The following is a 72,089-nucleotide window of genomic DNA, read 5'->3' on the forward strand; positions in this document are numbered from 1 at the left end:
TTGAACTACAGTAGCCTACGTAGGCTACGTACTGTTTAAAGTCAATAGGGGAAATGCAGAAAACTGATTCGTAGAAGTTGTGGTCTATCAACATGATGCAGCAATTCCACTGTCATTTGCTTACCTAAACTATTAAAACGGCTGTCATAACTAAATGCTATTTGTAATACAGTAAAACATATGACGATCAACTTATATCCATGTGATATTGTTTGTATATTAATTACAATAATTAATGAATTTTGACAAAACATCACCTAACTATCAATAACGTTCCAGGAAAGTGACAAAATCGTGTTTTTTTAAATCGTGTTTTTTTACACAAAGCATATAGGCCGTCAGTCAGATCTCGTGCGTGCACGATGCGGTGGCGTCTATTATAGCTCGCCGTGGTACGGTACAGCCAGGTTCTCAGCAATCAAGATTTGATAAAAAATTTAATAAACAAATTACAGAGTAGAAGTTACTCTTAATGCATGTTTGTTTTTGACAAAGAATTTTACCAAGAGAGTAGGCTATCTTTGCGCAGGGCTAGGTCAAAGCAAGAGATTAAAACTTTAGTTTTACTATATGTTACTGATCAGGAATAGGTTAATAGCCTATAAGGAACCTAAAAGGTAAGCCTATGCTTGAATAAAATCATATAATTAACTACTCGCATGTTATATTTAGGTAACTTAATAACAATTAATTCATAATGGGGCATAAATGTTGTGTGATGAATTGCAATTATTACTTACTTCTTGCCAAAGATATGATAAATGTGTAGTCTTGTAAACTTTTGCAGTTGGTTACTTGGTATGAATGTCTATTGTTCATTGCAAGAATTTATCATTTTTTTCCTACAATGAATGGAATGACTTGTGAAGCTTGACTGAATTTGTTAAATCAATTTAGCAATAGTTATTCAGTTATTAAGAAGGCTGTGGTTATATTTACACTACCGGTATATAGTGTAATAATAGCCTCAATAGTGTTGCCAGATAAGGAATTCTGCCCTAAGTTGAGAAAAGATTAAAGCTGTTGAGAACAAAAACTTGTAGTTTGGAAATTTTTTTTAGTCCTGGGCAAAGATCAAAACCCTAATCTAATTCCTAACTCTAAACCCTCCGTAACTTTAATCCTAACTCTGGCAACAGCTGATTGTAACAATGACATTAAGTGTGGAAAAATAGACCTGTTTTTTCCATTCAAAATGACAAAAATCACTACATTTTCTGAGTAAATTGCGGGCCCTGTGCGATCGCACGGTTTGCACACCCCAAAGACCGGCACTGGCGGGAGTCAAAGTGGAAGATTGCATTTTCGACTCAAGTGCAAAGGTATGCCTTTATCATTATTAAGTATATATATTGCGCGATTTTAAAAGAGACAAACGAGATGCTGCAATCTCTTACAGCTCCATTATGGAGTTAAGCTTCCCAAAGCACGCCAATCAATTACATAGCAGTGGCCGAGTGGTTAGCGCGTTGGGCTCGCAGTCGAGAGCCTGCATGTTCGACTCCAGCCACCCGCACTTGCTGTTGTTTCTCTGGGCAAGAAATTTAACGATGATTGCCTCTACCCAGTGATCGATTTCGAGTAATGGGTAGTACCAAATTTAAGTCATAAGTAGCCTAGAGTAGACAACCGGAAACAGACATTGCCTTCGGCTGCAGCGTGGGTCAGGTGTACGTCGGAAGGCGTACACCGATGCATAGCGCTCAAGTCCGCTTTCCCGCAGTGCAGGAATATGACAAACAACAAAGTTGACAAACAAACAATTAAATACTCATGTCAAGAAGTTTGATAAAAACCCACAATGCAATTACACCCGGATTGAAATTATGCATCACTTGCCAAAGACAAGCAAAAAAAGAGCTTGATATTCTAGCCAAGTGCAACCCGTCTGACACGGATGAGTGTGATGATGCATGCTAATCTTCAAGTAGGCCTACATCTGAAGCTGACAGATCAGAATTTGCAATTACAGATAACAAAGGTGCACTTGATGAAGGTCTTTTAAATCAAAATCTGTCACCAATCAAATTGAACATTTACTATGACATCATGATGCATATGCTGTGTGATCATGTATTTTTTATTAAAAACCAATAATCAGCAGTGCCCTATCCAATTCATGGCATATGCATTTCGCTCTACTAGCCTACTGTAGTGTAGAACATCATTAGTGCCTTAATTGTATGACACTTCAAGTCTATTGATTGAAAACATTATGAATATACTGTAGCAATGAAAAATTCATGTCAATTGCATAAGCTTGCAACAAAATGTATTTATCATACTTTTCTACATGAAGCAGGTAGCTTTTCGTGACAGTTTAGCATGCATTAGTTGGGGGAAAAAATCTTTTTGCAGATTTGAGATATGGGGCATTGAAATGGAGTACCCCAAAACTTTTGTACAATAAAAAAAGTGTTTTCCTTTGCTCTTTTCACAGATGTAATAACATATTTCAATTTCTTGCCCCAAAAACTATAAGAATACGTATTTTTATTATTTCTATATCATAATTTTTTTTTTTCGTGATATAAAAATAGCGCCTCTAGTGGCAAAAATGTAATCGTTGATATCTTGAAAACCGCTTGATGGATTTTGGCAGTATGCACAAATGCCAATCTTCATCTTTTCCTAATAGCTCTAACATATTAAAAAAATGAAGAAATTCTGAGATGATGGGTTACAAAATTTCGACTGTATTATAATAGAATGACCCATACATATTGTTTGTTTTGTTTGTTTGTTTATCTTTATCCTGCATTGCGGGAAAGCGGACTTGAGCGCTATGCATCGGTGTACGCCTTCCGACATACACCTGACCCACGCTGCAGCCGACGGCAATGTCTGTTTCCGGTTGTCTACTCTACTTATGACTTCAATTTGGTACTACCCATTACTCGAAATCGATCACTAGGTAGAGGCAATTATCGTTAAGTTTCTTGCCCAGAGAAACAACAGCAAGTGCGGGTGGCTGGAGTCGAACATGCAGGCTCTCGACTGCGAGCCCAACGCGCTAACCACTCGGCCACGGCTGCCGGCCGTCTTTCATTGTGCTTTTGTGTTTGCGGTACTGACGTTAAATCAACGTTAATAATAGCAGATTATGCTTAACAAGAAATATTGTTTTCTTGTGTGCATTTGTACCGTTTCATTTAACACCTTTTATTCCACTATGTGCTTTATTTAAATGTGTCATTCATTGTAAATCAAACGTAGAATGCATATAACTTATCAATTTAATTAAAAAAAAATTGATTATTATTTGCTGATATGGTATCAATCGAGCAGGATTTAACAAAATGGGCAAACAAGCCTTGAAAAGTGTGTTTAGCAAGTTATAGACATGAGTTTTTGTTCGCCTCCAGCTCGCACGATGGCAAGGCCTGTATTAAGTAAGCCATGGCCTGCATCCATATCCGTTTTCATTTCAATTTTTTGTAGGAGATGATTTATTTTAAGTCTACATATTTTGTTTTCCAAACTGCACTTTCTTGAAAGTTTATCATTTCCATTTCCAAGTTGTAAAGACATTCGAAATTTGATAATTTTTGAGTTTGATAATTTGAAGTTCATTCGAAGTTTGATAATTCAAGATTTTCAAATTGAATTGCATGCGGGAAAAGAATGAACTGCAATGTAATATCTAGCTTTCGGAACTGGGTTAACCTTTCTGACATTACACTTTTGGCCTCTTTCGTCACTAAAACATACCGTACTTGTTGAGTGCAGTTTGCTTTTGTTCATAAGTTAAATTGGTGCTGGTAAAGTGCTTCAACAACTGAGGAAAATATTTCAGCTGACCCTGTTCAAGGTCTACAGAAAAATTAGCGAGTTTCTTCTCAAATGCTTTAATGTGCCATAACATGGATAATACAATATTTCCACAGCCTTGCAATTTAGTATTTAACTTATTCAATCAATCAATCATTTTATTTTTCGTCATTAACGCGTCTGGGACCAAAAAGATACTAACTACAAAAATCAATATAAACCTACCCGCACGTTAACGAACGGGAAAAGGTGGAAAAACCTTAAAAGGTTAAAACGTGCCTGAATGAAAAATTAGGTACAGTAGTAGGCTATATATCAGTAGGCCTACCGGTAGTTAGCGCGGCCACAAAACCCAAAAAACAAATAGCAAAAAATAAAACAAAAACAGAGAGAAGCACACATGTAGTAATGAATGACAGCCTAATGAAAAGTGTTGTGGATTTAATTTGCCAGTTCCAATATTGATGAGCACTCATAATAATAGGATGGAGAAAGAAAACCAGACATAAAAGAAACCCATCCTCAGGCAAAAGCCCGTTTCGATGTGGCCCAGGAGAGCAGGTGTTGAGCTCTTTCTATGGTTAGACTGCACATCACACAGTAGCCTAAGACGATTGAGGTTTGATATCCAGTTTAAGTTATAGTCCACTCGCTGAACTGAAAAAAATGGTCAAACCCGGAAAAAAATAATAGCCTACCAAGCTGAAACTTTGTCAGGAGGTTCGATTGGTGATGTGGAGCCACCTAAAAAAAAGCCCCATAATTCCCCCTTGGGAATAGCGAGTTTTGGCCATTTTTCCATAATGGCCGCAGCCCCCATAGGCTAAGCCAAAAATTCGAAATCGTCTAAAATTGATGTTTTATACCTCATTCGAAAGATAATTTCATACTGAATCACTTTTACAAAAGGACTATGGTCAAAAAATGCACACATTTGAAGTTATTAGCCATTAAATGCGGACAGGTAGAATCCACCATTAGGCTTTAGCCTGGTGCTTTCCGCACTAGATATAAAGTCAAGTGAACAGCACATACATATGGGTGCCTCCAGACGCAAGCGCGACTATGATGATTATGTAATGTTTAGAGATTGGCTTGAACAAGGCAATCCATTTACTTTTTCTGATGAGCATCTACATTCTTTGACATCCGGCTGGGTTTTTATATCTGGAAAAGATTTGGTTAATTGTGAGAGATCAGAGGAGATAGGAGCAATCATTCAAAAAACATTGGATGGTCAAAATTTAGCAACTGCAACTATTCAACACAAAACCTGCATTAAACCACTTGAGGTACTTGGAATTTTTGTAAAGATAGACAAGGAACACATAAATGTCAAGATTGTTCTTTTTGGTCTGCAGGTGGACCATTTCTCAACGTGCTGGCGAATCTTTGTGCCAAATAAATTTGTTTTCCTAGAATGTGTGCTGAAATACCGAGCAGGGAAAGGAAGGTGCCAACACTATTAACGCATGAACATAGATAGCGATGATTCTGATTCTGCCGTCTTGCACCCATCCACCACGTTATAGGAAATGGAGTGTTATCGTAGAACTTTGTTGCTCATCCGCACTACGAGAGTGGAACTATCGATGCTTGACCTATACCCAGCCAGCAAGCCTATATGGGCCCCACATGGGGACCCATATGGGCTGATGTACGGGCCCCACGTGAGATGCCCATATGGGGCCCATACACATTGTGTCCGCGGGCATCACATTGCCCCCATATAGGCTGCCCATATTCATTTATGGGTTGCTCACACTCAAACCACAAATTTAATATGGGCTGCCCATATGAAACCCATAAATCTAATACAGGCTGCCCATATGTATATCAGGTATATAACTGCAGACAGATGCCAAAGTGCCAAACTGCAAGCAGTGAACTTTGCGCAATGCATAGCAAGGTGCCCCCAGTAAAGTGCTCAATCGGCGTAAGCCAAGAGCGTCAACTGCAGACAGTGCACACGATGATGAACTGTTTTATTTTGATCAACAACGCACGAGTAGGTATATAGCTCCATGTGACATTTTCCTATTTGTGGTACGTAAGCACAAAAAATAGTACTACTGCTAACCTTGCCAAAGTGCTCCAACTGCAAGCAGTGAGCTTTGCGCAATGCATAGCAAGGTGCCTCCAGTAATTTTGCTTGTTCAATTTCATTTTGTGTTTGTTTAAAAGATCAACAAAAGTCGTTTGAGACAACTAAAAAATCTCAAAGTCTAGACAAATGCTGATCGAGGTGTATATCATATTAGTATGGGTTGCCCACAAACCTTTGAATCACTGTGTGGGTAGCCCATGGTCTGCCCATAAAAAATGTGGGCAGTCCATGGTCTGCGCATAAAAAATGTGGGCAGCCCATGGCCTGCCCATGAAAAATGTGGGTAGCCCATGGTCTGCCCATAAAAAATGTGGGCAGCCCATGGTCTGCCCATAAAAAATGTGGGCAGCCCATGGCCTGCCCATGAAAAATGTGGGTAGCCCATGATCTGCCCATAAACAAAGTGGGAAGCCCATCAATATTTCATGCTTAGCCCATGATCAATAATTTTATGTGGCTAAATTTCTTAAAATGCATTTATATGATCACGCATTTGAAGATTGGAAGTTTTATATTCCACCTTGTCATTTAGCAACACATTCTGCAAGAAAGCTTATATTGGGCGCATATGGCAAAAACAAAAAAACCCACATAAAACCCACATGCCCACAAGCCCATTAAAATAGTATATGGGGCCCATATGGGCTTGCTGGCTGGGTAGGGATAATGGTATCAAACGCCCTCTTATATAGAATTATCAAACGCCCAGTGACATATAAGTTATGAATTATCAGAGGCTTTGATTTTATCCCATCCGTGGTAATTTACACCTGTTTGTCTACCACTTAAGGAAGATTTCTGTGCCTCCGGGTTAATTCAATTCTATCGTATGGTTTGCAGCAACCTACGATTTCTAGCACCGCTGACCAATCAGACACCACCAATCTCACTTGGTTTATGATAAAACAGAATCACTCCAGTCAAAATCCTCAACTTTACTTTTGGTGAAGGGAATTGCTGTGTTGAGGGTAAAAGGTCTTAATAAAACAGATGTTTATAGCGGGAATGTAGCCACAGAGGAGCTCCTCAAATTTTATGTTGCCCCTCCAAAAAAATAAGATTGTAATTCTATTGCAGCGTTTTAATGGCTTTGTTTTACATGATTGTTTAATGGCGTTTCATAAATGTTTGACCGCATTCAGCAGCTATATTTTTAAATAAGCTGTATATATAGTAATTAGAGTATTTTTTCCAGCAGTTGCTTTTGCCCCTCTAAACTTTTCTTTCTAGCTATGTTAACTTACTAGTTTTAGGCGGAAAAAAACACATTTTTTCAACATTAGAAGGAACAGGCTTTAACATTAGAAGGAATTGTTATTATTGAGGCAACCGTGTAATTTTTCCAGAAACCCTTCAACATCAAAATAATTCTAAAAGTTCACTGTTATTAAAAAAGTTGGGAAAATATTTTTATTTTAATTTTTTTTTTAAATCAGCTTTATAAAAATGTTTTTAAATCAGACATTGCATTTATGAATAAGAGTGTAACATTTTAACTAAATTAACGCAAAAGAGAGTCAATTTAAGATAATTTCCTTGATCTTTTAAACATCCCTGTAATAAGTTATTATTTCATACACCTTCCATTATTAATTTTACTTTAGACATAGAAAGTATATGGAGATGGCAACCCAGGGTGTGTTGGAACCAGAAAAAATGCCACCAACAAGCAGAGCAGCTTCAAGAGCAGAGCAGAGCAGAGCATGCTCTTCGTGCACATCATGAAGTAACCATATGGAAATTGTTAAGCAATAGGGAAATAGAGTCAAAGGAAACTGGGGCTGGAAACTTGAAGACAACAATTATTCTCCAATAATGACGAACAATAAAGTTGCTCCAGAGTGTGTCCTGCAGGTTATAAGATGCAAATGCCAATCAACGAAAAATCAATGTGGTACAAACAGATGTTCGTGTAAGAAGCATGGCCTCAGTTGTGTAACAGCATGCAGTGGTTGTCACGGTGAAGGATGTGAAAATAAAGAGGTAAACAGTTCTTCAGTTCAATGTTTTCTAATTTCTTGGACAATCAAGCTTTTAGTCAATTAACATCAGAATAAGTATAAAACGCCATAATTCATTACAACAGAAGCAAGTCATGTGACCATCATTTTAGTTGTATGGAGTGACTTTAACTATTTATATGTCAGGTGACATGCAGTCAGATCAGATATTTCATATCTTAAGATCAATGTTATTAATTTTAGATACTCGAAGTTTACGAATCAAGTGATGATGATAACGACGATGATGATGGACGGAATATCTTTGATTTATTCTAATATAAAACATGGAAATGCCAGTACTTGGACATTGGTTACAAGAATTAAAAAAATTTATGAACTGAAATTTGTTATAAGTGAAAAGTGATCCTTAACTATTTAGGTCGGTGTTTTTTTGTAGTGTCCCAAAATGTAAAATCTTGAATTTCACATTTTTTGACATAATTTCTACAATTTTGCTATTCACCGGTCAACATTTTTTCAGTGTGGTGTATTTTAATGTCAAAAATATGTCAATATTGGTTTGGGAGTAATTCAGGATAAAATATTCCAAAAATTATAGATTCAACAACTTTTGAATTTCTACACTAGGCTATATACAATTGGTTTTAATTTTCCACTTTTATGGAGACTTGTTGTTTATACTGTATATTGAGTTTTCCAAAATTAGTTTGAGGAGTAACTTCGGATGGGAAATTGTACACTTTTTTGTAAGCTCTAGTTTAACCATGGAGTAATTCATTGCTTGTCACTCCTCACAAAAATCCACCAGGCTAAAGCCTAATAGTGAATTCTGCCTTATAGTCCGCATTCAATGGCTAATAACTTCCAATGTGTGTATTTTTTGACCATAGTTCTTGTGTGAAAGTGATTCAGTATGACATTATCTTTCGAATGAAGTATAAAACAACAATTTTAGACGATTTTGAATTTTTGGCCTATGGGGGCTGCGGCCATTATGGAAAAATGAACAAAACTCACTATTCCCAAAGGGGAATCATGGGGCTTTTTTTTTGGTGACTCCGCATCACCAATCGAACCTCCTGACAAAGTTTCAGCTTGGTATTATTTTTCTCTGGGTCAAATCGTTCAGCGACTGGACTATTAGCCTATTGTAATGCATTGTGAAATCAGCGAAAAAATTTCTGCCCATTATCACATTAGGGCTAGCAGTGTCTTTAAACTATGAAACACATTATGTTACTTTCAAAAGCACACAATTTAGACTAATTAGCTTGGATTCAATTTTAACTCACGTACTAAACATATCTAACACACTAGCCTGCTGGCCTCTGCAGCTTTACTGCCAGGTTAATCTAGTTTCACACATAAAAACCTAAAATTCTCTGAAAAAACTGCAGTGCCTAGTTTAAATTTATTGTTATTAAGCATATTTTGCTCCCTGAATAACAATGCATTCGCAAAAATCAAAAGCATTGTGTGTGATATGATAGCTAAAAACACCATCGTCAAAACCTCCCATTAGGCTATAGAGATCGTCTTGGATGTGTGGTAATTACCACCAGGGTTGCCAGGTCCACTTATGGAAAATATGCCAAACAACTGGTCAAAAAATGCCTAATGACCTAAAAAATGCCAAATAGGCAAAACGCTGCAAATTCGAAGGTTTCTTCAGTAATAAGTAATGAATTGGGTAAAAAAATAGATAAAACTGCAACAAAGCCCAGCCTAAACTTGCTGCTATTGCACAACCTAGCTATCTTCATTCTTGAGAGTACCGTATTTTTCAGAAAAAAAGAATTTTGAAAAAATGCCAAACAGGATTTTTTCATGCCAAACAACATTAAAAAATGCCAACCTGGCATCCTTGACTACCACAAAAGTGGAAGGTAACGCCTAGAACATCACACAACTAAGGCAAATAGAGTCATGTCCATTGAGTCCTATTTTTGTCATGAGTTACCAAGGGGGGTGGGGGACGCCATGCGCTAAAAAACCGCGAAAAATTTACGGCGTAGCCTCAAGCGCAAACTATCCAAAAAAATGTGGCCGTAAGCGTTAGCGTAAACAAATAGTCTACGCCGCAAGTCTGCGGTGTAGGATTTGCGGCGTATAGGCCTACGTACATCTCTGTTAGTTTTGAACATTGGTGAACAATCGATCACTATCCTGCAAAACATGAGCTTTCTGCATATTTCATTTTTGCTTACAATTACAGACTTTCTTAGGTACAGTAGCTTGTTTGGGGCAAAACGAACATATCGATATCAATTGCAACACAATCTAAAGGAAACAATACTTTTTAGTGTAGAAACTGTTTTCCAACAGATTGTTTTGGAAATCTGTAAACAGCGAAGATGCATTTGTCAAACACTGTTTAACAAACAGTTAGTTTGATTCTATTTGAATAAGCATGGCCTACTGAAGAAACTGCCTTTACGGCGGTGAATGCTTCCTTTATAATAAAGTAACTGGTTGCTAAACCTAACTGTTGTTACCGTATGTAAGGATTATGGATATTCATTTTAACAAGTTCACATAAACTCGCTTGATATTGACAACTAATTTACAAAATGAACTACGAGACAAAGCGGTCACACTGCATGTCCCAGGGCAGGGGAAAAATGGACACCTAAAATAAAAATCATCAGTTTTTGTAAATAAACAAAGAAAAAAAAAAAAGACTTAAGTTTTATACCCGAGGCAGTTGTTGTTACGTAACATGCGATTTCAACGCAATATCCATATCCGATTTGTTTGCTCAAATAGAACACTTTAAAGTAAACAACTGAACATGTTCGTTTTGCCCGCTTTCCCCTATGAATCCAACTTTTGTACGTGAGAAAATGAGGTCTCAGAGTTAACTTTTTTAATGCATGTTGTATTGGTATGATTTATGTGTGTCTGCGGATTAAAAATAACACATTGTGCAACAACAGGCGTGGGTCATACAAAAACTTATCGCGGCCGAATTTGAATCGCAGGCCGGACTCCCTGGCCTAAAACGATAAACACTTGGCTCACTCAAAAATCTATGAATGTATTCAATTCGGTACATGTGAATGTAATGAATTAATGGCAACAACAACGTTTCTCTGAGCGCAAATCATACTGACCTCCCACCCAAGCGCAAGGCATATGCCCATGACCAGTTTGACCACCCATCAACGTAATAACTGGAGGTGGTGGTAGGTTACGCTTGAAATCATTACGATGGACAAAATTATACAAGTGCAGTAAAAGCTTGTGCTTGGGAATAAATTCAACGTGAAATCATTTACAAAAACAATTTACAAATATTAGGTTGACGCTACAATTGCTCAGGTCTCCTATTTTTCAAAAACAAGAACGAAGAAAATAAAACACAAGGTAAGAACCATTTTTCGAAGTAACTGCTTTGTTTGAAAACATTTCAACTATCAGAGATAATATCGCACAAGATCTATTATTAGGAAACTAGCATGTGTAATTGTTAATAAATGCATGAAATAGTTAGAAGTTAAGTAAATAGTTTAGCTTCGTGGTGTTTCAAAGCACAAGCAAACGATAAAAATATAATGTGCTGAAACACAACTTAAAAAATAGCTCACTGGGTTGAAGCTACAGTAGTTTTTGGAACTTTCACTCCAAAATCATTGAACATCATTTTAGTAAACAAATCTTCAGATTTAAATTTCTTCACCATGAAGTCACCAACAACCATTCCCTTGAATTGACCGACACCGCCAGTTCTGCCAAGAGGGACCAGTATTCCAAAGTCACCTGATAAGAATAAATTACATATAAACATAACATTCATAACTCAAATATTTTCATATACTAACATTACTTGTTTAACTTCAGCTCGTGTTTAAAATCGCCCTTGTTGCACTGGCAAGTATTGATTGTAATTGTAGCCCTATTTTTGTACCTTTTTCACATAATTTTTTTTTATCTTTTCTATCTCATTTCCAGGTTTTGTGGCTGTGCAAATTAAAGATAGTGACATCCCAACACTGTTTTTGCATATTTTAAACCTTTTGGTTTTGCCATCTTTCCCTTTTGTTGGTGCTAAATTCGTGAGTTTGCTTTGCCGTTTTCTTCATGTTCGCGCCAGCAATGAAAAATAAATTGAATTGAATTATCTTTTTGTGAGAAACGCGAATCCCTTAGAATTGGAACTTAACAAAATTCTTTATCAATGCCAGCTCGATAAGAAGTGGTGGCAAGAGAATTTTCTGAGGATCTACTAAAGCAGGGGTGGGCAACCTTATTGCATGCAAGGGCCAATTACAGTAGTGATAATGCGGAGGGCCGCGATGTTACTCGTTCAATAACATAATAGACAAACTTAACGTCAAATTTAACTCCTATATGTTCAATATCAAATCTATTCTCGTATTGTCGTTTCAGCTTCCTCTCATTCACAGAGATATCTTCCATTCGCCTTGTAATTTCCCTTGGAAAAGCTGATCATTGAAAATAACGGCTTTTTCTCTGGAAAAACGATCTCTGCAACTGTCATCAAGCATTCTGGTTTGACACCGCTCATGAGCATGCGGCTGTGTCTTTAGCAAGAAACTTAATAGTATGCTTGAAGGTGGACACGAAGATTGGCTTCCTTGCCTTCCCACTCCCTTAATCTAAATCTTCACACACCGGGCGTAAGCCTGGATACGACTAATCAAGCATCCCTTTCTACATTCGCCTTCCACACATGTTTTCTTTTGTGAGCTTTGACACTGTGTATTTCGCTTGTTAAGAATAAAGACTATTGCTGAAAAGATTTTGCAAGTTTGTAACTGTGTAAGAAGCGTGATGTGTTGTGGAAGTGAATACAGAGCGATGAATAAGACAGAAATTAGGCAAATGCCAGCGACAGAAATGAGGATGGTTTGTATGATGTGTGGCAAGACACTTCTTCATACAATTAAAAATTATATCGAGAGAGTGGACTGGTGTTGGTTTGTATGATGTGTGGCAAGACACTTCTTCATACAATTAAAAATTATATCGAGAGAGTGGACTGGTGTTGATGATATTGAAGAGTATTTGGGTGGTCATCGTCTGAGATGGGTTGGACAATTGGACATCTTATACGAATGGATGAGAACAATTTGACAAAACGAGTTTGGAATACCATAGTGAAAGGAAAAAATGAAAAAAGGATGACTCAAGAAAACGTGGGATAACACCGTGAAAGATGACATGACAAAAAGAAACCTAAAAATTCAAGATGCCAACAATAGAGAGAGATAGAGGAGTCACTGCAGTCACTGTTGATCGAAGCTTAATATAGAAATGCAAACGTTACTCAGCAGTCTAGCCATGCCATTTCAACAAAATATTGATTACGAATGAAAAAAGGGAGAACTTTTTGTAAAAGTGGCAAAAATCCTATTAATTTTAATAAAATGATAGAAAAACATCAAAATCAGCAATACAGATTGCTGATTTTTAATCCTATGTGCCAACATACAGTTCATAACATAACTTCGTCTACATCAACAAAAGTCATGTGCGTCGCGAGTCAGTAAATTCTTCTAATATTGAAATTAGGAGACACAACATACCACAATTTTAGATATTTAGGACACAAAGGGACCCTCAAAGTAAAAAAATTGAGAACCACTGTGCAATATAGATAGTTTTTATATTTCCATAGCGTAATAATAAAGCTTTCAAACTTCTCTTCAAAGAGTCGATGAAAAGTCGCCACTCAACTTTTCTTTACAAGGAGTCAAATTTCTTTATAAGTCAAAAATGGCATATTCTAAATGTGGTCTTTTGGATCTCGTCATATCATGGGATGCTCATTAGCAACGCGAACACAGTCTCGAATATATTACTTATTTTGCAAAAAATTTGAGAAAGATCCTTCACATACTGTCATTAGCAACGATATCAGTCAAGCATAAATGAAATGCTTCATGAATTACGACGCATAGCGCAATGTTTTTATGTTAAAAAATTATAGCATAACACTGAAAAGTTAAAATGCGAATATCTCGAGAACCTGATGCCCTTGAAAAGCAATGAGATTTTCGGAGTCAGCGTCAAAAACCCTTTAAAAATCACACAGTCAGACCTCCGTTTAAAATAGATCTTGATCAGTTCAATCATTTCAAAACCCCATCTTTTGCAACATCTTGTTTTTTGATTATAATAGCAAACACAAACCAATTCTAACAGGCTGGATGTCATCACTAGTTTTGGGCAAAATATTTAAGCATATTCAAACAAAATATTTAAACTTGTTTTCAGAATCTCAACCAACCTGGTTTTGGATCGTAACTCGTTGGTTTCCCTTTCAAGGTCTTCAAAAGAGCTAGCGCTTGATATCGAGCAGTGGCAGCCATTTTTTCCTCTTCTACATCGTTAATATCGCCAATGGCGTATATTTGATCGTGACCTTTGACCTGGAGAAACTCGTTCACGCATAACGCTCCAGATTCGTTCATAGAGTCGGCTAAAAAAATAACACAGTAATAAATACAACTTTGCAAAAAAGTAACAAATCAAAATCCGCTTAACAACGATGGATAGTGCATCAAGTGGTACTGACTAACGTATTTGTGGGCTGTAGATTGTATCAATAACAACTAAAACTGAAAAGATTGTGTTCATCTTGGTACACCTATACACTACAGTACAGGGTCATCAAAAATTAACGTTACAACTTCAAACAACTGTACCAACTGTATTTAACATCAATATTTAGCGTTACAATGTTAATAAATTGAATATTTCTCAATTATATATTTTTTGGCCTAATTTTTATAGGCCATGAATGAAAATTTGAATTAAAGAAAAGCGATTGCAGACTGCAGAGCTCTCCACATCGGACAAGTCAAGGAGTGATATTTGCATGGACTTAAAAATTAACAGAATGTTGGTCTGGAGAACTCTCAAAAGACACAAAGAAACTGGAAATGCAAAAATCGACCTGGCCAAGGTCGCCCTCAAAGCGCCAGAACTTCAAAATTGATAAAAGCAACCAGAGAAAAGGTGCGAAGAAATCCCATGAGATCCATTCAAAAACTGGCAAAGGAGGCGAACGTGGCCTATGGAACCATGTTCACAGTTCTCAAGAAGGATTTGAAGATGACTCCATTCAAACACATGTAGAAACAGTTGCTAAATGCCAATGCCATTGAGAAACGTCTCTCCAGAGCCAGTATTCTGCTCTCACGCATTGAAGGAGGAGGCATGCTGCCAAACCTTGTGTTCAGCGATGAGAAGAAATTTGATGTCCAGCATCATTTTAACATGATCATGTTTGGTCAAGAGATGGTGATGTGGAACCACCAAAGTATGGATGTGCTGAAGGCTACTGAAAAAAGAAGGGACCAAAATACCCCAAAGAGTTATTCATGACTCTTGCAGGTCCTTTTCGAAGCGTCTCCGACTCGTTATCGACGCACATGGCGGACACATTGAGTAAAACTTGTTTTTCCTAAATACTGTATTTATTTATTTGACAATAATATTATATGTTTATTACTCAAATATTGTCTACCAGTTGTTAAATACAGTTGTTTGAAGTTGTAACGTTAATTATTGATGACCCTGAACATAAGAATTAGGGAGACAAGAATCTAATCGTTTTCGTGCTGCTTGAACGCATTTTTTTCTCTTCACTTGGTTCATTTATGTCGTGTGCAATCCGTTTTAACAAAATGTCATCGGTCGAACCTTGTGGTTTCATAAAATAGAAATATTATTAGATAAAAATGATAATTAATTTTAATTACGTATTGCGTTTTAAGTGTTCCTTGTTAAATCTAACTTTTATGTAAATCTATCCTGCTTTTACAAAGAATTCACTTGCCCAGTTCCTCTTTAAAGAACTGGTTGTTGAGACGTGTTCCTATGCAGGGTATAACCAAGTCGCATTCAATTTGCTTTCCGGATTCCATTTTGACAACTTGGTCATGTATGTTCTTGTTCAGGGTCATTTCACTCAAATTCGACACTCGCTCATCTGTATAATGCATTCATACATTAACCGGACATTGAATATTTCTCGTTACCACCAACAAGTGGGGTGAGTTGATACAGGAGATCTAAAGGATCCAAGTTCGATACCCGAAACAACAAATTTTCAATAATTTCCATTTTTTAAACACAGTTAAATGTATATCATATTGGATACAATAGATGTGATGTAAAAATGATTGGAACTGGCTTTCGCTAGTGAAAGTCTCTTTTGTATCGCACACTCACTTAAATCTGGAAAGAAAACAGTGATGTAACACGGAATTTATGCTGGAGGGGGTAAAGGTTAGTTTAAAAACGAAATCTTAAGAATTAGTTGGTGGCAGATTTGTGACTCATTAGTCATTATACAAGGACTCAATTGCTAACTTTCACCTTGAAAAACCTATTTTCATTAATCAGTCTTTTTTAAACTGTGATCGTACATCAGAAACGCAGAAAAACTTTTATATCTGAAATTTATACATGCAAAGTTGTAAACTTACTCAACATCACATCAATATTCTTGGCTTTCAAGGCTTGACGGAGTTTTTTATGGAAACCTGGTTTTCCTCTTTTAGTCACAAAGTAATCGTGAGAGTTTATGATGGTGACCTGTAGCATCAAATATCAGGTTGAATAGAAAGTGAATACTGGACACTGGACAGTCGATACTATCTTATGATAGACATCAGCGGATTCAGGAGGCACTTGGTCACGTGCACCTCCAAAGTCGAGAAAAATATGCAGATTTTCTGTTTTGCAAAGTTTTCTCGCTTGTTGAATCACATGTCAATTAACTCAACCAGTGGCATATACAGCAAACGTGTTCTTGTGTATGTACGACATAGAAGTTTTTGTGCAGTTCAATATCTGAGAAATAATCCAATATTTCGAAATACTGTAAATAGGTTGCTTGCTAAGTTAACGAATAAAATGACCAACATTCAATGCTAGTATGAAGTGAAATGTGAGTTGTAGAGTATTGAGAAAGGTGGGGATACGTGGGACCGATTTTGGAAATTTAATACTATAGGCTATAAAACTTTATCAAAAAGTAAATTATAAAAATTCTTCTACGTTCATGAAAAAATGATTCAGAACTTCAATTTTAAACCAAACCTTATAACTCCAATTTCTACAGAAATCTCGTTTTTAATTAAATGATTTTGGTCAATATAAAGTGTGCACACAAAACAAAAAGACATTGCACTGGGCTACAATACACACAACAAGCGACCAAAATAAGACAAAAGTTGCTAATACTTTCTGGGGGAAAATCTCTACGCTCTTTGCCATATTATTTTCGTATTTGTGGATCAACTTTTTATTGCTTATTTCGCTAAGAATCTTTGCAGCTCTGTCTCCCCCCAATCTTTTTCTAGATCAGCTACTAGAGACGGATCATGACCACACAAGTATCTGGACATCAGAGGACAGGGCACCTTTCCAAGTGCAAAGCCTCAATTTTACAAGTACATAAGTAAACTACCAAGTTCAAGTTTCGAAAAATACTTTCTAAGTCTCACAAAAAATATTTAAACTTCAAATCCTCAACCAGTGGTGCAATTTTTGCAATAAATTGAAATAATTGTTGAAGACTACTACAGCCATAGGCGCCGACTTTTATTTTTGCACGGGGTGGCGGATAGCACAATATGGCAACCTAAAAACTTTCAAACTGCATGTTTCAGTTTGATTTTAACTAAGCGTGTTTCGTAGATGCAATTGTCTTTTCACACCTGGTTTGTAGCTCGATAATTTACAAAGCAACTTTAAAAACACAGGAGGTATGTCGTGAATTTGATTGTTACGTTGCTGCTCTGACACTTAACATTTGGCAAAAGTATTTTTGCAAACAGCAGCTCTGTCAATCCAACTGTTAATCAACTGGTCAAGTTGTAACCGTGAAGCTTGGTAGATCGCAAGTAGGTTAAAAATTTAAAAAAAAGGTTTTTGAGGGAGGCAATGGAAAGATCGTATTTTATTTATTAATAAATCCCATTGTAAACCTAACAAATGTAACAATGACTTATGACAAGTAACAAATAAAACGATCGCAACAACAAGGAAAAAACTCGTAGCCACGTGTTGCGCAATCTTCACGTAGCTTGCTTGATGTTACGCGAGTATCATGCTTGTGACAAATGCAATCATTTTCTTCGCAATACTGTATTGGTTCATCTCTTGCTTTACGTTGAGTTGAAGCAAAAACCAATGATCAAAAAAAGATTTAAAAGTTCGTTCAAATTACATTTATTTGCAGTAAGTAATGTAACCTAAACGGGGTGGCTGCCACCCCGCCACAGCGGTTACGGGGTGGCAACGCCACCCCGTAAGTCGGCGCCAGTGACTACAGCAACATGCCCGCACACTCGTTTCGTCGGAATGGGCCGTTTCGGCGAGTTCCCTATTCGGCAATTTTTTTAAAATCCTTCTGTTTAGAGAATTTTGTATTTTATTCCACAATATAATTTCTTTTGCATTCCGACAAAGAAAAATAAATTAAAATAAAATTTAGCGAAAAATGTTTGAACTAGTATTAAATTAACATGTTTGCTCACACAAAATTGACATGTATCCTACGTCATCCTGTAATGGCCCGTTTCGGCTAGTCCGATTTGGTTAGTTCCATATTCGGCGAGAGCCTTTTTCGGCGATTATTTGAAATTCTTGAAAGGAAATTAACGGGTGTCGTAGCCTAATTATCATTGCCGTTTTTAATCGTTTTAACATCGCTAAACGTTGAAATCGTGCAGAAAAAAATAAAAATAAAATGTTTGAACTATTAAGTTAAGATTCGTCATGTTTATGTCTATAAGTTAGTACTTTTGAATAGTTAAAATGATTAGTTTGGATCAACAAATGTGTGGCCTACAGCTTTGATTGAAAGGAAATTATCGGGTACCGTAGCCCAGTTATCCCGACCAGCAAAAATTGCCGTTTTTACATCGTTTTAACGTCGCTAAACCTTGAAATCGTGTGGAAAATGCACAGCCACCAAACCTAGAAAATACAATTTGGGTAGAGAGGTAACTTTTTTAATCCATAAACACACATAACTCAGCAACAACACTACATTTAAAGGCATACTAAATGAAATTTTCAAATGGGAATTAAGCATTAAAATGCGTAAACTGAACATTCAAGAATATATACATTTAAAAAAAATTACCGAAAAAAAATTGTTTTCAATGGCGCTGGCAAGGCCCAAGGTCCAATGTTTCATTTTTTTCTCAAAGTGACCAAAAAGTGCAAACACTGCTCGAGAATACGTCACAAAAGACAGCAATAACAAAAGCCACGTTACCACATCTGATGTTTTAACATCATATCTGAGGTTTTGAGCAAACTGTCTGATGTTTTGATGTTGAAATCTGATGTTTTGATGTACATACATACATAGCCTACAGTTAAATCGCCGGCAGTAACAACTGTTGCGTGATCAGCTGATTGCTCGTCTTTTGTGACGTAGACTGTACAGTCGCACGCTTCGCTGCTCAGGCCCATTCTGGTTTTGAAAGCTCTGATAAAAGTACGCGCGGATTGCTGATCAGACCGCAATGGGGCAAAATTTCATTGAAAATCGTTTTATGGTAGCAAGTTAAACACAAAGAACGTGAAAAATCGCCAAGTCAGGTTTTTCCTTTAGTATCCCTTTAACATTATAAAAACAAAACACAAAAAGCGAACGTTTTCGGCTAGTCATACAGCCCTTTTCAAGTCTTTAAGAAAAAATACATATTAAAAGAAATGCTAAAGAATCAGGGTCTGCTACTATTCGGCGAGTCCGATTCGGCGAGTCCGATTCGACTAGTCCGATTCGGCGAGTTCCCTATTCGGCGAGAGCCCTTTTCGGCGAGTGCCCTATTCGGCGAGGTTTTGAAATTTTTGAAAGGAAATTATCGGGTACCGTAGCCTAATATAATTGCCGTTTTTACATCGTTTTAACGTCGCTAAACGTTGAAATCGTAAAGAAAGGAATAAAAAGAAAATGTTTGAACTACTGTATTAAATTAAAATTCGTCATGTCAGTTCGGTTGTTTTTATTTCTGACCATCATATGAAAAACAATACACGTCAACATATCAAAGGTAGAAGCGACAAAACGCGAACGTTAAAACGTGTTTGAATTCGTCATGTCAGTTCAGTTGTTTTTCTTTCTGATCATGATATCAAAAACAATACGTCAACATAGCAAAGGTGTAGAAAAAGGTAGAAGCGACAAAACGCGAACGTTAAAACGTGCTTGTGACCGAAGTAAGTTATTGAGTTGAAAGAAATTTGGCACGGTCGCAACACTTTCAGAAAAATTTAAGATATGAAGGAAAAATAAAACAAAGAAAATGTTACAAAAAAAAAATAAAATAGATCATGTTTATGTCTATAAGTTAGTACTTTTGAATAGTTAAAATGATTAGTTTGGACCAACAAATGTGTGGCCTACAGCTTGGATTGAAAGGAAATTATCGGGTACCGTAGCCTAGTTATCCCGACCAGCAAAAAATTGTTCCAAGAACACAGTTCATTTTTACATTGTAGTAAAGGCTAAACAAATGTGTGGCCTATCGTGTTAACGTCGCTAAACGTTGAAATCGTGTAGAAAAGGGAGCTTTTGCTGACTAGGATACTTTGAAACTGAGAAACATTCACAGAAGCCCTACGATTTGTTCCAAGAACCCATTTAGCATAACATTTCATTTGTACATTGATTCAACGTCTGAATACATTATCTTAAAAATGCAACGTATCGTAGGGCTTCTGTGAATGTTTCTCAGTTTCAACGTATCCTAGTCAGCAAAAGCACCCTTTTCTACACGATTTCAACGTTTAGCGACGTTAAAACGATAGGCCACACATTTGGTTAGCCTTTTCATTCTGTTACTACAATGTAAAAATGAACTGTTAGGCTAACTGGGTTCTTGGAACAAATTTTTGCTGGTCCGTATAACTAGGCTACGGTAGCCTACCCGATAATTTCCTTTCAATCTAAGCTGTAGGAGTAGGAGTGTAGGTCACACATTTGTTGATCCAAACTAATCATTTTAACCATAGGCGCCTAAGCCGTGGGGGCCAGGCCCCCACGCATATTTCCGCGTGGGAGCAACTTTTTATGCGGCATTGATACATAAAACATTAGATAAACTAGCGATCGGCAGCAGGAAAACATTTTTAAATACAAACCGCAACAGCTTCGCAGTAAATAATCACTAGAACGAGTAGCGATGCTACAATCCCACCCCAGACAAAAAAATCTGTCATTTTTACGTTGATTTAACGTCTGCAGACGTTGAATCAATGTAAAAATGACTGATTTTGCTGCCTGTGACATAGCAAAAATCCACCATTTTGCGTCGATTTAATGTCATCAGATGTTGAATGCACCCAAAAACAACATAATTTGCTACGCTGACGCAGCGTGCGTTTAACTTAATGCACTTGCAAACAGCCTCCTGTCGCTTTCGAAAGTCGAAACCTCTGCAGAGAATTGTCGCGGCTGTGAATCGGTTGCTGTTAAAATGAACTTGAAGTCTCGGCCCGAGGTAACCACTAACTAACGTAACAAGGGCTGGTACAAACCGCATTGCCCACAGTCGCACAAGCGGCATAATCAACACAACAACGGACTCGCGCAAACTGCATGGCGCACACACGTCCGTTGCCATAGAAACCCGATCAAAGGCGGGGAATATGCGCATCTTTTGTTTCATCTGCAACACGAAAACGGGCGTATTACAGCGAATTGAAACTTGAAAGCAGGTCAGCCATAAGTTGCGATATTGTAGTGCAAAGGGAGCAATGTCAAGTCGAAAACTTAATAAAACGTCTCTCTGTAATTATTTTTCAAGGGCTGTTTACGGATGTCAGCAACTTTTAAATTTATTAAAGGTGACGTGCTGTTGAATTGATGTAAACATGAATGATTTTGCTTTCAACAGGTATATATTCAAGCATATGATCAAGTTAGTATTTTCATTCCATTTACAGTATACCTTTTAGTAAACCTTTTCGTCTCTTGTTTCATGCTAATAAATCTGTTGCTAAACTTTATGTTGCGCTTAGCTTAAAGAGTCGCAGTCCATCAACCGCTAGCCAACGCAGACGCATAGCATGTGTTTTGGTCGAGCTTTGTTTATAATAATTAACGGTAGGTCGAACGTAGCGATAACTCCGAGTGTGGCAATAAAAGCAATCCTAGTGTGACGACATAATTACGTCATCCATCTGCGTGACATTTCGCTGAATTTACGTTGCTGCTGATGAAACGCGCTTTCGCCCCCACGGCCAAAAAAATAGTTAGGCGCCTATGATTTTAACTATTCAAAAGTACTAACTTATAGACATAAACATTATTTTTTTTGTAACATTTTCTTTGTTTTATTTTTCCTTCATATCTTAAATTTTTTTGAAGGTGATGCAACCTTGCCAAATTTCTTTCAACTCAATAACTTACTTCGGTCACAAGCACGTTTTAACGTTCGCGTTTTGTCGCTTCTACCTTTTTCTACACCTTTGCTATGTTGACGTGTATTGTTTTTCATATGATGGTCAGAAATAAAAACAACTGAACTGACATGACGAATTTTAATTTAATTAATAGTTCAAACATTTTCTTTTTATTCCTTTCTGCACGATTTCAACGTTTAGCGACGTTAAAACGATGTAAAAACGGCAATTGCAATTAGGCTACGGTACCCGATAATTTCCTTTTAAAAATTTAAAAAACTCGCCGAATAGGGCACTCGCCGAAAAGGGCTCTCGCCGAATAGGGAACTCGCCGAATCGGACTAGTCGAATCGGACTCGCCGAATCGGACTCGCCGAAACGGGCCATTCCGAAAGAATCATATAGTATCACAGCAAAATATGTTCAAGTCTAAACATTTAAGAAACTGTCTCGCTCACACAAAATGATAACTGAAAATTACACAGCACAATGGATCAAGTATTTGAGAAATAAAAATTAATTAATTGTTCAGAAAAGGAATCAGGCAGCATACGCGCCGACTTCCGGGGGGGCCGGGGGGCGGCGCCCCCCGTAAATTTATGGTTGAGGGGCAACACAAATGGTTATTACAAGTGGTGTTTCAAGGATAAAACACTTCGCGAAAGAGATTTAGATCATTTAAACGGACTTAAAGAATGCCGAAAGCGAAAAATAGCCTACGTTGCTCTTGCTCGCAATACAGCAGCTGATCACATGGCTTTCTCATACGGTATGGAAATTTCAAAGTAGATGGTAGAGTAATTTACGCTGTTGGAATAGTTACGTCACTATTCACAGCAATATTAAACAAACCAGCTAAATTAGACGCGCTATTTTCAACGAGGTCTTCCTGCTGTGAGATCAATTATGATTCAACAGAACGCATTGTTGTGTTCACAATGTGTGAGAATTAAATCATAAACCGATAAAAGAAAAGGTGTTTAATGGCCTTGGTCGCAGATATTGCCTGCATTAACGATGTCTCTTACCGCTATTATCACCTAGCTAACCTGGCATCATTGTTTTATGCGGCCGCTAAGGTTTGACATCGACTTCAACGATCATGGAATGTTACGTAATAAGAACGATTATACCTATCCTACACGCAAAAATAAAAAAGTGACCTCTTAAAACAGCTCTTTCCGCTGTTTTGTCTCGTGAGCTTTGCATATTGTTCAACATGTGCATAAAGAATTGACAAGTAATCATTTAAATTTGAAAATTAAGTTTGAATCACTGCAAATAAACGTATTCAAAACTTTGACTTCGGCCGACACCATTTCGCACTCCGTAATCTACGTCGGCAATGATTTTGCCGCAGCAAAAATGTGTTCATTTTGAAAACTTCCGAGCTGGAGACAACAGCTTGTCCCGTGTTAAGTTGAACCTGTCTTTTTGAGGTGAAAATCACTTGCGAACATCTCGACCTATACTCGAGTATATACGGTATTCGATAAAAGACTATTAAGACTCTCGATAAAAAACTGAAAACACTTCGCCGTTGTTAGTTTGAAAACAAGCAATTAGCAAAACGAGGTTAATAAAACTGATAGCGGGTTTTAACTCTGCTTGAGATCATGATTTTTTGTGTTTTATTTCGATAACTTCACTGTCTTGATCGTTGTTATTCATTCCCACGAAAAGGAAAAGAATTGGCTTGTTTTCCAACTGCTCCAATTATGAGCTAACAATATCAAAATTTTTACGTAAAACTCATCGTCTCAAGCAGCGTTCTAATAAATTCGGTTTGCGACCTTGGTGTCAATATAAACAAGACACTATAAGCTTAATCAAAGACTATTTTAATTGAGTAAAATAGCGTTATGGTTATGACGTCATCACCTTTCTCGCCCCCCAAGGTTTTTTGAAAAGTCGGCGCCTATGTCAGGCAGAATTACGCAAGATTGACAGAAGCACAACTCGAGATAGTGGCACAAACAAAGCAAATGCGAGAAGAACAAGACGTGATAATTCAATCAAAAACTGTTAAAAGATGAGAAGCTCCGCCAGCAAATAATTGCCTGTTGAGCCCTGGGAAACCTAGAAATGAAAGGAAAAAAGAAAACTTTTATTTCGTCCATTGTAAAATAGACCTAAGTTGCAATTAACACTTGCAAGAGCAACAAGGGCGATTTAACACAAAAGAAATTCAAAAAGTGACAAGTTTCGGGAAGTTTTTACTTTGAGAGTCTCGCATTCAAAAACTCGGTTGTGATGTCATAAAAGACTCACAAAAATAAACATTGCAAGAAACCGGCTCAGTGTGACCATGCGGATTCAGAAAAAAGTAAATAACAATAGAGATATAATTAAATGTAATAACATACAGACCTACTACTTTTGTTCAAATCAACTTTGTTCAATTAATTTCACTTTCCAAAAGTTTTACAAAAGTTACAAGTGAAAGAATTTTATGGCAATTTAAATGCAATTATACTGTATTTTCACCAAAAAGGTAGTAATAAAAATGCAAAAAAATGGTAGTCAAAAGCAAATTAAGGAGAAAGATTATAGTTGCAACAATTTGTATAAAACATTAAAGCTACAGAAGTATTTTAGATGATACGAATTTTAGTACAAAAAATAAAAACGTCTGGCAGCATTACTTCTAAAAATATAGTTAGGCTAGGTAATTTGATGACAAAAATAACTAATATATTCCAAGCAGGGCTCCCATTCCTGGGTTTTTAAACCCAGATCTGGGTTTTTTGCTACCCGTCTGGGTTTTTAAGTGTTTTTTTTTATAAAACGTTGATATCTGGGTTTTTTTCTGCATTTTTAACTTTTCTTAAATATCTAGTGTTTTGCATAAAATTATAGGAATCGCGAGCTGAATTAACCATTCTAAGTAATTATTTCGCTACAAAATATAGACTATCTAAAATAAATTCTGTCTGCTTTAAAAGCCATAAGCTAGTTTCCCCTCCTGATCAAAAATAAAGCATTCAGTTTCCAGCTTGAGTACCTGTAATGACTTTCAGTCAAGTTTTAATGCAGTTTTACCAGGCTGATATGCTGAGTGAGTATCACTAGGTTTGTTTAAATTGCTAGTTTTGTAAAAGATTTGTTGATGGCAAAACAAACCATGGAAAGAGCGGGGCAAAACTGTCATAGCCTACCTGGAAATCTAAAAGAAAATTGGTGAACGAAGTGATGGAGGGTGTTTGCCATCAACGTTATGAAAAACGATTCCAGAGACAAAAAGACTTGCAGAAAATAACTCTTGTAGAATGAAATGTATTTCAATAGTCAATGGGTGGTACGGTACAAAATTTAAAGATAGCAGAAAGTGTAGTGGACATCTTGAAGTTTTTCTATTAGCTATTATGAACATCTGGGTTTTTTTGTAGCCAATCTGTTTTTTTTAAGATAAAATCTAGGTTTTTTTCAAATTTGTGGATGGGATCACTGATTCCAAGTTTGCATACAGACGGTGACGTAGGATTCAAAGAACCCAATTAGCCTAACATTTACATCAAAACAACCTTCTTCACAAAACGATGCTGTAACTCAAAACAGTCAAAGAATTTTTGATGTCAACAAAACCTTTGAATGTAATGTAAAGGCAATTACATCGTTATAACGTCGCCAGACGTTGAAATCGTGCACAAAAAGGGAACTTTTGCTGACCAGGTATAACTAGTACCTGAGAAACATTTACAAAAGCCATTCAATTTGTTCAAAGTAACCCAATTAGCCTAACAGTTCGTATTTACATTAATTCAATGTCTGAATATTGAATAATATTCAATCGTTGGATTTACAGAAGTAATCGCCGAATAGTAGCAGACCCCTCGTTTCGTTGCCTTTCTTCCAAAACCAGACTCCGCAAATAATTTAAATTGAGTCTATTTTTATTGTATTTCGAAGTATGCGTCGATCTTCTTCATGTGTTGCTCTTCTTTTATTACAACTATTGATCAATGTGCATGCGTTCACAATAATGTGCAACATTGCCAGTTTAATGATGATACAACTAATCATATATTTAGGGCTATTTTGGTCATGAAGCAAGAAATATATTCTTACCGTTTTGTCAGGAAAATCAGTTTTAATTTCTCCCGCTATTTCGACACCAACTGCTCCACCCCCTACCAAGACCACTCTTTTAGAGGCTACAATCTACAAAAATTTGAAATACGTTATTGATAACATGTAAATAAATCAGCCAGGTTTGGAAACTTGTATAATTTATTGATAAACTTTTGTCACCGTAGACACTTCAGTCCCAACGACAGTCTGGGAAAGCAAGAGCATATAAAAACATAAAAATTAATTTACCAGTGAAATCCAGTGCTAAAAGCACTGAGAAAATCATTTACAATAAGAACTTTTCAAGCTCAACAGTAGAAAAGCTACATAAGATTCAGTATGAAAGACGTCATAGAACTAGTTTGAAAAGCTACGAGCTGAAACATTTTCATTGATCCAACGTATCAAAACCATAAATCAACCGTAACATTCCTTGGTTAAAATCACTCAGATAGCATGCTAATGTCCTTGGCATGCTTCGTCATGACGATGCAATAAAAGTGTCCGAGTAAAATTTAAGGGGCCAAACCCAATGACAGAGCACAAAATTCTACATTTGTCGCAGCCAGCGGAAATGGACACTTCGTGTATTGACGTAGCTCATCCAACACTAAATTTTTTTCTCGAGTCATCACATGTTTTCAAACCATTAATATTTAATAGCTTTACTACATCAATAATATAATCTAGCAAACAACCACTCCACAACCTCATACAGGGTTGATCGGTTTAAAACGGGGCGGTTTAAACCGCCCGGTTAAAACCTGGTTTAAACCGGGCAGTTTTGACCACCTATTACTGGTCAAAACCCCTTTAGTGTATGAATCAAGTTGCTTTTCAATTGAATTAAAAATATTACCCTCCATGTTTAGTAATGATGTTCAACTATAATATATTTTGTTTTGATCAACAATAACCTAAATGCTGGATTTGGAACAAAAAATATTTAATTTCTCTGTTTATTTTTGATTTTTCTATCAGTTGGTTACCGTATTTTACGAACCATAAAGCGCATCCGATTATAAGGCGCACTGTCAATAAATTGCTGTGATTGCGCCTTATGGTCCGTAAAATACGGGTATTTTAATTATTGAGAAAGTTCTAAAAATAAGTTTCTGATGAACAAAAAAATGCTTGGTAGAACGATAAACAATTTGCACAGCCAACTGAAGTACATGAATACAAATTTTTTTTTATGAAAAACATTTGCCATCAAATTTTGCCTGACTGGTCGGTATTGGCGGCCATTAATGAAAGTTCAGACGGCCATGGCCGCCAGCTATTTCGAGGCCTGCCATATCAAAATGGTCATAACTCACAACTGCTTTTATATTTCCTAAATAGCCCATAGCCCAGGTAGCCGACCATTCACTACATAAAAATATTTTTCTGGGTTTTGACCAGTTTTAACCGATTAAAACCAGGTTTAAACTGCTTAGTGGTCAAAACCAGCTTTGACCACTTGGAGATCAACCCTGACCTCATACCACAAAATAGTATCTTTTTAACATGTCTACTGTCAAGTTGTGAAAATTAGTTTATGTTTTCGGGCTCGGCCGATATTGCAATAACTCAACGTGATAAAGCAATCGTGTTGCATCAGCATGTTTTATTTTCCCTTGGTAAATGCTTGTCATTAGTCTGCTGATACAACTCTTTTTACCATTGACTTTTTTCCACTTACTTTGTCGAACAAATGTGGTTATGATAAGTGTCACCGTTCTCTCTGTCTCTAACACGTAAAGAGGATTTAGAAAGATTCAAGACGTACTTTAAAATAACACTTGTATCAAACGTTGAGCAGGCAATTAATTAATTGAATAGTTCTACTTTTGAGACTACATAGATCGAAATCCTTGAACGACTAACAAATGATTCAGCACGTCCAACAGATAAACTGCTAACAATTACTCAGTGATTAGTGAATAGTTACGAGTTACGACAACAACTCGTTAAATGAGGGAGCAAGTCTTTTAGGCGCAGACAGTTAGGCGCTGATCAAATAGGCGCGCACACTGTGGCGTCTGGATATTTAGGTGCGGAGCACTGTGGCGCCCGTTCATTTAGGTCAGTGTTTCTCAACCTTTTTTGGCCTAACGCCCCCTTCATGAACTAGCAAAATGTTACCGCCCCCCCCCCCCCCTCAACAAAAACGATTAATTACGAAAAGCGAATATAAAACAATAAATACTATTAATACTACAAAAAGTGCTCAATGCCAGGCAAAAAGCCAAGCAGAACAAATTACATCAAATACAGGCTAGTTACCAGTCTCTAAAACCCTTACAGCCTGTTTTACCCTAAAAGGGGATTATCAGAAGGTCCTTACTCAAATAGAATTCTACTTCTATTAGAATTAAGGACCTTTTGATGATCCTCCTTTTAGGGTGAAACAGGCTGTAGCATTGTGTAGCAAGGGTTTTAGAAACTAGTAGCCTAACTATATTTGATGAAAAGCAAATATATAGTTGCGAGCCACAGTACAGGCCTACTGGTAGTCAGTATAAACCTTGAGCTTGGTGAGAAAGTGCCAGTTTCTTCACATCTGGTGTAAAGCCAGTGAGAAACATTCGAAGATTACTTTTTATGGATATGTCAAGTGGGTTTCGCTGTTTGGTATGTAGCAGAACAACACAGCTGCATTCCTTTTCCACCAGGTAGCCTATGAGGTAGGAAATGCTACCACGAAGATACGAGCTCTTTAACGAAATTGTTACGCTGGTTGGTAGATGGGTTTAACCAGAATGCCTCCTAATAATCAAAACGCCCCCCTTAAGCCGAAGTAATCCCACCGCCCCCCCTGCAAAATCAAAACGCCCCCGTTGAGAACCACTGATTTAGGTGCTATTCCTAGTAAAGTCTGCAGATTGTATCAGCTTGGCAGGTAGGACAATGCTTTTCACACAAAATGTTGTGTTGAACAGAAAAATATGTCATGGCTTCCGTGAGTGAAGCTGCTTAAACCGGCAATGCTTTTCACACAAATGTTATATTGAACAGAAAAATATATTATAGTTTAATGTGCATGTTCGGCATTTATTTGTTGTTAGCCCAGGTTTCAAGTTTCCGAAAATGACTGAGTTCACTTTTAGTGAGTCAAGTAATAACTACACTAAACATAAGTAAAAAATATACCGTAGCCTATATTCAAGCAGGTGGTAGGCTTGAGACTCAGTGAAGAGTAACTTAGTTTTTCGTCAAAACCCGACTACGTTTAATAACGAGCAAAGTCGCACAATTATGCTTACAACTTGCAGCCAGGGTTCATATACCCTATAGAAATGTATTCATGTAGTAGAGCGTTATCTCATACGTGCTCGCCACACGACCAATCCATCCCGAGTAGAATTAATTGTGAAAGATAACAGATTAAGAAAAGTTCCATCTAGCTCACTGCAACCTGTGTTCAGGATGCATAGCAAATGTCCTGTGGAGATGTTCTAATATCAAGAGTATTGAAGCGTTGTCTCGCACCTCATCTCCACACGCGCATTAACAAAACAACATATTTTTCTGTTCAATATAACATTTTGAGTGAAAAGCATTGCCCTACCTGCCAAGCTGATACAATCTGCAGACTTTACTAGGAATAGCACCTAAATGAACAGGTGCTACAGTGCTCCGCACCTAAATGTCTAGACGCCACAGTGTGCGTGCCTATTTGACCGGCGCCTAACTGTCTGGGGTCTGCTACTATTCGGCGAGTCCGATTCGACTAGTCCGATTCGGCGAGTCCGATTCGACTAGTCCGATTCGGCGAGTTCCCTTTTCGGCGAGAGCCCTTTTCGGCGAGTGCCCTATTCCGCGAGTTTTTGAAATTTTTGAAAGGAAATTATCGGGTACCATAGCCTAATTCTAATTGCCGTTTTTACATCGTTTTAACGTCGCTAAACGTTGAAATCGTGCAGAAAGGAATAAAAATAAAATGTTTGAACTATTAAATTAAAATTCGTCATGTCAGTTCAGTTGTTTTTATTTCTGACCATCATATCAAAAACAATACACGTCAACATAGCAAAGGTAGAAGCGACAAAACGCGAACGTTAAAACGTGCTTGAATTCGTCATGTCAGTTCAGTTGTTTTTCTTTCTGATCGTGATATCAAAAACAATACACGTCAACATGGCAAAGGTGTAGAAAAAGGTATAAGCGACAAAACGCGAACGTTAAAACGTGCTTGTGACCGAAGTAAGTTATTAAGTTGAAAGAAATTTGGCACGGTCGCAACACTTTCAGAAAAGTTTAAGATATGAAGGGAAAATAAAACAAAGAAAATGTTACAAAAAAACAAAAAATATATCATGTTTATGTCTATAAGTTAGTACTTTTGAATAGTTAAAATGATTAGTTTGGACCAACAAATGTGTGGCCTACAGCTTGGATTAAAAGGAAATTATCGGGTACCGTAGCCTAGTTATTTCTACCAGCAAAAATTTGTTCCAAGAACACAGTTCATTTTTACATTGTAGTAACAGAATGAAAAGGCTAAACAAATGTGTGGCCTATCATGTTAACGTCGCTAAACGTTGAAATCGTGTAGAAAAGGGAGCTTTTGCTGACTAGGATACTTTGAAACTGAGAAACATTCACAGAAGCCCTACGATTTGTTCCAAGAACCCATTTAGCATAACATTTCATTTGTACATTGATTCAACGTCTGAATACATTATCTTAAAAATGCAACGTATCGTAGGGCTTCTGTGAATGTTTCTCAGTTTCAAAGTATCCTAGTTATTTTTGTAAATGAAATTCACCATCATAAAACTCGTCAGAACCAAAAAAATGATTTATATTTGCCTTCTACAACGTCAAACTCTGGTAAGAAGATGCTATGTTTAAATGGAGTGAAACTATGGAATCAAGTACCAAAAGAAATAAAAGAAAAGTCTTACAATGTTTTTAAATTTAAATATAAATGTTTATTAAAGAATTTGTACAATGATCACTCCTGAAACGTATCATCCGCTTATTTCTCTTCACAATGTTTTTTATGTTGCCCTGTGTTATTCCATTGTTAATGTATTGTAAATTCCATTGTTAATTTTTACAAATTTAAGTGCTGGTATTGTGCTATATATTATATACCGTATGTGTTAATGTTCTTAATTTTGGGTCTTTTGTTTAAATGTTTGGGTGGCAGCTGACTTTGGTGACCTTTTGGTCTTTCGCCGCCATCCTTGTTGTGCGAATTATTTGTGTTTATTGTGTTTTTGCTTTTGGTGTCTTTCTTTTTCACCAACAAAACAAAAAATAAACTGAACTGAAACTGAACTGAGCTTCGCAGTAAATAATCACTAGAACGAGTAGCGATGCTACAATCCCACCCCAGACAAAAAAATATGTCAGTTTTACGTTGATTTAACGTCTGCAGACGTTGAATCAATGTAAAAATGACTGATTTTGCTGCCTGTGACATAGCAAAAATCTACCATTTTGCGTCGATTCAATGTCATCAGATGTTGAATGCACCCAAAAACAACATAATTTGCTACGTTGATGCAGCGTGCGTTTAACTTAATGCGCTTGCAAACTGCCTCGCTGTTGCTTTCGAAAGTCGAAACCTCTGCAGAGAATTGTCGCGGCAGTGAATCGGTTGCTGTGAAAATGAACTTGAAGTCTCGGCCCGAGGTTACCACTAACCAACGTCACAAGGGCTGGTATAAACCGCACTGCCCACAGTCGCACAAAGCGGCATAATCAACACAACAACGGACTCGCGCAAATCGCATGACGCACACACGTCCGTTGCCATAAAAACCCGATCAAAGGTGGGGAATATGCGCATCTTTTGTTTCATCTGCAACACGAAAACGGGCGTATTACAGCGAATTGAAACTTGAAAGCTGGTCAGCCATAAGTTGCGATATTGCAGTGAAAAGGGAGCAATGTCAAGTCGAAAACTTAATCAAACATCTCTCTGTAACTATTTTTCAAAGGCTGTTTACGGATGTCAGCAACTTTTAAATTTATTAAAGGTGACGTGCTGTTGAATTGATGTAAACATGAATGCTTTTGCTTTCAACAGGTATATTTTCAAGCATATGATCAAGTTAGTATTTTCATTCCATTTACAGTATGTATACCTTTTAGTAAACCTTTTCGTCTCTTGTTTCATGCTAATAAATCTAGTTCGTTGCTAAACTTAAAGAGTCGCAGTCCATCAACCGCTAGCCAACGCAGACGCATAGCATGTGTTTTGGTCGAGCTTTGTTTATAATAATTAACGGCAGGTCGAACGTAGCGATAACTCCGAGTGTGGCAATAAAAGCAATCCTAGTATGACGACATAATTACGTCATCCATCTGCGTGACATTTCGCTGAATTTACGTTGCTGCTGATGAAACACGCTTTCGCCCCCACGGCCAAAAAAATAGTTAGGCGCCTATGATTTTAACTATTCAAAATTACTAACTTATAGACATAAACATTATTTTTTTTGTAACATTTTCTTTGTTTTATGTTTCCTTCATATCTTAAATTTTTCTGAAGGTGATGCAACCTTGCCAAATTTCTTTCAACTCAATAACTTACTTCGGTCACAAGCACGTTTTAACGTTCGCGTTTTGTCGCTTATACCTTTTTCTACACCTTTGCTATGTTGACGTGAATTGTTTTTGATATCATGATCAGAAATAAAAACAACTGAACTGACATGACGAATTCAAGCACGTTTTAACGTTCGCGTTTTGTCGCTTCTACCTCTGCTATGTTGACGTGTATTGTTTTTGATATGATGGTCAAAAATAAAAATAACTGAACTGACATGACGATTTCAACATTTAGCGACGTTAAAACGATGTAAAAACGGCAATTGCAATTAGGCTACGGTACCCAATAATTTCCTTTTAAAAATTTCGAAAACTCGCCGAATAGGGCACTCGCCGAAAAGGGCTCTCGCCGAATAGGGAACTCGCCGAATCGGACTAGTCGAATCGGACTCGCCGAATCGGACTCGCCGAAACGGGCCATTCCGAACTGTCTGTGCCTAAAAGACGTGGACCCTTAAATGAGGGAGCAAGTCTTTTAGGCGCAGACAGTTCGGCGCTGGTCAAATAGGCGCGCACACTGTGGCGTCTGGATATTTAGGTGCGGAGCACTGTGGCGCCCGTGCATTTAGGTGCTATTCCCAGTAAAGTATGCAGATTGCATCAACTTGGCAGGTAGGGCAATTAGTGTGGGCACATTTGTCATTAAAAAAGGTTTCGTGTTTTTTTTGTTAAAAGCAAAAACTTTCTTGATTTTGTCAGATGATACAACAAAGATGAAAAAAAAATTAGGGTGGCATTTTTTCTGTTCACTCTAATGACCTGAAATCCCCCATCAAAATGGCCAAAATCAAATTTTGGCCCCATTCATTAACAGTAAAAAATTTACAAAAGTACTTTATGACATAAATATTTTGTAACAAAGTTACTTTGTGACGCACATACAGCAAGCTTATTGAATCATTTTAATCAGCTGTTTTTTATAATTTGTGACGTTATAGATGAATGACATTAGGCTACCAGAGAGAACTCAAGCTTGTATAACGGTTTTTACAGGTTTACTCAAGCTGCTGGATAAAAATAACAAAGAACGAAAGAAGTGATACTGAAGTAAAAGGCGAAACAACCTGTTAAAGATTTTTAATAAATTGAAGAACTCATAGTGGCTGCTTTTTATGTAGAAATAGTTTCTGGTGATGATCTGTGAAGCAAACAGTCTGCGAGTAGCCAGAGTGTCTAATGATCACATGTGACGCACAAATAAACCACTATTGCCCATGATAATTTAAATTATGCACGCCTTTCACCACTTTACATTTCTACAATGCAGAAAAGGAGCACCCAGAGATCTTAGCAGAGTTCATAAAAGGGAATTTCTGCGTAACCAAAGGTGTTGTTGGATTCACATCAATAGGTGCAGACCACGGGATTGAACAAGAAAATCGTGAACTCAAGGTTATTGCAGGCATAGTTGGAATTACACAGAATCAAAAGTCACTGGACAAATACTTTCTCATCGCACCCAAACTCTCCAATTTGCAGCATGACTTTGAGAAAAAGTACTACTCTGGTAGCAAGGCAAAGAGAACGCAACACCATGAGCTCACAGGAGGAAAACTCTCTCGAATAACATAAAATGCTATCAAACTCAGCGTAGTATTTCACGAGCATAGAAACCCATTTGAATCCTCTGACGAAGATGAAATTTACAATTTGCTCACCAAAGCAGTTATGAATGAAACTGCTACCAACGACATCATTCGGCGTGATGAGATTGGGCGACAGATTTTCGAAAGTTTCGTCACTGAACGAGTGAACGTCTTGTAGAAGGAAAACTTTCCGTGTGGGACAAAATGACCAGAAAGAAACTGTCTACATTCGAAAGTGCCAATGCAATTGCAAAAATCAGCATGGGAGACAAGGTAATCAAAATTAAAGAGCAAGGACTGTTGCAGCGTTTCATTGTAATATCAAGAAGTCGGCCGGAGATGGACCTCAAGGAATGCATCGGAACGTATGAGCTTGATGTGGTGACCCGATCACTGTTTGCTTCAGATGGATCCCTCCTGCTGACATATGATAAGGCATCAATACTCCGTCATCTTGAGAAGCTGCTGGATACCGGTAGTAACAGACAACGGGTACAAGTTGACAGGAATGAGGTAACTGTTACTCAGCTGTCTGATAACCATTCATTCCAAGCATAGGCGCCGACTCCGGGGGGGCGGAGCCCCCCCGTGAATTTAGCTCGGGGTGGCTGCCCCCCCGCAAATTATTAAAAAAATCCTAAATCAAATGTTTCTAAGTTTAGATCTGCGTTAGTTTGACCTTCATTGCGGATCGATCTCATTTAAAAGATCTACTTGTTAACAAGAGCACTGCTCCTAAGATAACAAAAGAAACAGAAGTACGGTAGCTGATAAACGCCAGCATGGTGACGTTGAAGCAAACAATGATTGAAAAACGTTTTTCTTGATTTCTTCCGCTTTTTTTTTGCTTGGGAGTGTCAATAACGAGGTGCAGTTTGCTCAGTTTAGTATCTACTCGTATTAAGAGCCAAAGTTCAAAGTGATCAGCATATAATTCGAAGTAGCCTACAGGCCTCGAAATTCGTTTTTGTTGACGGCGGACAAACGTGTCCGGTCTGAGCAGCTATCTCAGCGGACAAATTAAGTCTCACGGCGGACACACCAGTTTTAGCCGTCGATCGTTCCACCGAACGAGGTCGTGTTGCTTATTGCGTCACAATGCTCTGGGCAGGAGTCGGAAAATTTCTACACCAACGCTATTTTCTGCTGTGCAAAGTTTTACAGGCTTTTTTCTTTAAGTTTATTTTTGCGTGTCATGTGAGCGAAAGTGAATTTTCTTTGGGTCTTTTCTTTCTTACTGTAATACCAAAACTTAACAAGTTTTGTTGCATCTTGCGGTTATAGCCTACTCGTATAATCTAATTTAGTAACCAACCTTGCCGTATCATTATTACTCGGAGATCAAAGCCAGACATTGTGACGTAAAACGTGAACTAAATTGCGCGTGATTAGTGTAGAAGTACCTGAACTCCTATCGATTCTTAGCGAAGAATTCACCTTTGTTACGCTGATTCAATGTCATCAATCGTTGAAGCAACGTAAGAATCGAAAGTTTTCCTCCTTGAATGGAAGCTAAGGGATACAGGATTCACATTTTCTAGATGCGCGCTAGAATGCGCTGGAAAATATATTATCGCAACAACTGTTCGAATGTTCGTGCTATGCAATGACGATTTGTATCGCTAGTTCTTGTGCTATTTCTCGGCGGACAAATATGACCGATCTAGATGTTACTTCCCGCGGACATCACATGCTGTGACGGCGGACATGTCCGCCGTGAATTTCGCGGCCTGAGCCTACATTATAAAGCTTGGCGATATACAATGGCAGATAGACGCAAACAAACATCAATGCTGACAAACAAACATCAGCATTTTGAATGTAAGCAATCAGTCGGCTAGAAAGTTTGACCCCCGGCAATTTTCAAAACCCGGCGCCTATGATTCCAAGTACCTTTAAAGATGACAGACACAGCAGTTGAATATACCACTGTGGACCCACCAGATGAACTGACAACTCACCAAGTGATCATCATTGATGGGAGGGCTATGGTAAACGCAGTTACCAAAACGGAACAAATGAAAACATGCCAAGACTTTGCCGAAGCCTTTCTTCAGATAATTTGTAACATGGGTACATGGCATGATGAGATCAGGTTGGTGTTTGACCGATACATCGAAACATCACTCAAGCAACAGATGCGGACAAAGAGGACCAAGGGAAAGTCAACATATTACCACGTGAAAGACAACACTTTTTCCAGAATATTTCCCTGAAGAACTTTCTCTCAGATATCCGCACCAAAAGAGAACTGACCGAGTATTTAGCTGAAAAGGTTGTACATCACAGCAAGAGCTACAGCAACAGACTGAAAAAAGTACTGGTGACATCGGAAACACAAACCAATGGCAATGTTAATATTCCAGACTCGCTCCTGACTCACAGCCAAGAAGAGGCAGACACTTTGATTGTTCTGCGCGCTCTAACTGTTCCCAATGAAGCAGAACTGGTTGTCAGTTCCCCAGACTCAGACATCTTGTTGCTGCTCATCTACATGTATCCACACTTACCCGGGTCTAAAACTTTCCTTACGGGAAAGGGCAGATTAAAGAGGGACATTTGTGTGCGAAACATATACGTACAACAACTTGGGACCAAAGCGTGCTTTTGCACTTCTAGGTTTTCATGCTCTGACTGGTTCCGATATGACTGGGAGATTTGCTTGCAGAACCAAAAAACTTGGATGCAAAGATGCGAAGGAAACGTAGATGCGAAGGAAGGTGCAGCTGCCACAAGAACAATATTCCATGTAGACCTACAGAAGTCTGTGGCTGTGGTCACAGCTGTAAAAACAAAACTATCCAACCAGTGATAAATGAAGACTGAAAATTTGAAGATGACTTGCTTTCTTTGACATTCAATAAATATTATAAATTCCGTAGATGTCGGTTATAGATTCCAACGTAGATTGGAATCCATAGATTCCAACCATAACTGCCATTTAATCAGAACACTTTGACTTCTTACACCTTTCGCGTGTAATACGACTTAAAGGATTGAACATTAATTGAAGTTTAATTGTATTTATATCAGTTCATTGGCTTTCTAGTTGCATATTCTTTGTGAAAATGCATGCATTTAAGTTAATACAGTCCTTTGTGTAAAATTACAAAATTACGTAGGTAGCTTAGCATACGTTTCTGGTGCGCGGGGGGTATTTTGAATAACATTTTAAAATTTGGCACATGTTATATCATATATGAAACCTAAATTCCATGATTCCATTAGATTTCCTGGCCCAGAAAACATATATATATTCAGATATTTTAATTGTAATTGTAGCCTATATACTTGCGAAAATATTGCATAATTATTGTTGTGCCCCATTTTGGACGCCATCTTGGATTTCGTGCCCCAAAAATGTTCAGAAAAAATGCCACCCTAATTTTTTTTAAGCTCATCATGTTTTCTTTCAAAAACAAGTGAGTTTTTGCTTTTAACAAAAAAAAAACACAAAATTACAAATATGCCTACACTAAATGCTTTTCACAGAAAATGTTATATTGAACAAAAAAATGTGTTGTTTTGTTGATTTTTGCTAATGCGCGTGCATTTATTTGTTGTTTGTCATGGCTTCAGTGAGTGAAGCTGCTTTATCCGGCAATGCTTTTCACACAAAATGTTGTATTGAACAGAAAAATATGTCATGACTTCGGTAAGTGAAGCTGCTTAAACCGCCAATGCAAATATATTGTTTTTTTTTTAATGGGTGTGTTCGGCAATTTCTTGTTGCTAGTCCAGGTTTGCGTCGGCGAAATCTTTATCAATAAATTATTCAAGTTTCTGAACATGACTCAGTTCACTTTTAGTTATATAAGTCAAATAATAACTACCACTAAACAGTAAACATCAGTAAAAAATATACCGTAGCCTATATTCAAGCGGGTGGTAGGCTTGAGTGAAGAGTAACTTAATCTTCCGTCAAAACCCTGACTAGGTTTTGCTAAAGCGGAACTGACACAATCTGCATACTTTATTGTCAATAGCACCTAAATGAACAGGCGCCACAGTGCTCCGCACCTAAACATCCGGATGCCACAGTGTGCGCGCCTATTTGACCAGCGCCTAACTGTCTGCGCCTAAAAGACGTGGACCCTTAAATGACAACGCTCTCAATCAATCCACATTAACTACAATTGCAACTTCTACAATCGATTACAACTTTCATTTCTTATCAAAGTACGCGGCTATGTATAGTTTTGATCAGAAACTACGGTAATATCACGTCACAGCTATTGTATGACATTTCTACATCTAAAAAGAAAAACGACTGAAAATTAAAAAATAAAATTTTATGTTGTATCTGTGTATACAGTTAAAATTTGAAATCACATAAAGGATAAGCAAAGTTACAGGACTGACTGTACAATCAAGGATGTCAAATTTTTTTGAAACACCCTGTATTTAGCACTGAACTTTGAAGATAAACAGTGAACACACATTAGGCCTACTGAATGCTTCTCCTTTAAGTGCTTGAAAACTGAAGATAAATCAAAACATCAACTGTCTCTAAACTAAACGACTTGTAACTCTTCAGCTCACGGTTAGTAAAAGCAAAAATTCACCTCCTTTCGATATTCTCTGTATTTTTCAAAAACAGCTTCTTTTGTTGTGTTTTGATTATCAAGGCCAAGCTTTGCAGGGAAGGACGAGCTTGTTCCAGTTGCAATCACAAGATGGGTGTATGAAACCTGACAAAAAAATTACTGAAGCATCACTCAACTAAAACACATGTAAATTTTTTTAACGCATTAAACTTATTCTGGTGTTCAACAAAATTAATACGGAATGGGCTGTTTCGGAGAATCCGATTCGGAAAATCCCGATTCGAAGACAGCCTTTTTCGGAGAAAGCCCTTTTCGGAGATTTTTTGAAAGTTCAACGACGCTTTCTGTAAATCCAACGACACCTTCTGCAAATCCAACGACATCTTCTGTTTATTTAGAGAATTTTATATTTTATTTCACAATATCGTTTCTTTTGCATTCCGACAAAGAAAGATCAATTGAAGTGAAATTTAGCAAAAAATAAAAAGCGAATTTGCGTCGCAGTCTGTATGAAAACTTGGAATATATCCGAATCTTCAACTACAGTATTAGAAAATTCCAATCCCTAGTTTAACAAGTCAATACAAAAACGCCAGAGATGATTCAATTGATGTCAAATAACAAAGCAAACAAAAAATAACAGTTGACGCATCTATTTGGAAATTATGGCTGATTATTATTACCAGATAAGCCTAGGCTATAAAATCACCTTAATTTTAATGTTAAGCAACAGAAAGCAAGATTGTTAACTTTTAAATTGAGTGATCATTCATTTCTCTAAATTGTAAGCTAATTCCTTTCAATATACATATGCCGTAGCAGAATATCCATTATGACGCTGTGATTTTACAATTCTCCGAAAAAGGTTTTCTCCAAATAGAGATTTCTCCGAAACGGATTCTCCCAATAGTAACAGACCCAACCCAACTTAACACCCATGCACAAAATACAGTCAACCATGCCTAAAAGACTAGCAGTGTATTAACGAGTGATACCGGCAGCATTAAACTAGAAAATCGAACCAGAACTAATGAAAAATGTTGTGATTAAACACAAGCCAATTAAGCAAGTTCGACTACTAACTGTTGATCCACTCTCCAGTGTCACAGTTTTATTCTTCGAATCCAATCCCACTACTTGGCCTTGTAGATATACATCACGAAGTTTGTTATATGGGATGAAAAGTTTCGAATGAAAGCCTGCAAGTAGAAGAGAGCAATTACTACAATAGTCAATCTATTGCATAAAAATGATAACTTACTTCTGGGAATAAAATGTGCGGCTGACTTGACATCAACTGCCGTAGTGCCGTATGGTACTGAGAAAAATATCAATGTGGGCAACAGTCTAAATGGGCTATGGCCCATGTGGACGACCGGAATGGCCCGTTTCGGTGAGTCCGATTCGGTGAGTCTGATTCAGTGAGTCCGATCCCTCAACGGGGGATTTTTTCAATTTTTTTTAAAATTATCGGGTACCGTAGCCTAATTATCATTGCCGTTTTAGGGTTAGAGGTTAGGAACTCACCGAATTGGACTCACCGAATAGTAGCAGACCCGTGGACGACGGCCAAGGTGGGTGGTAGCAAACGTTGTTTAACAATGTGAGGTCTTGGAAGAAATGCAATTGCAATGACGCTTTTGCACGTCAACGCAAATTCAGCATCTGAGCGGTACCTCTGCAATCTGCATTGACCCAGGGACAACATTCAAGTGCTTTAGTAATTTCTTTGTTTTAAGTGATAGTTAACACCTAAATATCTGTGCCCTTGGACGGAATGGTGGTGACCTATATAAATTTTGTAGTTGCTTTGCAACTCCTTTACAGAAAATTTTGTAGCTTGTACGTTGTAATTAGTATGACCTGAATAGTGAATACTCCATATTCAAGCGTGTTACTTTTAGCTCCGTACCCGCTGTGTAGTTTAGAGTATGGCCTACGAAAACAGAGGTACCGTAATGTAGAAAAGCCGCTCGCGGCTCACACTCACTGTTTGTTTTGAAATCGCAAATTTTTTTTCAAGTCTTTTGCGCTGCCTCGTAAAATAATTAATTTGCAATGTTAAGTTCCTCGTCTATTGGCACTTCCGTCACTTGTAGATTGTCAGACTTGACGTTTCTCTTAAACTTCACGATAAACCGTGATGCCGCAAAGCAACTAGATAAATTATATAGGTCACTACCGTTCCGAACGGCTAAACTTTCACTACCGTCTCCCACATGGTCTTGTCCAAAAGGGTTTCGTCCAGATGTCGTGTATCGGCCAAGGCGCCAAATGGAATGCATGGCATAGCAGAACTGGACAAAGCTACACTCAGCTGGCTTTCCATCACCTGCTCTAAAATCTGAACAAACCTGTCACACACGAAATAATGAAGAAAAAAAATAGAAATACTTTTGTAAGAGTTTGTATCAGTGGTTTTCAGCAATTTAATGTGAAATTTGATTTTAGCTTTGACTTTTAATACGTTTCTCAAAACGTGAGGTAATCTTGAAAGTTGCAGTTGAAAAGCTGGTTAAAATGATGGTTCGTCAATCAGTTGTAATATTTGGTTTTAATTTCAACTATCTTGCTGAAATGAAAAGTGCTTCTCACACGTACCAGTAAGTTATGCTGAACAAAATATAGATGCATTTTTCAGTGCTTTAACTATCAAGTTAGGTAATATCAACTTCCCTCTGGGACTTTAAAATTGAAATGAATGATCAGATTGGAATGCTTGTGTCAGCTCCACATCTGACTGCAATTCTACAGGGATGCAACCTAATTCGTACCATGAACAATTCGTACCGTCAGTTTGTACCTTGAAAAGATCAAGAGAAAAATTTAAAAAAAAGGCGAAGTTGCTGATCGCAGTTTCCGCAAACATTTCAAAATTTTCCGCAAACAAAAACTCTTAGGATCATTACCAGAAATTTTTAAATGTTTGCGGAAACTCCGATCAACTCTAACCCTTTTAAAATGTTTGCGGAAACTCCGATCAACCCTAAACCCTAACCCTTTTAAAATGTTTGCGGAAACTGCAATCAGCGACTTCGGCAAACTCTTAGGATCATTACCGGAAATTTTAAAATGTTTGTGGAAACTGCAGAAAAACGGAAACTGCGATCAGCGACTTCGGCTTTGTTCTATTTTTTCTCTTGATCTTTTCAGTTTGTTTTGTTTGCGGAAACACCCTAACCCTTTAAAAATGTTTGCGGAAACTCCAATCAACCCTAACAATTTTAAAATGTTTGCAGAAACTGCGGAGAAACGAAAACTGCGATCAGCGATGTTCTACTTTTTTCTCTCGAGTCTCGATCTTTTCAGTTTGTTTGTTTGCTGATACCGATACCTAATCGATACTCCGATACCCTAACCCTTTTAAAATGTTTGTGGAAACTGCAATCAGCGACTTCGCCTTTTTTTAATTTTTTTTCTTGATCTTTTCAAGGTACGAACTGACGGTACAAATTGTTCATGGTACGAATTAGGTTGCACCCATTCTACAGTCCTCAAAATTAGCGGCGATACGCGGCAATTGCCGTGGTAAATGCTGACGCGAACGTCATAATGGATATTCTGCTACGGCAATAAAAATGCCGTCGCAAAATGAGCACTTAAATAAGAAAAAAATTGTTCAAAAGTTCTTCCTGTGTAATTTACTCGCAGCAGGAGCTATCAGCAGAAACATCGCACCAAGACCTCACCTTGTACTATTTTACTTGCTGTGAACATTCACAGTCTTCGAAATTAGCATATTTTTACTCTGCAAAAACGTTGACGAGGCCAAACGGCAAAAGTTGAAATTGCCTCGGCAATTGCTGTGAACGTTTATTACAAAAAATTGTACCAAAACATGTAAAATGGGAAGCGAAAAATATACTAGAGTAGTCTATTAATTCAATTCAATTTATTTTTCTTTGTCAGAATGCAAAAGAAATGATATTGTGAAAAAGAAATACAGTAACAAAAATAACAAAAGGAATTATTAAGACCGCATTGTTTGATTTGTTGTGATGTAATAATACTAAAAGTAGCGATAAAGCGAGCAACGCAATAAGCTGTTACAGTAATTCATGTGAAAAGTAAGTGGGGGGGGGAAAGTAAGTTAATTTTGGGTTGATTCAATGTTTGAGTCAGCACAAATCGATTTAATTTTCCCGGCGGGTCATATTGCATTACAATAATGCCCAATAAGAAATTTATGTTTGTTTTACAGTAATTCGACATATAGCGACATTGAATTATCATAAAATAACGTTAATTGCTCAACTTCGTACCGGTATATATATATCGTACATATAGATATCTAGTCACATTATGAGGCAATTTGACGACACATTACGTCATAATGCCCCAAAAAGGCTTGACGTGTTGCCAATCTAGGGGCCTAATGGGTTGCTTTAATTTTTAACCCAAACATTTTTTTTAACCCAGATCTCGATTTGATCCCCTTCAAATTCTTGAAATTAAATATAAACAAAAAAACTAATCAGTGTGAAAATACATCGAATCCAGCATTCGATTTTTGGATTTCGAGTTCCAGCTCTGTAATCTGTATCGTACATATAGATACCTAGACACATTACGTCATAATGCCCCAAAAAGGCTTGACGTGTTGCCAATCTAGGGGCCTGATGAGTTGCTTTAATTTTTAACCCAAACATTTTTTTTAACCCAGATCTCGATTTGATTTCCTTCAAATTCTTGAAATTAAATATAAACAAAAAAACTAATCAGTGTGAAAATACATCGGATCCAGCATTCGATTTTTGGATTTCGAGTTCCAGCTCTGTAATCTGTATGTTAGACTGAGACATTCCAGGCTAACCAGTATGTCTAGTCAAATGAAGTGCATAGATCAATTAGGGATGGGCAAAATAGAATACCGAATATAGAATAACCGGTTGTGAAGCCTAACCGGTTTCAAAATCCATATGAAATCGGATAATTGAAACCACTTTAACGATCGACTCCGTACCGCTCCGTCTGGTCGCAACGAATTCGCTGCAGCGAAAGTAGAATTGTTTATCGATTTAGTGCAATTCGGCATAGGAAAAACGTACAAGTTTCGTTGTTAGAGATCTTTCTTGTCAAGCGCAATATTTTGGTGTAACTGCCACATCTGCTTCTTCTGAGAGATGTTTTTCAAGTGCAGGTTTAACTGTCACTAGTGTTGGTTGTTGGGCGATATTGAAAAAAACAAAACGATACAATATTTGAAAATACTCGATATTTCGATATTTTTGTTCTAATTAAGAAAAGAGTTTCTCAGTCTTTGAAATTAGCGTCGGCAATAAAAATGCCGAGGCCACACGAGCGCTTGTAAGGTTAGGGTTAGACATTCCTGCCAGTCGTTATGGCACAGCCATAGATTTGTTCCTTAGTTAACACAATAATGGAGCTCTGCGAAAGAGGCGTGTGGGTGGGTATCAAAGCACGAAAGTCGCAAAACGTGCACGCTTCATTGCGAACGGCGAAGACAGTATAGATTTACAGCCAAGCGATGAGCCTCTTGATGTGTCTGATTCCAGTGATGACGCGACAACCTCATCCTCCGATACAGCATCTGATGATTCCGATTCTGACAGCTAGTTCTTTATCAAATAGACTTTGTGTTGCTCGCAGTATCCCAATTGTGCCGAAACTATGTTAGTGCATACGTAAATCGAGGCAATCTTCTTGCAGGGAGCTATTAATTTGTTACCGGTACCTGGTTGAGCAATTAACGTTATTTTATGATACTTTAACGTCTCTAGATGTCGAATTAATGTAAAACAAACGTAAATTTCTTTTTGGGCATTGTTGTTACGCAATATAACCCGCCGAGAAAATTAAATCGATTTGTGCTGACTCAAACGTTGAATCAACCCAAAATTAACTTACTTTTCCTCCCCGTGAGTTATTTAACGTGAATTACCGTACCGTAACAGCGTGCGTATCGCGTTGCTCGCTTTATCGCTACTTTTGGCATTATTACATCACAACAAATCAAACAGTGCGGTCGTGATGGACTACTCTAGTATATTTTTTGCTTTTCGTTTTACATGTTTTGGTACAATTTTTTTGTAATAAACGTTCAAAGCAATTGCCGAGGCAATTTCAACTTTTGCCGTTTGGCCTCGGCAAGTTTTTGTAATGGTTTGCAGTTACGAGTTATCGCCCAACACTAACTGCCACCAAGATGAGATCCCGTTTGACTGGTGAACATTTAAAAAGCCTAAATTTGTTACACTGCAATAAGGAATTTTGTGATGTTCATTGCTTTTATAAAATCACTAAAATGTGTTGATGGTAAAAACAGTCAATTATTCTAGAATAGATATCTGTATTCTATATTCGGTTTCAGTATTCTAGAATATTCTAGAATAGCTAATTATTCTATTTTGCCCATCCCTAAGATCAATGCAGGTAGGTTATGTAAAAGAGCTTATTTTGTATGTAGCAAGGTTATTGAATAATTATATTATTTTGCAAGGTTTAGGCCAATTTAATAATTTATTCAGGGTCAGTAGGCTACTGCTGTCTGTACTGTACAATCTAGCTAACCCCTACTTAGCTATCTAGTTGTCAGCAAGAAAATATTTTTTATAAAGATATGACCATGTTATGATGACATTGTTTGTTTTCTATTAAATCAGGTTTTTACTAAGTCACTTTGAAACTATCAATTAAACCATTTTTCAATCAAATTTTTAAATAATTCTTCAATAAAATACACCATTGTTGATTGAACTAACTGACAATATGGATGTATCAAATGCCTTGGAGTTGATACTGAATGAAGAAAGTGACATAAGTGACATGGAGTATAAAAGTGGCAACGAATCATCTTATATACCAGGTAAGTTAAAAATAACTGAAGCACTTATTTTTTTTAAAGTGAATGATCTTAGTCTAAGTTCTGATTCTGCTGTTCGTTGGTTGAAAGATGTATAAAAATAGTCCAAAATCAATTATGCAAACAACAAATAAAATGCAAAAAATATTTGAAACTCCATGATTAAGACAAATTTTTAACATCAATAGATGTGGTCATAAGAGACGAAAGAGCGGAGCAGGAAGTGGAGGTACTGCATGCAATGGGGATTGGTGATGAGGAAGACACACCAACAAATTTAACCACTAACATACCAAACCTGACCTCCAATGCATCAACCCCAATCATCAGCTTGCAAGCTCGGAGACGACAATATGATTGGCAACCAGCCACAAGGAGCCCCCTGCACAGTCTTTCAAAAGAAAGCAATGTTCAACAGCTGAAGCTGCTGTTTCCAATGAGGAAAACCCTCTTGAATACTTTCAGCTAATTTTTACTGATGCAATACTGGATTGGCTTGCTGCTGAAATAGGGTTGTTTGTATTTTACTAATTAGGTTGTTTTTCGCCACTGTATTCAATTGCATTTTTTGGTAGACAGTGAATCAGCTTGCTTATATGACTTGATCTATATTTTATGTTTCATGTCCTATTGCATTTTGTAAAGCATGACATTGCTTTTCAGTCTTGTCTATTTAGGATAAAAAGCATTGTTTCAAAATAAACTTTACATTACGTAATTTGTTATTGTACCGTACTGTATTAGGTAATTTACGTTCATAGTAAGCTTGCTGATTACCTTTTGTTTTGTCAGTTGCAATTTAATTTAAAACTGAGGACAATAGGGAATGCTTTCATGCAATATCTGTGAAGGTGAAAACAGTTTAGTTTTCAAAACATTTTCTTGACATGAGTTTGGTACCTTCATTTTTGTCTCTTTATTTTTTTATTACATTGACCAGGCGTTGCAGCCATTTTGCTCCTAAACTTTACTTTTTCATGCAGTATCTATGAAGTCAGTTTGCATATCTGGGTTTTTTTTTCGCTGAGACTTTTCGGTCATTTGTCCGAAATGACTTGAAAAAATTCGGTCATTTTTTATTTATTTCGGTCAATTTTTCTGATGAATATACTTCCTTTCAAGTAGCTGATACAAAAAAAAAATGCACTTCCTGACTAGCTACAACATTAAGTTTCGCTGACAAACGTTGTCGTGATTTATCTGAGAAAAGTTAGATCAGACAAACGTTTCTTCAACGTTCATCAGCGAAACTCAACCTTGCAACACCCGGCCGCAGACACCTTTTATTGCACACTAACACACGTTCAAAAATAACGCAAAACAAAAATACAGTACAACGGCAAGGAATAAAAACAAGTAAGAATGACCAAATAAAAAAACACGTTACGCTCTAATGGTTCGCAATTACAAAGTGAATTAACTCCTTAACAATTTCACCGCTCACGTTGTAGCGTGCTGGCTTCGCATTACTGTGCCAGTGCGCGTATGCCACGTCATAATTGAATGTTTTGTATGATGCAGCATTTAACCTCAAACGCATAAGTTTATCTGCAGTTGAACAACGCAAGCGATTTCTTGTTGGAGTTCGCAACCGAAAAGGCAAACTGAATTCACATTGTACGGTTGCGTTCTCTGCATTAAAAGTCAGCAAAGCATTAGCAATAGCTGCCAAACTTGGCCAATCTATGCCATGCTTCGTAGCTATTGTTAAAACTTTCCGCCAATTGTCACCTGGTTCGCAATCAATAATGTTAACAATTCAAGCATAGATAGTGTGTCTTGTGATTTATCGGGTGGCTGTGACTGCTTTCTAATCCTTTGTGATTATAAGTGGCAAAGTACTTTATTCACAAGACCGCTTGCGTAAAATTTTTCTCGGAACTTCATGGCGGACAAATGCGGCCGACGGAAGTGCGAGACCTAGCGGGAAAATGTCGGTTTTTGTAGGTTAATCGCGGCCATGTTCGCGATGGCCGCCTTCAGTGTCGAGGCCTGAGTTGGAAGCTGTTTTAATTTGTATTCAGGTTAAGAAATCACGAAATCGTTTTACTGAAAAATATCATCTTCTCTTTTATCAATTTTGACAGGGTTTGAGGCTTCCCTTGCTTCCATTGAGGATACGCCCCTGAGGCTACTCAATACTTACTGAAAACGAAAATATTCCAGCTAAATTGAAATGACTTCCCACCTGCTCATTAAAAAGTTACAAACAATTATATTTTTGTAGAGTTTTTTGCGTCTACTCAATGGAGTACAATGTTGCAAAAACCATCACACAAAATCATTATCTATTGATGTGGATTGTGGAGTCAAATATTTCACAGAGGATATCACCAGCTCCAAAGTTAACAACATTATGCAATATGCTGAGATAATTTCCCGACTGACAGATCAATTTTTTTCCACGACTCGAAGGAAAGATTTGAAAACACAGTGGCATTTCTAGAAAGTTGAAGTCTTTGAGTGTGTTTGTGTTATTTTCATGTTTGCGTTTATCACAAGCAATGAGATATTGGATCAACGTACAAAGGGATACTTCGTTGTTTATCGAGGTGTGGTCAATAACATTTCAAAAGGGTTGACCACCAGCTCAAAAATTGATAATATATGCAACATGCTGAGAAAATGTCCTGATTGACAGAACAGACCGATCAATCTCTACCAAGCGGTTTGAACTTTCCAAGGCAACGCAACATTGCGTCACACTTGAAAGCACCACGTTAGTCACGTTTGGGAAATGTTACTTCTGTATTTACGTTATCACATACAATAAGACATTGAATCAACGCTCAAACACTAAGGGTCGAATGCAGAAAGGTAGCTCAAAACTAGTTTTAAGCAAGCCGGGCTTAGATAGTGGCTTGAGCCGAGTTTTGCGCTGCAGAAACTATTCTTACTTTAAGCCTAGCTTAAAACTCGTTTCATTCCAGGTTTTGAGCCACCAATTTAAGTCGCCAAAAAAGGCGACTTAACAGCGGCGGATCTTGACTTAAGCATTTTTGCAAACTGGATTTGAAAGGATTGCGGTGAAGTTGTGTAATCAGTCCATCGTGCAGGGCACTTTTTGAAGCTTGCTAAAATGTGCATTCTCCGTCTGTAGAACACTGTAGGCCTTTCTGGAAGTGCTGAAGCTTACTAGCACCATTTTATACGACCAGGTTAAAGAGAAAATTCTGACCAGATTTATTTGAGTTACAGGTGGAATGTCCCTATTTAGCCCCTTGACAAACCTCCAGATATTTTTGGTTCACTGCTATTTTACAGTTACAAAGTTGTTAAAAACGACTGCTACTTGCAGGGGCGCCGGAACGAGTTTTCACCTGGGGGGGGGGCAGGATTATGAAAAAAGGGCATTTTTGTTGCTGAAAGGCCCATTTTTTTATAGTTTTAAAACAACATATAGCGATAATGCTCATCTTTCAGCTCATTATCGAGTAATGATACAAGTGTCAGGTATACAAAGAACAATGGAACAGAAGGGCATCATGCTATGTTATAATGATGTAACCTCCTGTGATACAGAATGTTGTGTCGTGAATATTATGTTGAGACAAAAATAAAAGATTATAATTAGGCTGAAAAGAAATAGCAGAAATTGCTATATTGCAAAATGTGCAGTAGCTTACATGACCTTAAAAGGGCACCATTGCCCCGCCATCCACACAAAAATTGAGGGCAGGGGGCATTCGCCCCCCCTGCCCCCCCGCTTCTGCAGCCCCTGGCTGTTTGTAGCCTACAAATTGTTGTCTACTACATGTTTGCTAGTTGCTGTCAACATGCTTTGTCTTACAACAGGCTACTAACTTGCTACCACCAACTGAAAACTGCGTTTCAAATTCAATTGTGATGTAACAAAAGGTATTATGTCATCATTAATAAAGCATCCCTAATTACACGAACAACTTCTAAACTTACAATTACTGTACTTTATTTGTCGGGTTTCAAAAATCACCATTGCAAGTCGAGTGACGTTACACTTTGCGTCAAAAACGTGGCTTAAAACCAGTTTTGTTATGAAGCGCAGCTCAAAGGGTGGCTTGGCCAAGCGACCTTGCAAATTAGTTTCTGCAGCGCGCTCAAGTTTTAAACCGAGCTTGACTGAAACTCCGCTTGCCTGAGAAGAGCTTAGCGTTAAGTTAGGTTTATTTTGAGCTACCTTTCTGCATTCGACTCTAAGTCTACGTCTTGTATTTCCAATTGACAAAAATCGTAGAATGGCGCAAAAAGCTTCTTTGCAATCACTGAAATCGATTTGCGTGCGTACATATTTTTTCTGACATTTTGACCGAATTGACCATATTTTTTTTTTCGGACATTTTGCTAAAAAATCGGTCAATGACCGATAAATGACCGAAAAAAAAAAACCAGTTGTCAATTGAAACATGTCCAATGATTCATGTGCAGTTACCAGTTGCTTACCGCAACCAGAAGAAAATCTCTTGTTTCACTTGCTACTTACTTAATTTCAGTTTGGTTAGGGTATATTTTTAGCCTAAGCTAAAAACCAAAGTATTTTAGCTTAGGCTAAAAGTTTATGTCTTATTATACTAATGTGGTCGTTTGTCAACTAGGCCTACTAGTTGATTTGATGTGTCAAATAAATTTTATCCAATGTTTAATTTTGGGTGCTTTTTAGTTTTGAATAGTTAGCCTAGGCTATTCAATATAAAAGTTGTGACATCAAAACAAAATTCTTCACATTCAGATGCTGTAACACAAAACATTCCAAGGATATTTCAGATCAACAAACTATTTTCCAAAGTTCTGGTTGGAAGTTTGTTCGAAAATAAGTATATATGTTTTGCACAGCCTAACAAACCGAGTTCAATTTCAGCACCCTACCCTAGTAGGCCTAATCAGCCAGCATGAATTGTCGGTTCTACATTGCTTCAACGCCGGAACCATGTAGAAAAAGAAACTTTTGCTGACTGGGAAGGTTGAAACTAAGAAACCTTGAGATAAGTCCTTTGATATATTTCAAGCACCCAGTTAGCTTAACAGTTCATTTTTTTACATTGACTCAACATTATGAATACATTGAATTAGCCTATCGATTCTTTACATTGATTTCACGTCTGAATACATTGATTCAATGAAAAATTAAGGGTCGAATGCAGAAAGGTAGCTCAAAACTAGTTTTAAGCAAGCCGGGCTTAAATAGTGGCTTGAGCCGAGTTTTGCGCTGCAGAAACTATTCTTACTTTAAGCTTAGCTTAAAACTCGTTTCATTTCAGGTTTTGAGCCACCAATTTAAGTCGCCAAAAATGGCGACTTAACAGCGACAGATCTTGACTTAAGCATTTTTGCAAACTGGATTTCAAAGGATTCCGGTGAAGTTGTGTGTTCGGTGGAAGTTCCTGGCCATGATGCGAAAATATTTGTAATGCGTAATTCTGCATCAACAATGCACTGGGTATTTATTGGAAAATAGCCTTTCCTGTTCCAGAAAATGTCAGCGTTTTCACCAATTGCATCTATCACACAAGGAAAATAGGCAATACCATAAAACTTCTGTTTGGTATTTAGAATTTCTGCTGGCGATGATGGAAACTTTATGTATGTGTTTTTCCTTGCAACAATGTACGCTGAAACTTTTTTTACTGTACGTAGGGCCGTAGCCAGACTGCAGAGCAAGGGGGGCCCAAATTTTTTTAGGGGGGGTGAAAAAATTTAAATGGGCAAAGTCATTATACCTGTAGCTGTTGCTCGAGAATGTTTGGATTTTGCCAGGGGGGCAAGGCCCCCCTGGCCCCCGGCTGGCTACGGGCCTGACTGTACGGCATACAGTCGTTTGGTGACATTTGAATCAAGTCACCATCACTCAGTTTAAAATGTCCAGTTGCATAGAATCTTAAGGTAACAAGCAACTGTAGCATTGGTGAGAGGGATTGACTTCGCTCTGTGAAACTATCGGATAGTTGCTGGCACAGTTCTACTACAACAGCTTTGCTAAATCTGTAGCGTGCATGAAGCTGGTCATCATCGTAATAATCAAATGGATTTTGTGCATCCCTAATCATCCTGCGTGATAAGTTAACCGTTGGTTCTTCATCTTCAATGAATCTTTCAAGCAAGTCTAATGTATCCATAAAGTACCGTACCGTATGTTATTGCTAAAAAGTAAACCGTTTTCTGGTAAAAAAATAAACAAACGTTTGTTATCCTCCTCTTGCTAGCAAACAAAAATATTGGATGCATGATTAACCAATGCTTCTCACTTCGACAATTTTATGTTTTTGTTGTAAAAACTATTTCCGAAGTACTGTATACCTGCAGAGGCTGTAGTACAGCATGCAGGTAAGCTATTTTATGGCTATACATTCAGTAAGATGAGGCTCTGCCTTTCTACAACCATTTTTTATCAACGAAGTTCTGTAGATATAAAAGAAAAAACTCTACAGTACTTGTACTAGTTGCTGTTTGTTCATACTTGCTAGTTGATTTTTTGGCTCTCATAAAGAATCATTTCTCTCTCGCCATTTTGTAGACTTCAATAATACTTTTAATTTTTATTAATAGCCTACCCCTCCCTATTTAGCCCCTTGACAAACCTCCAGATAGTTTTGGTTCACTGCTATTTTTCAGTTACAATGTTGTTAAAAAACAACTGCTACTTGTAGCCTACAAATTGTTGTCTACCACTACATGCTTGCTAGTTGCTGTCAACATGCTTTGTCAAAAATCACCATGGCAAGTCGAGTGACGTCACACTTTGCGTCAAAAACGTGGCTTAAAACCAGTTTTATTATGAAGCGCAGCTCAAAGAGTGGCTTGGCCAAGCGACCTTGCAAATTAGTTTCTGCATCGCGCTCAAGTTTTAAACCGAGCTTGACTAAAACTCCGCTTGCCTGAGAAGAGCTTGGCGTTAAGCTAGGCTTATTTTGAGCTACCTTTCTGCATTCGACCCTAAGTGATTTGCTGACTGGCGCGGCGCGATTGAAAATGCAATGATATTTTCGCTGATTGTCCGCAACACATGGCGATCTATACTACTGGCCATCCCAACGTGGCAACAGCCAAATACTGTGGGGGCCTATACGAAATTTCAATTTACCGACTGAGATAAGTGTTACAACATGAAATCATCAATTTTCATTGGTCAAGTAATGTTTTTTAGCCTAAAAATTGTAAATACAGTGCCAAAACATAAATAAGATGTAATATTATTAAACGAGTGGCAAGAAAGCAGGACAATAGCTACATGTTAAGAATACCATGAGAATCAAGATATCAACAGAATCAAGGTACACGAAATCAAAAGTGACCCAACTTTCAAAACACTCAGTATGTTAAAAAATTCGTTTTCTAATCCAGAAGTATTTGTTTTTAGTAATAATTCATGCAAAGACGCTTTTTTTACGCCTAATACCTGTTAGTTGCCAAAACTTAATAGGCCCCCACATTGTTTGGCTGTTGCCACGTTGGGAAGGCCAGTAGTATAGATCGCCATGCCGCAACATCAATTTGCACCGAAACTCTAAAGTGTATTCTTGTGTTCTGGCAACACATTTTTTTGTTACCATGGGAACAAATGCAAAAGGGGATTTCCAAAAAAAAGCTCAAAACGCTGGCAGTCAAAGTGACTCTTTCTCGGCCACGGACGTATATACTCGTCTTGGGATTTTTGCCATGATGACCAAGGTCGTATCCATACGTCATACGTATATTTTCATATTATTGCATCATGCTTGGGTAGCAAAGATTATAATGAAGTACACTTTTCTGCCAATTTTAAATTTTTTTAGAAATTAGAAAAAATATCATTTGGAAAGTTGCTAATTGTACATTGAATGTTTTAAATTTTACGGCAAAGCGTTGCATCTTCGGGTAGCTGAAGATGTATGCTTTCATTTCATGTCAAGATTGTGCGTCTACCTTGTTCATATGAGATGTTATTACGGTGTAAATACAAAAGATTTTTGTGAAAAATGTCTGGTTATTTAGATTAAACGTATCAACCTCGGTGGTTGCGAAAAAGTTAAGAGGCAGCATGGATGCAACAGATATTACGTCACATGCTGGGAAAATGGAGATGTCCGGATTTAAATGATCCGGGACATTTTGCATATTTCAAACATGTACTATGTTCCTGTTATTGACAAATAAACCATTGATTGATTGACATTTGTAAATTTGTCTCCGGCTCTGAACACCCCCACACTAGCCTGTATAATGAACATGTTTAAATAAGTTTCTACATTCTCTAATGCAGGGGTCGGCAACCTACGGCCCGCGGGCCAGGTCCGCTAAGCGCTTCGTTCCGGCCCGCGAGCAGTTCCAAGCAAAAGCACGCAATTCGGCCCGCGACGATAAATAAGTTGTTTTTCGCATCCTAAAATCATAGTGCAACAAAACCGTGGATACTACCTCGTGCTTCCCGGTTCCAGGACATGCGAAGGCACAAACACGAATTCGCGTTACTGACAACACCTTTTGATGTATATCCAGCCGATGCGGACAATAGCGTGTAGATGGAACTGATTGAACTTCAGAATAATACAACGTTAAAGTCGAAGTTTCACGTTACTTCTCCGGAAGTGTTTTACAAAGAACATGTATCTGCAACCCTATTTCCGAAATTATATAAGGTAAAAGGATAGACCCTCGGCCCTGGAGGCTCACACGACGACGACGCCATATTTTAAACTGATTGTCCTGCTTTATAATAATAATCGTATTTTTATTTGCGCCCATTGCGATAACATACAGTAGCCTACACTGCGATCACAGATGCGATACAACAGACAACAGGAAGTGCAGCGAAGTGACATTTACTCTTCGAGTCAGCTGTTCCTCTTATTTTGGCTTGCCATTAAGTGTCTTTACCGAGACACAGCCGCGTCCTTTCGAACGCCACGTTCTCACCACTTGGCTATCTGGTATCATGCACGGTATAACGTCCGCGTTTTGTCACTTCTACCTTTTTCTAGATCTCTGCTATGTTTGTCATATACTGTTTTTTCGTTGTGATGTTCAGAATTAAAAACAAACTAAACAGCCACTCCGCCACAAAAATGCGCAGCCTAACGATTGAGTCACTTCAGGTGAGAATTTAGCTTTAAAAAAAAACACACCTCTTGGAAGTATCGAACTCATATCCTTGGGAGTGCGAATCAGACGCAGACCGCATGCGCCACTGAATCACTTGGCTGAAACAGTTGAATTTAGTTATATATTCAGCTTTTTTCAGCAACAGCGCGCATGCGCACTAAAAGCGACGTAAAGATTAGAAAAAAGGCATGGAACAGCTGTATTTACGGCGCCGTAAATGCAGCCACTTCCTTAAAAAAAAGGCATGGAACGGCTATATTTACGACGCTGTAAATGCAGCCACTTCCTAATATATAACTACCAAGCACTCAATAAAATACACTTTACTCGAAATAGGATCTAAATTGTCTGACGCCACAGTGCAGGTGCCTACCTGGCATGCACTCTAGGCTGGGTTTTTTTTTTCGCTGAGACTTTTCGGTCATTTGTCTGAAATGACTTGAAAAAATTCGGTCAATTTGATTTATTTCGGTCATTTTTGGTCAAATAGAGTCAATCGAATATTTTTTTTTCCGGACATTTTGCTAAAAAATTGGTCAATGACCCATAAATGACTGAAAAAAAAACTCAGACTCTAGGTGTCTACTCCTAAAGCATGATCCAGGATTTTTATCAATTTATCAACAAAGAATTAGTTCTGTTTCAATAACTTGTTTTTCGTTCTGAATGCAGAAAATAAACAATGGCCACTATATGTACCTACCATAGTTTCAAACAATATGTTGATTAATCATGCTTAATGCTCATTGCTCAAGCTACTCACTTTCATCCACAGCTGCACGAAGAGCTCCAATGCTGTGGAACAGCCCATCCCTTGGGTTTATCAGGGTCACTTTTCCAACATGTTCAGTGACAAGCTTATAACTCAAAAACATCCCTCCATATCCCCCTCCAACAACCACTATTTTATAATCTGATGTATCCAAAGTAGATGATTGCGCAGAGCCCATCTCTTATGCTGTGATTGCTTTAAAAATACACACACATGTATATTTGCTGCAACTAAGTATAATTTTATAAAAGTGAAATGAAATCCGCACACATATAACAAACATTTCTTGAAAACTACAATTTAACATGAGAAAAGTACGGTACTAGCCAAATACAGATAGTTTAAGTACTTTGGCAAGATGGCAGTAGTACCATTTTTGGTGTTTAGTGGGAAAATGTCACATGGAGGTATACTATCTCCATGGCCATTCCAGTGTACCTACTGTAATGCAACCTAGTTCGTACCCTGAACAGTTCACACCCTGAAAGGATCGAGAGAAAAAATTAAAAAAAGCCGAAGTTGCTGATCACAGTTTCCGCAAACAAACAAAAACTTTTAGGGTCGAATGCAGAAAGGTAGCTCAAAACTAGTTTTAAGCAAGCCGGGCTTAGATAGTGGCTTGAGCCGAGTTTTGCGCTGCAAAAACTATTCTTACTTTAAGCCAAGCTTAAAACTCGTTTCATTCCAGGTTTTGAGCCACCAATTTAAGTCGCCAAAAAACGCGACTTAACAGCGGCGGATCTTGACTTAAGCATTTTTGCAAACTGGATTTTAAAGGATTGTAGTGAAGTTGTGTAATTAGTCCATCGTGCAGGGCACTTTTTGAAGCTTGCTAAAATGCGCATTCTCCGTCTGTAGAACACTGTAGGCCTTTCTGGAAATGCTGAAGCTTACTAGCAGCATTTCATACGACCAGGTTAAATACGGCAATAATAATAATATTTATATAGCGCCACATCCACAGTCAAACTATGCTCCTGAGCGCTGCACATGACAATGGTGATAATTAATACGGTACTTTCAGTCATAATGTTCATTGAAATAGAACATTTTCAAGCGAGCTTTGAATTCATTTAAATTTTCAGCTTCTTTCACACAAATAGGCAAACAGTTCCAGAAACTGGCAGCAACAACTGGGAAGGTACGATTTCCATATTGTGTCTTACATGAAGGGTTGCACAGAGCAATTGATGTTGAGAACGCAAAGTTCTGGCAGGTTTATAATGAACAAGCAAAGTGTCCAGATAGTTCGGAGCAAAACCATGGAAAACTTTATAAATTAATAGATATATTTTTAAAGAGAAAATTCTGACCAGATTTATTTGAGTTACAGGTGGAATGTCCCTATTTAGCCTCTTGACAAACCTCCAGATATTTTTGATTCACTGTTATTTTTCAGTTACAAAGTTGTTAAAAAACGACTGCTACTTGCAGGGGCGCCGGAACGAGTTTTCAATGGGGGGGGGGGCAGAATTATGAAAAAAGGGCACTTTTGTTGCTGAAAGGCCCATTTTTTTATAGTTTTAAAACAACGTATAGCGATAATGCTCATCGTTCAGCTCATTATCGAGTACACTAATGATACAAGTGTCAGGTATACAAAGAACAATGGAACGGAAGGGCATCATGCTATGTTATAATGATGTAACCTACAGTGATACAGACTTTTGTGTCGTGAATATTATGTTGAGGCAAAAAGAAAAGATTATAATTAGGCTGAAAGGAAATAGCAGAAATTGCTATTGTTGTCTACTACATGCTTGCTAGTTGCTGTCAACATGCTTTGTCTTACAACAGGCTACTAACTTGCTAGTTGCTACCAGCAACTGGAAACTGCGTTTCAAATTCAATTGTGATGTAACAAAAGGTATTATGATGTCATTAATAAAGCATCCCTAATTACACGAACAACTTCTAAACTGACAATTACTTCATTTGTCGGGTAGGTTTCAAAAATCACCATCGCAAGTCGAGTGACGTCACACTTTGCGTCAAAAACGTGGCTTAAAATCAGTTTTATTATGAAGCGCAGCTCAAAGAGTGGCTTGGCCAAGCGACCTTGCAAATTAGTTTCTGCATCGCGCTCAAGTTTTAAACCGAGCTTGACTAAAACTCCGCTTGCCTGAGAAGAGCTTGGCGTTAAGCTAGGCTTATTTTGAGCTACCTTTCTGCATTCGACCCTTAGGATCATTACCGAAAATTTTAAAATGTTTGCGGAAACTCCGATCAACCTAAACCCTAACGGTAGCCACTTCAACAAGTCGAAATTCTGCCACTGAAATTGACTAGAATGAAACCGCCAACCAATCATAAGCTGCGGTTTAAGTGACGTAAAAAATGGCGAAAAGAAGATCATAGAAAGCAAATTAAGTGATGGATTTTTTGTCAGCTGGTTGGCTTAAGGGTTAGGGCTAGAAAGTAGTCATTTCATTGACGCGTGTTCGATTCTCACCTCTGCTATTGCTCTTTTTCTTCTGTAATTTCCAAATAAAGTTCAAAACAAGCATTAACTCTCTGGATGAGAGCTATAAGGGTCACAATTGGACGGTAGCCTCTTATAACACGTTCTGATTGGTTGGCGGTTGCATTGTAGTCAATTTCAGTGGCAGAATTTCGACTTGTTAAAGTGGCTACCAACCCTAACCTTTTTAAAATGTTTGCTGAAAGCCTGAAACTACGATCAGCGACTTCGACAAACTCTTAGGATCATCACCAGAAATTTTTAAATGTTTGCGGAAAAACGGAAACAGTGATCAGCGACTTCTGCTTCGTTCTATTTTTTTCTCTCCATGATTTCAGTTTGTTTGTTTGCGGAAACTCCGATCAGCGACTTTGGCTATTTTTAAGTTTTTCTTTTCGACCTTTTACTAACCCTAACCCTTTTAAAATGTTTGCTGGAACTGCGATCAGCGACTTCGGCAAACTCTTAGGATCATTACGGAAAATTTTAAAATGTTTGCGGAAAAAACGGAAACTCCGATTAGCGACTTCGGCTTTTTTTTAATTTTTTTCTATCGACTTTTTCAGGGTACGAACTGAGGGTACGAACTGTTCAGGGTACAAACTAGGTTGCACTTGCACCCCACCTACTGCACTGAGGAGACCGGAAGGTCGGTCCCACGAATTACCCATAAGTAGAAGAAGAAGAAGTTCTTTTATTTTGCATCATCAGCACATGCGAAAAAAAAAACAATACAAGATTACAATGTGAGCTAAGTTGTTTGCTGATGACGATGGGAGTGACAGAAGGACCGAACTGGTCATCGAGTCTGCCACACCCGTGTGGTGTCATGGCTTATTTAAAATGGAACGGTGTCGAAGTTGAACGCAAATATTGATTGATTGATATATTGATTGATTTGATTGATAGATATATATTATATACAACATAAAAAAAAAACAATACACATACGAAATTTAACAGTGCAATATAAAAAATAAAAAATAAAAAAAAACAGAACTAGCCTACTAGAAATGTTGCAAAAATACAAAATGGCATATACAATATACATACAACACAGCATACTGGTAAGACAAAAGCGAATATACAATAATTAGCGAGATACGGTGAGAATAAGTAGAAGCAGTTTGATGGTAGGCCTACTATAGGCTATCAGTTACTTATACTCAGACATTAAGTGCAGTTTTAATTTTTTAGAAAACATACTAATTGTTTGAAGTTTTCTTAGCTATTCCGGTAATTTGTTCCAAGTGTTTGTTCCAAGAAATTTAATTGAGCGTTGACCAAGCTTTGTACGCATTCTTGGTTTGAAAAGCATATCTTTCTCAGCACCTCTGGTATTATAGTTATGAGTTTCCTTACTAGGACGAATAAGTACTCAAAAAAAATTGCTGGTAGATGTCCTTTATTGCTTTTATAAACAAACTTGCATACTTCTATTAAAAACATGTCTTCGACTTGTAGCAAGTTGCTTTTATTGAAAAGAGATTTGGTGGGAATTCTGTCCTTAACCTTGGTGAAGTTTAAACAGCGAATGATGCGATTGTGTACCAGATTTAAAGGATACAGTTCCGTTTTAGACGCACGACCCCAACAGATAATACCATACATTAGATGGGAGTGAACTAGAGCATAGTAAACTGCTCTTAATGTATGGGAATTTACGTACTTTCTTAATCGATATAGAGCACCATAGCTTTGAGAAAGTTTTGTTGAGATTATATTGATGTGCTGTTTCCATGATAACGACTCATCAAATGTTATTCCTAAGTATTTGTAGGTGTTTGTGCGTTGCAATCTGGTATTTTGAAAAGTTATTTCTAGATTTGAATTTTCTCGGACAAACTTTGACCCAAACAACATGTATTTGGTTTTGCTTACATTAATTGTTAACTTGTTTGTATGCATCCAGTTTTGAATCATTAGGAGGTTAGAATTCACTTTTTCTTGCAATCTAGTAGGGCTTTTATCCTTAATACTGGTCACAGCGGTAAACCATAATCTCTTCTTGGGAAAATTTTAACATAAAGTTCCCGAATCCGTTCGTCTGTATATAATGACCGAAGAAACACACACTTGAACTTCTTTTCAAACAGTGTATTTCTGTAAAATTAGCCCGAGGCTATCGAAAACGAGGGGGGTGCAACGCCGTACACCACTGAAAAACTGTCACTACAGAACAGATTACTTGGATAAAAGACGGAACCTTTGTCCAGCTAGCAAGCACTAAGCCAACAGTTAAATGTGCGGCCAACTTTCAAACAATCATTTTACGAATGACCAGAATAGATAGCAATATCTCAAATTCACGTATGCAGTACTGTGACGCAATAATGAAAGACAATTATGAAGTCATTCCAACAGGTGTTTAAAGCTGATGTAATATTTCCTGTTCAAACAGGCCCAAACAAGTCCAAACAGGTTTGACACAAGTCTATGAACGATGGTGCAATTTTGGCACATTTTCTAGCAACTTCCATGACGTAATATTTAGTAGACTTGAACGGTTTTTATATGACGTTTGAATAGGTGAACCATTGTCTGGAACATAGCGGCCCCTAGTTATGACAGTCTGACATGGCATAACTAAAAAAGAATTGACGACAATTGTGAGCCAATGAATAAAAACACATGATACACAAATTGTTTGAATCACTCTCGTTTAAGTTAATACGTAACTACAGAGGGCATGCAAAGAATGAACAGCAATAAGAATAAACACGACGATACATGAAATTGGTACCATAGGTATTAGGTACACGCAAAAAATGACGCTATATACAATGGTTGCGATAATAACCGACTGTTCTGGGCTCAGACAATTATCGGCCACCGCAGACAAAACCAGGCTCAAACCCTAACACTTAGGTGTTCTTTACGGGGGCGAGGCACGAAATATCCCTCAACACGTAGTCTACTTTTACTTTCCCCGTACTCTCATCATAGTTGCAGACGGCAACTTTGGCTCTACGAACCACAGGCTTCCCTTTCCTAATTTGTGGAACTACCTCATGCACCCTCCCAAGTTGATACTTCCCACGTTTACCAATGTCTTGGAGAGAACCTACCACTACAAGTTGACCAGGCTCCAAATTCTCGGCCATTTTTAGCCATTTTTTCCGGCCCTGAAGACCTGGCAAGTAAAAATCGATCCATTTACTCCAAAACTGATGAGAAAGTGACAAATTGAACCGATAATCCCTTCTTAATTGGTCACGATCATGTGGTTGCCCAACAGCACAGTATGGGTCTAAGTATGGGGTCAAAAGTGAGGCAGGGGTGATGACAGTAAAATCCCTAGGGTCGTCACTCAGAGGTACCAAAGGGCGTTCGTTCACGATCCGAACGGCACTGCCTGTGTACGTAAGCAGTTCAATAAAATTGGGCTTACGAATTGAAGAGTCCAAAATGTGAAAAAATGCAATTTTAAATTGTTTCACCATTGCCTCCCAGGCGCCACCTTGCGCTGGAGCATACGGAGGTATAAATTCCCAGTTTATCTCTCTCTGTCTCAGGGCGTTGTGAAATTCAGCTGATTCTATCAACTCGGGTAACTTCTTAGATGCTGCCTGAAAGGTACTTCCATTATCGGAATAGATAGCATTAACCTGCCCACGTAAATCTGTAAACCTTGTAAAGGCAACTAAAAAATCACTCAGCGACAATGACGTAACCAGCTCAACATGAATAGCGCGAGATGCCATACATGTGAATAAGAGTCCCCAAGCTTTTTTGTGACTCCTACCTTCAACAAAGGTCAATGGTCCAAGATAGTCTAAGCCGCAATCAAAAAAGGGTTTCCTATGTGCAGTTGTGCGAGACAAAGGTAAATCAGACATGAGCTGCCTTATAGGCCGAGCTTTCTCAATCGCACATACACCACAATCATTAAGATACCTCTTCGCGGAAGCATTACCATTAGCGATCCAAAACTTCTCTCGCGTAGACAACAAAGTGTGCTGTACTCCACAGTGCGCATTTCGATTATGATGCAACAGTACAACAAGCCTAGTGAAGGGGTGTTTCGAAGGCAAAACAATCGGATGCTTTGCTTCTAGAGAAATCTCGGGAGAATTACTTAAGCGCCCTTCAATGCGGATTACACCAGCATCATCTACACAAGGTCTGTACTTTTTAAGTGAACGCAATTCTTTTAAGCGTTCCTTCTCACGTTGCGAAGCGCCAACACTACCCCGCTTTATCACTTCCTCAAGTGCATCCGGCGATCGTTTGGTCATTTATTTAAATGTAACACATCGCCATACACGCTTTTCTGAACAAACTTCACAGTTAAGTCTAAGGCTCTATTAAGATAAGAGGCGTCCAGTTTTGGCTTCATAAAGCTACGCTTTCTCGTTTTACAGCACAAAAATTCAACAAAAGCAACCAAATAAGCGATTCTCTTTTTCATAACATTCAAAGAAGGTGCGGCCTCGATCAATCTGTGAAGGCCACCCTGTCCAACGTCAAGCGACCCCTCTTCGTCACGAAGATATAGGCTATGGACAGGTACTGGAGTGGGGCTTTCTACAGATGGAATTTCTTCACACTGATAGAGAAGACTAGAACCATTTAACCACAACTCTCGAAACTCTTTCTTTGTAATAAGATTTGGCCTTGTGCCAACATCAGCTGGGTTCATATCGGTAGGGCAAAAACGCCAATCCTGGGCTTCAGACAACAATAAAATATGCTCAACTCGACGCGTAATAAACTTATTCAAACGTAAATCAGGGTTTTTAACCCACTGCAACACAGTACGAGAATCACACCAAAAATACTTAAGGCAGTCGGGCATCTTCAATGCCTCGTAGGCCTGCTTCACGAGTCTTGCTGTATTTAAAGCGGCAACAAGCTCTTTCCTAGCTATCGGCCAAGAAAACTGATTTTTTACAACAATGGTAGATTTACCCAGAACGAAAGACACACTCGGAACTCCGTTAACCAGTCTACGTAAGTAAACAACAGAAGAGAAAGCTTGATTCGAAGCATCACTAAACCCATGCAATTGATATGAAACAATATCATCCGGACTGCACACACCAGAGTTTGCAAAATACCATCTCGGTAACGAAAAATCCTTAAGCAGGTCCAAAGAGCGAAGCCACGACTCCCACTCTTTAACAAAGCTATCAGGGACCTCGGTGTCCCAATCAAACTTGTCTATCGCCAATTGCTGAAGTATAAGGCAGTAGTTGGAGATGCATGTCCATTGCCCCGTGTATCACCGGATGTGGTATCACCACAGGTAGGGTATAGGTAGGGTATCACCGGAAGTGGTATTGACGGAAGTGGTATCCCCGGGTATCACCACAGGTAGGGTATCACCATCTGATTTCGGCGCGTGACATCACTCTATGAAAGTATTTTTTAAATATGATAAATAATAATTGTTTTTGAAATGTGTACCTTTCTTATTTTTCGAATCTGTTAAGAGTGATATTAATGAAACCGTTTTGTTCTTCACAGCTGGTGGTGGTTAGGCGTAAAACTCTCATAACCCAGTAGGTCTAAAGTCCACTAAATAGAGATTTGTCTATCATAAGCAGTTTTGTTGTGGATGCACGAACTCAACCTGCTTCCTGAAGTAGAATTTTATAAACTAGCCTAGCAAGCAGCTGGTACAATACACTCTTAGTTTATTTTTTTAAATACGATAAACGATGATTGTTTTTCTTCTCGTACAATACGTAGCGGGAGCTGATCGCGTTTAAGTTAGCAAACTGTCTGTATGTATTTGTTTTGTATATGTTCTGTATGTGTCTGTATGTTTTGTTAATTTTTTATCGGTTTGGGTGCAGCCATGTTTTTTCGCTAAGCTGTTTGCTTGCAGGAGTGGAGTTTTCACTATTGAATCTGATGGATAGGTCTATTGGTTCGAGGAGTTTTCACTATTGAATCTGATGGATAGGTCTATTGGTTCGATTCCAGGTCTTTCCGAATACTGTGTTGCATTCTTATGGGGCGTGGATCTTTCTAGTTTCATAACTTGTCATTGATTGGTGGGATCTTTTGGTTCTAGGCATATAGAGCATCACGATTTAAATGCCATAAGCAAATGTTTGTTTTTATTCTCGTACCATACGTAGTGGGAGCTGATCGCGTTTAAGTTAGCAAACTGTCTGTATGTATATGTTTTGTATATGTTCTGTATGTGTCTGTATGTTTTGTTAATTTTTTATAGGTTTGGTTGCAGCCATGTTTTTTCGTGAAGCTATTTGCTTGCAGGAGTGGAGTTTTCACTATTGAATCTGATGGATAGGTCTATTGGTTCGATTCCAGGTCTTTCCGAATACTGTGTTGCATTCTAATGGGGAGTGGATCTTTCGAGTTTCATAACTTGTCATTGATTGGTGGGATCTTTTGGTGATTTTATTGGTATATGAGGTCTCACTGTTGTTTGGAATGTTTAGGTTGATTGAACATTTCGTTGTACTTTGATGAATCTTTTAATCAGTGGAATGGTTTTAGTTCATTGTAAGGCAAAACCCATAACTTGACCGAAAAAACTTAATAAATACTGCATTTAATCATCTTGAATACTAATAAATACTGCATTTAATCATCTTCAACAGTAATAAATACTGCATTTAATCATCTTGAACACTAATAAATATTGCGTTTTATCATCTTTTCGGTTTATGTTGGTTTCAGTAAACCTTTATTTCACCAGGTCTTCGTTTCGCTGTAACAGCGGCTTCAGCTAAAACTTTATGGTAAGGTTTGATAAATGTAACTAGCCTGGAGTAATAGCTTGGTCAAAACAACATAACTTTAGGCTTATCATGCAGGAATAAATTTTACACTTTTATTTTAGATGATGCTAATACCAGCTAAACAATCAACATTTCTTTTAAACAACGAGAACACCCAAATGAACAGCTATAGAACAAATTGTTGCAACATATACTTCTACAATCTGAGGACTGGAAAAAAATCAACAAACCTAGCGCAATCTACATCACAAATTGTTACCTTAAGACAAGCATAAAAAAATACAAACTCCAGCAGAATGAGAGCACAAATTTTGCAACACGTAATGACACCTGCTGATAAAAACACACAAACAAGTATCCAAACACAGATTTTAACGTTACAAATTCTGCAACACGTAATGACACCTGCTGATAAAAACATACAAACAAATCTCCAAACACAGATTTTAACCTTACAAATTATGCAACAGAAACTTGTGATATTTTGTTATAGTTTTTTAAGCTTGTAAAAATAAAATTGCAATTTGTTGAAAATATTTTTTAAGTTTGTAAAAGAAAACTTAAGTTAGTCACTTAACATAATTTTTCATGTGTATGTTTTCATGTGTTAAACTTTCAGATTATAATTTGTTAAAACTATTTTTTTTTTATGTTCAGTTTGTAAGTTATGGAACTTATAAGTTTGTAGTTTGTTAAAACTATTTTTTAAGTTGTAAATTATAGAACTTAAACGTTTGTTAAAACTAATTTTCAGTTGTAAATTATGGAACATAAAGTTTGCACCTCGTTAGTTAATGTTTTTTTTTTAATTTATCAATCATACAAACTGAAAGTTTGTAGCTTGTTAAAAATATTTTTGGTTGTTGGTTTGTGCAATTAAAAGTTTGTGATTTGTTAAAACTATTTTTCAGTTTAATAAAAGTTGAGTTTGTGATTAATTTTCGTGTTTATGTTATTAGAATAAAACTTTTAGTTTACGATTTGTCAAAACTACTTTTTAGTTTGTAAAACAAAACTTAACTATTTTTTTTTATTTAAAATAATTTTTCATGTTTATGTTATTAGAATAAAACTTTTAGTTTACGATTTGTAAAAACTACTTTCTAGTTTGTAAAACAAAACTTAACTATTTTTTTATTTAAAATAATTTTTCGTGTGTATCTTATTAGAATAAAACTTTTATGATTTATTAAAATTATTTTTTTTTTAGTTTTGTAAGTTGCAGAACTAACATTTTTAATTTCTTATTTTTTTTCGTGCTAATGTTTTAAAAAAGTTTTAGTTTACAGTTTGTTGAAATAATTTTGTTTTCAGTTTTAAATTATGGAACTTAAAAGTTTGTAGTTTGTTAAAAGTATTTTTTAGTTGTTGGTTTTTGCAATGAAAAGTTTATGATTTATTAAAATTATTTTTTTCAGTTTTGTAAGTTACAGAACTAACATTTTTAATTTCTTAAAATAATGTTGTTGTTTTGTTTTTCGTGTTATTGTTTTACAAAAGTTTTAGTGTGCAGTTTGTTGAAATAATTTTTTTTTTATTTCTTTCAAGAATAATACATCAGCTTATTTATTCTTTTGAGGTATTTCCAGCAACCATAAGCTTACTCCCAGCAACCTTAACCGTATTTCCAGCAACTTAAAGCACACTTATGATTTGCAAACTCTTAAATTGTTTTTATAATCTTAATCTAAAAATCATAAAACACTTTGGATGTGTCTCATGAGACTTTTAAATGACAACACTGTTTACTTAGGGTTTCACCTCCATTCGGTTCTGAAGGTTTTATTGTTGAGCTGTTGGATCCGTGATCGATCCCACGCTTACATTTGTAAAACGGATTAGTGTCTTGTTTATACTATGGTCACAAGTATTTTTTTTCACATTTTCAACCCCTGTTATTTTTGTTAAACACACGCATGGTTTACTTTGTAGATGATAAAATTTTATACTAGTAGCCTAGTTTTATGAAACATATTACTTCAAGTGATTTATATTTTCTACCTGCTACAACTACAATTTAATTTCACATTCATTCTTAGCGATTTAGAGATTACTTATGTATATTCTTCCTATTACATAAGTACAATTCATCTGTAAAGATAATAATTACCTATAACTAACTGTTTTGAAATAACAACACATTATTTTTGAATCGTGGTAAGTTGTATTGCATAAACCAGTCTTAATGCTGTTTTATTAAAAACGTCTTTGGTAGGCTTCATATGCGTTGCATTTTACAAACTCCAGAACCACTCCACAAGATTGTTTAAGAAACAGAAGAAGTCACGGAGTTGCATTGTTTTGATGAAATGCTTTGACGGGTAAAAATTTTGTAGTATTAACGTAAATTTACCATTCAAGGGTTGGTAGTTTATAAGTTTATAACACAAGATTCACTTTAGTTATAACTTAAGATTCACTTTAGTTTCCTTGTTGACTTGCATAAGTAACTAATCAATGTTGTTTTATGAACTTTCATAACAGGTTGCTGTTTCGTTAGGGTTCTTCAGTTTTATAATGCTCAGTGCTTAAACTGTTTTGTAATTATATCTTACCTAATATGTAACCTCTAACAAATATACCAAACTATTTTATCACATTGAAAGCTGTTTTTCTAGTAACCCATTGTTTTATACGTTCTATATGCCTCTAAATTTATGTAATGATTTTTCCACATCTACTTATAACCTAATTTCAGTGAGGTAAGGTATATTTAAACCAACAACTTTCTATGAGCATCAATCCACAACTAAATTTTCTCACTTCAATTCATTGCTGGGTGAAAGCACACAAGCAGATCTCGGAAACAAAAGATTATTTTATACCAGTCCTAATACATTGTCTTGTATTACATCCAAACTTCAAAATTTATCTGTTACACTGATTGATTTGTATAAAAACGAACCCATAGTTCCTTAATTCCTATCAAATTCGTCTAACGAAGTGGATCTTACAACTTAATCGCTTTCCTTAATTAGATGACACCCTTTAATAAACTGCTAGCATCTCCTGTTTGAAAAGCTTAGGCACCTGCTATAGCACATAATTTCATGATCACGAGTTTTCACAGTTGAATTATGACTTTAAACGTCTTTGTTTTATCATAGTCAAAACATTTTTTAAATGAAATTGCAATAAACTGTTTTATGTTGTTTAAAACAGACGTAATATAACAATTTTTAGTTTAGTCATGCGTACTGAACACTAAGTTAAGGTGTGATCTTAAGAACCAATGAACTAAAGTCGAAATCCCACATCTAGTATTTCGATTTTTGGGTTAATGTTTAGCACTTAATTCTGTTTGTTTTGTTTCTTAACCTCACGTCAGTTGCTTGTACACACGGTTGTGGTTTTTCTTAATCACAACAAGATTTACTTTTTCACATAAAAAACATAGAAATCTAAAAATTTGCCAATAAGTCCCTTTTGTTTGCACAGATTCCAACATAAATAGATGAAAAATCGCTTTACCTTTGATCTATTTTACTATTTTCTGACAAACAATCAGGTTTTAGCAACACTTTTGCAACAACGTATTAGGTTTTTACGTGTTTTCTAGCTACAATCTACTTATCACGAGTTTACTTATAATAAAAACGGTGGATAAAAATAAAGAAACTCAAGTTAGAATGATGTAACCTTCGTGATTTACGATAATTTTGTGCCTACAAAATGTCAATTTTGAAATTGAATCAAAGTTAAACACATATAACGAATAACATTTTACTTGTTTGTATACAGAAATACCAAAAGTATTAATTATTTCCAACCATATAACGCCATCCATTCGTTTAGAATCGACATAACCCTTTTTTTTTTAAAACAAGTCTGAACACGATTTATATGAAATTAGCGGTTTATTTTAAATCGATTACAATATCGTTTCAAATTGATTTTGTGGCAAAAATGTTTATTTATTTACATCATGTAAAAGTACGATTTTTTTTTTTTCATTGTGTTATTGTTTGGTAAATTTTTGTTAATATCTCCGCCTCTTGTGTAACTTAAGTGTTTTACAAGATCTAAACAAAAATCAAGCAGTCTGATGCATTTCATGGTAACTTTTGAACAGGTCTAAACCGGTTTTGATGAAAATATGCTTGAAAACACATGATGATGCTTTATTAAATGATCCACGTTTATCACCACGAGCCAAACCAGTTGCAATAATTTTGTTTCACAACAGCAAAAAACTTTGTGTTCGTAGATTTTAACAATTGTTTGGTCTGTAATCGACTTTACCGGTTTGTTTACCATCAACTTATGTTTAAACATAAGAAAATTACTTGAACGTTCTACTTGGATACATAGTACCATAGCATTTACGCGTGATGATTACTTTTAACAACTGCAAACCAATGACACCAATTTATTCAACAGATCCATTAAGCAAAGATTTGTTTATCATTATCCGCAACTATTTCTATTGTCTTTTCACCATTGAATCAGCTCCTCAGACTTTCTTTTGTCGTATGTTGTGTAATGTTTAATTCTTAAAAATATGTTATTTGAACAATTTTCCGCTTTTATGCTTATCCTCATCTCAAACAGATTGCTTGTGAAGACCGTATATTTTAATAGTTTCCATATTTTAGTAAAGATTTCCATGTTTCATTTAACTCTTTTATCTTACCCCTACATCTAAACTTATCGTTTGGTTCCTCTTGAACTGTCTTTTGGTCACATGTTCCTGGTGCTTCATCTTTATTACCTTATCTCACTTAGAATACACTGGTTTGTGGTTAGTCTATGTAATACTAACATATACACCTGGTACTAATTATTACTTTCAGACAGTAGATTCATCCTCTTTATCTTCACTTAATCTTACAGTACAACGGCTTTAATCTCTTCCAAACTCCTCTTCTTTAGTCTTTCTCTGATCTTATTGGCTCAAAACGTAATAAGTTTACCAACTAGTCTTTCTGTCTTTACATATTCATGGTATTTTACCGCCACTCGTGTGTTTTTCAGATATAAATCCAAAGGTAAAGCTTTAATTTTGTGTAACATTTTCAAAATAACGTCAAACGATTTTTTAAGACATGTACAAAATATCATCAAATTGTGTTTGATCCTAGAAACAAATAGAAAAAAAATGTATATCTACGTAATACTTTTCACTAAACACAGTTGCAAAATTGTTAAATCACTCAGTTTTGATGATCACTGTCTGTTACACAACAACAATCTATCTTTTGCTTGAGTAAACGTTTTTTTTTTTCTTTTAGATAAGTCACAATATCTGTACACACCTTTCCACAGTGATTGTCTACCAAAGTGGTGCTCCTTCCACAACACTTGTTCGAAATATTTGTGGTGACGTACTTGTATTTAATATGATTATGATATGCTAACTGTAAGCTATCAAACAAACTCTAAGACACTGTAAAATATATACCAAAGAGTATTTGCAGAAAAACATATTATAACTAGATTATCCTATAAAATTATATCTCTCTATTATATTTTTTATTATATATATATATATATATATATCATATTATACCTATTAAAAATTATATAGAATATGTTAAAGTAGTTTTCTATTATAGTATATTCTAGTTTTCTTGACAAATGCTCTTTGGTATATATTTTACAGTGTCTTAGAGTTTGTTTGATAGCTTACAGTTAGCATATCATAATCATATTAAATACAAGTACGTCACCACAAATATTTCGAACAAGTGTTGTGGAAGGAGCACCACTTTGGTAGACAATCACTGTGGAAAGGTGTGTACAGATATTGTGACTTATCTAAAAGAAAAAAAAAAAACGTTTACTCAAGCAAAAGATAGATTGTTGTTGTGTAACAGACAGTGATCATCAAAACTGAGTGATTTAACAATTTTGCAACTGTGTTTAGTGAAAAGTATTACGTAGATATACATTTTTTTTCTATTTGTTTCTAGGATCAAACACAATTTGATGATATTTTGTACATGTCTTAAAAAATCGTTTGACGTTATTTTGAAAATGTTACACAAAATTAAAGCTTTACCTTTGGATTTATATCTGAAAAACACACGAGTGGCGGTAAAATACCATGAATATGTAAAGACAGAAAGACTAGTTGGTAAACTTATTACGTTTTGAGCCAATAAGATCAGAGAAAGACTAAAGAAGAGGAGTTTGGAAGAGATTAAAGCCGTTGTACTGTAAGATTAAGTGAAGATAAAGAGGATGAATCTACTGTCTGAAAGTAATAATTAGTACCAGGTGTATATGTTAGTATTACATAGACTAACCACAAACCAGTGTATTCTAAGTGAGATAAGGTAATAAAGATGAAGCACCAGGAACATGTGACCAAAAGACAGTTCAAGAGGAACCAAACGATAAGTTTAGATGTAGGGGTAAGATAAAAGAGTTAAATGAAACATGGAAATCTTTACTAAAATATGGAAACTATTAAAATATACGGTCTTCACAAGCAATCTGTTTGAGATGAGGATAAGCATAAAAGCGGAAAATTGTTCAAATAACATATTTTTAAGAATTAAACATTACACAACATACGACAAAAGAAAGTCTGAGGAGCTGATTCAATGGTGAAAAGACAATAGAAATAGTTGCGGATAATGATAAACAAATCTTTGCTTAATGGATCTGTTGAATAAATTGGTGTCATTGGTTTGCAGTTGTTAAAAGTAATCATCACGCGTAAATGCTATGGTACTATGTATCCAAGTAGAACGTTCAAGTAATTTTCTTATGTTTAAACATAAGTTGATGGTAAACAAACCGGTAAAGTCGATTACAGACCAAACAATTGTTAAAATCTACGAACACAAAGTTTTTTGCTGTTGTGAAACAAAATTATTGCAACTGGTTTGGCTCGTGGTGATAAACGTGGATCATTTAATAAAGCATCATCATGTGTTTTCAAGCATATTTTCATCAAAACCGGTTTAGACCTGTTCAAAAGTTACCATGAAATGCATCAGACTGCTTGATTTTTGTTTAGATCTTGTAAAACACTTAAGTTACACAAGAGGCGGAGATATTAACAAAAATTTACCAAACAATAACACAATGAAAAAAAAAAAATCGTACTTTTACATGATGTAAATAAATAAACATTTTTGCCACAAAATCAATTTGAAACGATATTGTAATCGATTTAAAATAAACCGCTAATTTCATATAAATCGTGTTCAGACTTGTTTTAAAAAAAAAAAGGGTTATGTCGATTCTAAACGAATGGATGGCGTTATATGGTTGGAAATAATTAATACTTTTGGTATTTCTGTATACAAACAAGTAAAATG

General features: G+C 36.9%; 1 protein-coding gene across 1 annotated transcript; it reads right to left on the bottom strand.

Annotated features, from left to right (window-relative positions):
- Window positions 1-10,858: 10,858 nt before the first annotated feature.
- Window positions 10,859-55,867, bottom strand: LOC145765212 (ferroptosis suppressor protein 1-like). The gene is made up of 8 exons (XM_082576994.1): window positions 55,633-55,867; window positions 40,079-40,194; window positions 39,014-39,139; window positions 26,311-26,403; window positions 16,302-16,410; window positions 15,650-15,802; window positions 14,096-14,287; window positions 10,859-11,601 (listed from the first exon to the last, which is right to left on the bottom strand). The coding sequence occupies exons 1-8, from the start codon at window positions 55,817-55,819 to the stop codon at window positions 11,426-11,428; spliced, it is 1,152 nt and encodes a 383-aa protein (XP_082433120.1). The 5' UTR covers window positions 55,820-55,867; the 3' UTR covers window positions 10,859-11,425.
- Window positions 55,868-72,089: the final 16,222 nt, after the last annotated feature.

This window comes from Aplidium turbinatum, chromosome 2, assembly GCF_918807975.1.
Source record: "Aplidium turbinatum chromosome 2, kaAplTurb1.1, whole genome shotgun sequence".
In the NCBI taxonomy this organism is placed as follows: domain Eukaryota; kingdom Metazoa; phylum Chordata; class Ascidiacea; order Aplousobranchia; family Polyclinidae; genus Aplidium; species Aplidium turbinatum.

Excerpts from the sequence above, each read along its gene's own strand:
- LOC145765212 (XM_082576994.1), bottom strand. The coding sequence starts at position 55,819 with ATGGGCTCTGCGCAATCATCTACTTTGGATACATCAGATTATAAAATA. Across the intron at positions 26,404-39,013 it reads ACAGAGAATATCGAAAGGAG|ATTGTAGCCTCTAAAAGAGT; the intron begins GTGAATTTTTGC and ends AAATTTTTGTAG. Across the intron at positions 15,803-16,301 it reads GAATATTGATGTGATGTTGA|ATGAGCGAGTGTCGAATTTG; the intron begins GTAAGTTTACAA and ends TGCATTATACAG.